The sequence below is a fragment of the Pituophis catenifer genome, unplaced genomic scaffold (assembly GCF_029215685.1).
Source record: "Pituophis catenifer annectens isolate HBS135680 unplaced genomic scaffold, rPitCat1.0.hap2 SCAF_2, whole genome shotgun sequence".
Taxonomy (NCBI): Eukaryota; Metazoa; Chordata; class Lepidosauria; order Squamata; family Colubridae; genus Pituophis; species Pituophis catenifer.
The window spans coordinates 109019649-109091737 of record NW_027256882.1 but is presented as its reverse complement, the minus strand read 5'-3'; positions in this window follow the sequence as shown (position 1 = coordinate 109091737).

Here is a 72089-nt window from a genome sequence, read left to right as displayed (position 1 = left end):
TAAATGAACTTTATTTGTGGGGTACATGCTTTACATGAAAGAAGGACTTCAAATCATGGGAAAGCAATTATTTTCATAAAAGTCGGGAGCTGCAAAGCATGAAATCATATTTTATGCCAACCTAGACAGGCTAGGCAACCCACCCTTTCCAGCATAGCAACAAACTGGAAAATGTCATTAATTGTGAAGGTGATAAAATGTTGAGGCCATCAACTTGCTTGCTTATTTATTTGTTTGTTTGTTTACATTCCTCATGTATTATTTTTACAAGTAACTCAAAATGGCAAACATATTCAACATATCTTCCTTCTCCTAATTGCTCCACAACAACTGTAGTGGCTATGTCTATGGAGATTCTCAGTCATCCAGGTCATGGTTGTCCCAAAGGTGCCTTTTTCAAGAGGCAACTGGACTTTCTGGTTCTTTTTTGAAAACATTTTGCTTCTCATCCAAGAAGCTTCTTCAGCTCTGACTGGATAGTGGGGAATGGAAGGATTTATTAAATCCTACCATTATTAAATCCTACCATTCCAAAAGGATTTATTAAATCCTTCCATTCCCCACCATCCAGTCAGAGCTGAAGAAGCTTCTTGGATGCGTAGTGAAACATCTCCAAAGAAGAACCAGAAAGTTCAGTTGCCTCTTGAAAAAAGCACCTTTGGGACACCTGGCTGATGAAGTTGGAATTTCTCTAGATAGCAGTTTCTTTTTCAGGGTTGCTCTTCTGCTATACTGTGAACTGATGCGGAGGCTTCTATTCTTATATTTAGATGAGGTTGCAGGGGGTGCTTTGTCTGAAGCAAGGTTATCTTGGGTTTAATGGGTTTAGACAAGGGATGAATTGGTATTGACTTTGACCCTGAACACATCCAAAGGACAGGGAAGAAAAAAGGTTACAACCTTCATTTGGTTTGTTAGGTTTATTTTCTCAACTTCACCTTTAATTGTGGTGAAGTAACTGTAAAGCTAAATTTCTGCTGGTAAAACTTGAAATAACAGCCAATTTATAATATAAACCCGTTAATTATGGATTTATATTATAAACAGGCTGTTATTTCAAGTTTCACCAGCAGAAACTATGTTTACAACTTTTTTCTTGACACTGCTGAGAATATATAGACCAGGGGAGTCAAAACTCACATTGGCATAGTCACGTGATGCATCATCACTTTTTTCCCTTCGCTAAACTGGATGTGGGCGTGGCCAGCGTGCGACGCATCCAGCCCACAGTATATCCAATATATGAGAAGGGTAAACATTATACCTATTTTATATCTCAAAGCGAATAAGTCATTTTATGATTAGCATGGGTTTGACTCCAATGATAGGATGTATTAGATGAGTTTGACTCAGGCTTCTTATAGATCCAGTTGGTCTCCAGTAGATGTATAAATGATGACAAAGACATTCTGTAGAGTAATTGAGCAGGGTTTCCCTGCACACCAGTCCTGGGGAGCTCCTTGGAAATCCTTGGGAATAAAGTACCAACAGCCTAGACAAAAGCCATTGGTGGAAAACAAGAAAAAAAATCAGTCATGCTTAAGTTTGGGCCTAAACCATGGCAATAATGACAGGGAAGAAATTATTTCGCTGCCCTTATTGCAATTGCACAGGAAAATCCAGCAGTCATTTTTAAAATTGATCACTTTAGGAAAAGTTGGGTCAAGAAAACCATCTATAGGCTAATGTTAGCAGAGTACTTTGCAAATGAAATCACTTACATTTGTTCAAATTAGAAATATCACATTTACTAATGTTACCTGGGAAAAGTATAAACTTATTTAACCTGAGGAAATGTACAGAGATCTTAATGAGATGAGGTATATCACCTGTGGACTTGATCTCTGTCCCATTTAGCTAATATGCTCTGCTGGGAGAGCAGAAGAAGCTGAGTCTGGAGTATCAGTATCAGAGGCACAGATGCTGATGTCCTTGAAGAGGGCATAGGTGCAACGCCCTCTTTAAGAGGTAAGCCTCAGACCACTTGTACAACTCAATCTCTAACTTTCTTTTTTAGGAATGTTCATTGAAGAGAGAATAGATCATCCATTACAAATGACTGTTTTAAAAAAACACTATTCAGTCAGGCCTGCATCCTATGGCAGGACAAAAATGTGGGGGGCATAATCCACTCAGTCCTGTTGGATATCTCAGTAGTTTTCAACATCATTGACCATTATATCCTTCTGGTTTATCTATGTGTGCTGGGAATTGGGAATACCAATCTTTGGTAATTCAGATCCTTCCTCTGAGGACAATTAAAACCAGATGTGAGGAAAAGGATAGTTCACGCATTGGACTCAACCTTCTCACCAGTTCTATTTAACATCCTTATGATTAGTAAACCTTCCACTGACTGAATAAAAGCATTGCCTCAGTATGGATTTTTTTAAAACTTGTAATTATTTTACTGTTAAGGGACCCTGAATATAATTTTCAATCTTCTTTTAGCACAAGCTGTTAGATTCCACTAACTTCACACATGAGGCGAGAGAAGTAAGCACGATAACTGTTTATTGTTAACAACTTGAACCAACGAACTCAGAACAATTAGTCAGGGGCTGACAGCTCTTTTATACCCGAGCCGTCAGTCCTATCACCAATCAGATAACTCTAAACTCCCGCGTTATTGGCAGCCCCGCCCCTTAACCAATCACCAGGCAGCGTCCCCATTGCCGGGACGCTGCCGAGACACAGCACTCCTTCACCCCCGGATGGAACATACGTAATCCTTAAGATATTCTGGGCACCTGCGTACTCTAGAAGAACGTCGGAGCACGGAAGCGGATTCCGCCCCCGATGGTTCGGGCCCAGAAGGTGGCGCTGTCGGTGCTTCATTCCGGCTGTCCGCGGAACTGGCTGACTCAGGTGAGTGCTGAAACGGTGGGTGGTTGGGTGGGGCAGGGATTTGTGAGTTGCTCAAGTGCAGAAACGGTGGGCGGTTGGGTGGGACAGGAATCTGTGCGTTGCCCAGTGAAAACGGGTCGAGAGTGGGGCTGTGTGGTGGTGCCGGCTGCTGGACACCCTCATTCGATACCCATGGGTGGGTCTCGAGTCGTCGTCTCAGTTGGTCCACATGCCGGCGACACGAGCGGACCGTCAGTCAGTATAATCCTGTAAGAACAGGGGCCGGTTATTTCAGTCACTCGTCCCGGCAGCCACCGTGGTTCGCCCCCAAAGTTTTTTGCAAATACAAGGTCCCCCTCCTTAAATGCCCTGATGCTCGCACTGGCGCCCAGATACCGTTCAGGAGCATAGGTGGGGTGTAAACGATCTAGTACTGTTCTCAGCCGACGACCCATTAATACTTCTGCAGGGGTTCTGTGGGTGAGGGGGCACGGTGTCGTATGTTGTGTGGACAAATAGATGGCTATCTTCTCGTCCCAGTCCCCAGGGGACAAACGGGCCAACGCGTCCTTAGCGGACCGCACGGCCCGTTCAGCCAATCCATTTCCAGCTGGGTGGTAAGGGGCAACAGGTGCGTGGCGGATTCCCAAACTAGCAAGGAAAACCTGAAATGTAGCGGAGGTGAACTGCGGCCCATTGTCGGACACCACCACGTCTGGAATGCCGTGAGTGGCAAACAGCCGACGTAGGACCCGGACCGTGGCCTCAGAGGTGGTGGAGGGCATGAGTTCCAACTCCACCCACTTGGATAGAGCATCAACTACAATCAAGAAAGACCGACCCCTGTAGGGACCAGCAAAATCAATAGACCAGGGTCCCCTGGGTATTTCCCACTCTTGGGAAGGGGCGGATGGCGCTGCCGGTCTGGACAGCTGACAACTGCGGCATCCCGCCACCCACTCGGTGATCTCCCGATCAAGTGAGGGCCACCACACATAACTCCGCCCCACTTCTTTCATGCGCACCACGCCGGGATGACCCGTGTGCAGACTAGCCAATACTTCTGTCCTGAGGGATGGAGGTACCACGACACGATGACCCCATAAAAGACAACCTAGGTGGACGGACAGCTCGTGTCGCCGGGCTTGGTACGGGGCAAACTGGATAGGAACTTGCCCCAAAGGCCACCCCTTACTGACCCAGTGGAGGACCTTGGACAGGACCTGGTCGTGTAAAGAATGAGCCGCTATGTCAGTGGCAGTCACGGGGAGAGACAATTCGTCCACGAGGAGGACCGACAGGGCTGGTGCGGGATCAACTACAGGTGATGGTAACGGACAACGGCTTAAGGCATCTGCATGGGGAATGAGTTTACCTGGGCGGTGGACTAATGTATAGTTATAGGCTGCTAGGAAGGTAGCCCACCGGGACATACGAGGGGACAGGATATTTGGCGTTTGACGGCGACCATCCAAAAGGCCCAGAAGGGGTTTATGGTCTGTGATTAACTCAAACGCCCTGCCGTACAAATACTCATGGAAACGCTTAATAGAGGCTACGGCCGCTAACGCCTCCCGATCAAGCTGACAGTAATTACGTTCTGTGGAGGACAACGTCCTCGAATAGAACGCTATTGGAGCCTCTAACCCATTGGGAAAACGATGGCTCAACACGGCTCCTATGCCATATGGGGAGGCATCCGCAGTTAAGACCAGGGGTAGAACTGAACTATACTGCACTAGCACAGCTGATGATGACAATAGGTTCTTAACTGCTTGAAAAGCGCGGTCGTGCACCCTTGTCCAAACCCAGGAAACGTCTTTTGATAGCAGCCGATGCAAGGGCTCGGCTACGGTAGCCTTGTGGGGTAAAAATACGTTATAAAAATTCAACAGCCCCAAAAAGGACTGTAGCTCAGCGCGACAGGAGGGTACAGGCGCCTGTTTAATGGCCGCAACTTTGGCGGGAGTGGGGCGGATTCCTTTAGCATCAACCAAATAGCCCAAGAATTCAATTTGTGGAACGCCAATTTTGCATTTCTTTTTGTTTAATTTGAGGCCAGATTTCCGGAAACGGAGGAGAACTGCTCTTACACGGTCGACGAGCTCGCTCCGACAAGAGGCGGAAATGAGCACGTCGTCAAAATAAGGCACCACTCCTGGCAACCCCTGAAGTAACCGCTCCATTAAATTTTGGAATAATCCTGGAGCTATGCTCACTCCGAACTGCAGACGCCGGCACTTAAATGCTCCCCGGTGGGTTACTATGGTTTGAGCCTCTGCAGAGGCATCATCCACCGGGAGCTGCTGGTACGCCTGGGCCAAATCCAATTTGGCAAAAATGGACCCCGGACCCAGGGAATGGAGCAAGTGTTGTACTACAGGGACAGGGTAGGGATTGGCCTGCAACGCCTTATTTAGTGTACATTTAAAATCTCCACAAATTCTGATAGATCCGTCGGGTTTTATAGGAACTACAATGGGGGTCTCCCACCGGGAGTGATCAGTAGGTTCTAAAACCCCCTGGGAGATGAGTTTATCTAACTCCGCGTCCACCTTTGGTCTAAGGGCGAATGGGACCCTGCGTGGTTTGAGCCTAATTGGGGCGATCAGGGGGTCTAAGTTGAGTGAAATAGGCGACCCCACGTATTGGCCCAGAGAACCATCAAAAATGTCAGAGAACTCATTGAAAAGGTCAACCGAATTGCTCACACACATGGAGTGAATCCCAGATATTCCCAACCCCAGCGAACGAAACCAATCCATTCCCAGTAAACTGGGAAGTAAACCTTTAACGATAATTAAAGGCAGGTGCCCCACAAACCCTTCAGTCTCGATTAGGAATTGGCCCTGTCCCAATATTGGGATGACATTACCCTGGTAGTCCCTCAGCTTAACCGGGCAGGGTTTTAACTGCCCCTTTTGAAATTTAGGTAGTAGTCCCTTTAACACCCCCCAGGATAAAATGGACTTCGCTGATCCTGTGTCCACCTCCATCGGGCAGGAAACACCCTCGATCTTTACAGTCATGGATACTTTTGCGTTTCTGGATGGCCTGGAATGAGCAGTCACCTCAGTGATACGGTGGTCTCGTGAGACGGAGAAACACTCCTCCTTCGCTGGGCGACGTGGCTTTGGCAATGCAGGGGTTTTCGGTGCAGACCGGCAGGCTCTTGCGATGTGTCCCAACTTTCCGCAACGTCGGCAATTCACTGATCTAAAACGACAGGTTGACCTCGGGTGCTCCTCCCCGCAACTGAGGCAGATGGTTTGCGGCTTCTTAAATGATCGCTGCCCTTTATTCCTGGTCTTTGCTGCCTGTAACCGGCTAATCTCTGCCTCCTCATCCGAGGTTTCATCAGAGGCGATGTCTTGAGAATTCACTGTGGTTGTGGCCATGCGGGAGGGTGGGTAGGACTTCCTTATCTCCGCTGTAGACTTCTCAGACATCTCTGCAGCCTGAGCCTCCTCGAGCGCAGTTTGAAGGTCTAGGTTCTTTTTGGCTAACAGGCGCCGCTGCAATCTGATATCTTTGACCCCACACACCAGCTGTTCCACTAGCGCGTCGTCCAGTTCCCTATATTCGCAATCGAGGGCAGCTGTTCTTAAACGAGCCACGTAATGAGTAATCGACTCCCCCTCTTCTTGGATGACTTGCCGGAGCTTAAAACGACGGGCAATTCGAGATGGGGTGGGGGAGTAATGTTCCTTAAGTCTTTGCCTCAGGCTGTCCCAGGAAGCTGTGTGAACGGGGTCAGGTGCGAATAAAGCCCGAGCAGTTGCAAAGACTTCGGGCCCACAGGAGTTTAAAAAGTGTGCCCTTTTTTTACTGTTGGAAAGGTCTGTAAATTCATTAGCTTCCAAAAAGCATTCAAACCTTTCCATATATGCCTCCCACACCTCCGTGGTCGCGTCAAAAGGGGCGAACGTCGGCGGCGCCATCCCTTCTCTCTTCCTCTCACTCTGCCACTACGAGTTAGAAGCGGGGGGGGGGGCGGGAATCAATCCCACCTTCGTCGCCAGTGTTAGATTCCACTAACTTCACACATGAGGCGAGAGAAGTAAGCACGATAACTGTTTATTGTTAACAACTTGAACCAACGAACTCAGAACAATTAGTCAGGGGCTGACAGCTCTTTTATACCCGAGCCGTCAGTCCTATCACCAATCAGATAACTCTAAACTCCCGCGTTATTGGCAGCCCCGCCCCTTAACCAATCACCAGGCAGCGTCCCCATTGCCGGGACGCTGCCGAGACACAGCACAAGCGAGCAAACCTTTTATTTTCTACACTGATAACCATCCATCTTCAACCATAATTACATAGCTTACATAACTTGCACATTAAACTGAACTGATTAAATGCAGTTTGCCCTACTTTCAGATGTGCAAAATAACTTTATTATTTTTCAATGGTTCTTCAGCTGACTTATTTACTGTTTTGTTTAAGAACCAGATAAAAGCACCTCAGAGCTATGAAATGTCCAATTAAGCAAATTAGTCAAAGCAAGCCTTATTTCTGTACTGTATTTCTGTACTGCTTTTATAGTGAAGATCTGGAAGAAATTGTATCGCTGTATAGCATCAGCAACACTTACTGTACATTATTTTGTCTGATCCAAAGAAGCTCGGCAGGAACAGCATTGTGCAGGGAATGGGTAAGATTGGGACAGGCCCTAAAACATCACAGGACTCATGGGAATTGGGCGAAGGTTTAGGAGGCCCAGTGCATGAATGCAGGAAGGCCAGGGGATGGATGGCAGGGTGGGGTGAAAGTGCAGGCAGCTGGGGAATAGACAACACAGTGGGGCAAAAGATGTGGTGAAATTCAATTTATTTTACTACCGGTTCTGTGGGTGTGGCTTGGTGGGTGTGGTGTGGCTTGGTGGGCATGGCAGGGGAAGGATATTGCAAAATCTCCATTCTCACCCCACTCTGGGGCCAGCCAGAGATGATATTTTCCAGTTCTCCAAACTACTCAAAATTTCTGCTACCGGTTCTCCAGAACCTGTCAGAACCTGCTGGATTTCATCCCTGGGCACAAGCACAGAAAGGCCAGGGATTTATCAGTGAGACTTGTGACATTCCCTGATGGCTTCCCCATTGACTTTGCTTGTGCAAAGCTGGCAGGAAAGATCTCAGTTGGTTGTTTTCTGTTTTGTCTGATTCTGTTTTTCTGCACTTTTCAAGTGAAACAGACAGTTCCTGCCTAAATATTACAAATAGCACACACTTGTTCAGGCTAAAATAAGGCTGCAGCATAATTGATATATAGTGATCCCCTCACTTGGGGATTATACAGTATAAAAATATTATTTAGGATTAGGAATAGCTTCCTCACATAAAGATTACAAAAATCTAGAGCTCTATTATATTTACATTGAAACAATGCATTATTACAATAATGTAATACATTAAAAATAAAACAACTGTAAGGGCCCAGGCAGAGTATAGAATAAAATTTCAAATAAAAATATAAAATACCTGCAAGCATAAAGTTTTGGTTTTGCCTGTCGTGGATTTGTAACTCACAATGCCCCTTGACATTCATCAACAAGAAAATATTTGTTACATGAATAAACTTTTAACCATTTATTTTATATTCTGAAAGTGAAGTGTTGCACCTCTGACAGAATGATAGATTTGAAGCTTACATTTAAATACACCAAGAAAGCATCTTGGGGAATATCAGAATGGACATTTCTGAAATGTTTTTGTTGTGTTTCCTTATGTGTTGACTAGTAATTATTGTGAACGATGCATCATTATCATTAGGGACCTTTCTGCCTGCCTGCCTGCCTGCCTTCATTCATTCATTCATTCATTCATTCATTCATTCATTCATTCATTCATTCATTTAAATGGCTTGGGGAAACAAAGAAGATGGTTCGAGGCTAGCAGTAATGGGTTAAGCTAAAAAACAGAGCAAATACCGTTCATCATAATATAGTAATAAAGTCATGGGTAAACCAGTACCTCTTGAAAAGTAGAAAATATATAAGCTACATTTTTTTTTCTTTTTCCCCCCTTAGTTTATATTTCTAGGTTGTACTTTTTATAACATACTACAGGGATTCAAAACAAAGAAAACACGTCAGCTTCTCTGTTCAAAATGCAGCAGAAGAGGTTATTTTCATGCACCATGGATCAATAAAAATAACCTACTTACTTGATAGATCTGATTGACAGAATAGTATGTAAAAACTGAGACCAAATTACTGCCAATCAAACAAACTTGGGAAGAGAAAGTACTTATCTGTTTTACAATTACTCATGGGAGGAAATAAGTCAACCACTAAGGTCTGATCCCTCTGCAATCCTTTGTTTGTTGATAGATTTGCACCTTTTCTCCAAGAGCTCAAGGCAATATGAAAAGTATTTCCTCCACTCATTTTCTCCCACAATCAAGCTGTGAGATAGGTTGATTTAAAAGTGAGTGATTGGTCTAAAGCACAAAACTTTAGACCAAGTAAAGTCAAACACAAAGCCATGGGCTGGATCCGGCCCACAATGTGGTCAGATCCAGCCCGCAGGACCGCCCTGGAAAATGGAAGGGGCTTTCCCGTGTTGCTTTGGCCCAGTCTACCTGTGTCACTTTGGCACAGTTTACCCAATGCAAAGAGGAAACATTGGGTCAGTGTGGCTTCAGCCCGGTCTACCCAATACAAAGAGGAAACATGCCAGCAGTTTGGGGAGTGGTGTCAAGCTGGCCACGCCCACCCAGTTAACCTCATCCATGCCCGCCCGGCCTCCCAAGGTCAACCACAGCCCTGATGCGGCCCTCAATGAAATTGAGTTTGACACCCCTGGTCTAAAGTCACCAAATGAGTCAGAGCTGAGGGTGAATTTGAACCTGCTCAAGCTTTCTGATATTATTCTGGTTCCTAATTGTTTTCTAAGTCTCCAGTTCTTAGAAAAAAATCAAAGCAGTTTCAGTGGAAAAATAAAAATATGAATATAGCAATAGCACTTAGACTTATATAGCACTTTCTAAGTGGTTTACAGAGTCAACCTATTGCCCCCAACAATCTGAATCCTCATTTTACTGACCCTGGAAGGATGAGTCAACCTTGAGCTGGTCAGGATTGAACTCCTGGTAATGGGCAATGTTAGTCTGCAATGCTGTATTCTAACCACTGCGCGACCACAGACATCACGAAATATGAAGAAATAGAAACCAACCTACCAGAACCAATTATTCTGCTCTTTTAAAAAAAATTAGATGGCTTCGTTTAAAAAATATTGCTTTTTTTAAGAAAAAAATATTTTGCACAGCCTGATTTTAACAGATTGCCATCAATGGCCATCTTCATCCTTCCTCTCTGTAAAGCTACCACCTCACATTCATTTATCAGCTATTTGATTCCTGCTGCCAGATGGCAGCTTAAACTGGCTTTGAATAGCCAACTCTGTTTATGATGGAAAAGGATAACGATTTTATGTTCCACTGAAAACATCAAGCCAAGGTGTTATCGCAGTAAAAAGAAAAAGTCGGTTTAGAATCTATTCTGAAAGGCATGAAAAATGAAATATTGGCATCATAAGCAATGTATCTTTTCAATACAGTGTTCAGTCCTGATTCCACATCAAGGTTATTATAGAAAGACAAAAAAAAATATTAAAGAGAAACTAAAATGATAAATGTTAGTACAATCTTTCCTAGATAGAAAGATGAATCTCTGTAGAGGTCAGATTTCTTAAACAGAGCAGAGTGGCAAAATAAGCTTAAGAGTGTTGATATAAATGCAAAGAGAGAGAGATTAGGCTTAGGCAGGGTTTTCCCATTTTCATAAATGTATTATAAAAATGACTTAAACAAATTAAGATGGAATATATTCATGACAAAGCTAGTTTCTCTTCTGAGAATGAATCCAAATCTTATTGACAGTACTTAGAAATACTGCAAGAGCATATTTTGCAAAAAATCTATTTAGACAGACACAGGGGTGGGTTCTACTTACCTTTACTACCGGTTTGCAGCAGGGCCACGTGCGCACGCTTGATTCACTCGTGCGTGCGCATGCTCTTCTGCGCATGCGCAGAAGCATTTTGATGATGTCGGGGTCGGTGGGTGGAGTCTCCCGCCAGTTTTACTACCAGTTCTATAGAACTGGTGCGAACCGGGGGCAACCCACCACTGGGCAGACAGTGGAAATGTCAGATTTATTCAAAGTGAAATATACCAGTTTCCATTCCTGAGAATCCTGGATTCTTAGAAAGGTCAATTAGAGACCATAAACACACACATGTAAGCTCTCCACACAATTGGGAACTTGGCCATATGGATTCTACACACAGTTGCAGATTGGTATACAGATGCAAAGTCTTTCCTCCCCAACTAACCAGTGGTGGGTGGCCCCCGGATTGGACCGGTTCACAAGAACCGGTAATAAAACCAGCGGGAGGCCCCGCCCACTTCCCCAGATGTTGTCATCAGCGATCTGCGCATGCACAGAAGCTTCTGCGATCCCATTGCGAACCGGTAGTAAAGGTAAGTAGAACCCACCCGCGCAACTAACCACTTTAATTGACCAAATGTAGTACATTGTGTGACTCAGCTGTAAACTGTTAAAACATCATGAAGGTATCTTGACATTTAGAATGGTTGGATTTTTCCCACAGTGAATCCAGGAACAGTCATGGGTGGAAATGGTTTTCTTTAAAAGTTCATTTCAATACAGTATGCCACAATAGATTAGAAACAAATAATGAACAATGGAAAGAATAAGTTGAGTACTCTGGTTGATGAAGAATCTAAAATGTTTCTTTCAGTTCCAGAGAAAATAAAATAAAATGGGAAAATTTGGCTGGCAATTTTATATTACCACTGATGTTTTTATTATCTGTTTGTATATTGTGTCCAGATCCTACCCTGCTTTTAGTTTGCAGTGGGGTTTAAGTTATTATGTGAGAATCACCCAGAATAATTTGGAGTCATGCAATGTCAAATTCAATTAAATAAATAAATAGTTTCAAAATGCCATAAATTATACTGCAGTAATCAGGATTGCTGGACTCCAACACCCATCTATCTAGCTAGCAAGTCAAATGTTTCCATTCCAACCACTCAAGGAAGGAGACAATTTCCCTACCTTATCATAAACAAAACTATAATTTCCTAATTGTGGAAAAGAGAGATGACTCCCAAGTACCATTAAAAAAAAAAAAAGAAAGAAAGCATGTATTTGGCTTATATGTTTTGGGAAATATTCCTTTTTCAGGAGCAGTTCTAGAATGCCCGTGAACTAATTGTCAGGAGTTCTGCACATAAAAAAGGAAATCCATTGAGCCAGCAATGTTTGAAGACATTTCCACGGTCATGTGACCAGCATGACATCACAGAGCGCTGTTACCTTCCCATAGTAGTGGTACCTATTTATCTACTCACATTTGCATGCTTTCAAACTGCTGGGTTGGCAGGAGATGTGAGCTCCCATCCTTGCTCCAGCTCCTGGCCTGCACATAGGGCCAACCAAATACATTTTTATTATATTTTCAAAAACACTGTATTAGTATTCTTCTGGCTTTTCTTAATTTACTTCAGTGCCTGCTATCCACCTTCATTTTTTAATCTAGCTACAGCAGCAACGCGTATGAATTAAAAAGCCTGCTTTGACAATCAGTCTCTAAAGAACTGCTGATTAGAACAATGGCTCTTATCCATTGGTAAGCCATTTATGAAATTTGAGAATGAAATTTACTGGAACAGAGTGAAAAATGAGTCAGAATGGTAATTGCATGAGTTTATCAATATTTATAGTAAATGTATGTAAATTTTTAAGGACACTATAAAATAATACACGTGGAATTGTGTCGGAAATTTAAAATGTAGTCAGTCTGTTTTACAGCAACGAGCTGGTGATATTGATCCATCATGAAAAGGGTTTCCCTAAGACATTCTGTCTGAGAATGAACATGCTCTCTCCTCTCCAATTTGCATCTGGGTGTGTGTTTGTATGTGTTCATTCCCTAACAAAAATATAACCTCATAAGCAATCATATAGTGATCCCTTCGGTGAGTTACATTTTATATCAATATACTACTCAAACTCTCCTGTTTGTGTGTTTGTAACCTTCAGTTGGACAAAATGGTACATCATAGAGCAGTGATGACTAACCTTTTTGCCGTCACATGCCAAAAGCAGGGGGAACACGGTTGGGTCGTGCACGTTCATGCCCACATCCATAATACAATGCACCCCGTCCCCCTGCACTCCCTCCACTTTTGGCCCGATGGGCCTGGTAGGCCTGTTTTTCGGCCTCCCTAGGCTCCAGAGGCTTTCTAGGAGCCTGGGGAGGGCAAAAACGGCTTTCTCCACCCTCTGGAGGCCCTCCCGAGGCAGGAAACAGCCCGTTTCCCAACTTCCGGTGGGCCCAGAAGGCCCAAAAATCAGCTGGCCAGCACGTGCATGCGCGCTGAAGCTGAGCTAGGGCAATGCTCGTTGCCCACAGATATGGCTACGTGTGCCACTTGTGGCACGCATGCCATAGGTTCGCCATCACAGTCACAGAGCAACGATTGTTAAATCAATGTACTTCAAATCAGCAAACTTAAAAGAATGCATCCAAAATCCAGGACCCATTACTTCTGTGGGACTGAAACTTCGCAAAGTTGTGGCTGCTTCAGCAACACCAGACTAACTTGGTCAACCATCGTCACGTGATCATAATTTCCAATGCTCCCGGCCAGTTTCCACGAGGCAACTCAATGGGGAAGCTGAAAGGAAGTTGGAAATCACTCCCGCTCCCAATGATTTTTTTTTTTTTTGCCTGCCTGTGGCCATTCTATTTCGCTATTTAGATAAGGAAATATTTCTGAAATGGTAACCCAATACATCACAGGTTGTATTGAATGAATTTTTTATGCTAATAACTGCACATCATAACCTGAGAACTGGGATATACAAAGGGCATTTTCATTAAATGTATAGTATCAAGTCCTCATATAAGGCTACATGTAAATTTTAAGAAATGTAAATTAGTACATTTCTTACAATCGAGTGACCTGGTATGTGGAGGTGTTGATGATGACGAACAATCATGATGATAATGATGATATGAAGAATGAAAAACCTGATTTTTTTTTTCTATTTAAGAGTATGAGATGAGTATGATTCTTAACAGTGTTGTGACTTTTTGACATTTCTTCTGGGTTTCAGTTTTCCTGTTCCTATTCATGAGGATGATGGTACAGACAATTTGATCCATATTCAATATTCCTATATATTCTTGGGCTCACTATGCTGTAATTATTAAGGGAGGGCAGAGGTTAGGACAAAAACAGCAATACGATATTTTTCTTTGTTTCTAATTTATTAGCTTTACAGTGTATGATAGTTAATATGAAGAGATATTAAGATAATTTCTTCAAATTAGGAAAAAAACAGTCTATATAGCAGGACGTGTATATTTCACAAAAGTAATTATTCTATAAAAGAGAAGTGGGAACCATTAAAAAGAAAAAGCTGCTACTTTCAAACAATATTTTTTTTTCATTAGCCAATATTATTGTACATTTAGAGATTCCTGCTAGAATATATGAGCTTTTAGCAAAAGGGATACTTTTTCCGTTTATATGCTTCATGCTGTGAAGGTTTAATTCATTTTATTTTATTTTTCATTTACATGCTTCATTATTTTAGAATTAGTTCATTTAGAATTAAAGCAAAAGTGTAGTAAAACTACACATTGAATTAGCTAGCTGTGACCCTGGAATGGAGACAGACAACAGAAATCAAACAATTGTCTTTTAATATTCTGTGAACAGAATAATGTATAAGGATGAAGTATGCAGATATAATAAATACTATTATTCACAGAACATATTGATGATACTGATAGAATATTTGTAGCTCAGAGTTGAACTATGGAGTTCTTAGTGCTCTCTTGATTGTATTTTTTTTTTTTTTTGCAGACATTTCATTACCAAGTTAGGTAATATCATCAGTGCACATACTGATGAGATCAAACAGGATAGAGTTCTTATACTCTGACTTCAGGGGGACCATAGCAGTGGTGGGATTCAAAAATTTTTACTACCGGTTCTGTGGCGTGATTTGGTGGGCATGGCAGGGGAAGGATACTGTAAAATCTCCATTCCCACCCCAGTCTAGGGGAAGGTTACTGCAAAATCCCCATTTCCTACCATCTGGGTCTCAGGAGAATATCAGAGAATAGATGGGGGTGGGAGGTGGTCAGTCAGAGGTAGTATTTACCGGTTCTCTGAACTGCTCAAAATTTCCGCTACTAGTTCTCCAGAACTGGTCAGCACTTGCTGAATACTACCTCTGGACCATAAGCACCCTGTTATTAACACAGCTGCCTGCAATTACTGCTGGTTCGAATCTCTCCAAGGCTCAAGGTTGACTCAGCCTTCCATCCTTTCTAAGGTAGGTAAATTGAGGACCCAGTTTGTGGGGGCAATAAGCTGACTTTGTATAAATATACAAAAGTATGAAAGCTATTGCTTAACGCATTGTAAGCCGCCCTGAGTCTCTGGAGAAGGGCGGCATATAAATCAAATTAAAAATAATAATAATAATAAAAAAAAATAGCAAGGTGACCACCAATATCTTATCAAAGATATTTTGGAGTAAGTGTCTCACAGTGAGCTACAATATTTTTTTTAGATTTTTATGTAATATAAAACAACCCAAACATATATAATTTAAAACCTTGTAACTTGCTTTGTGTGGGGCTATTCTTCAAGTCTTTGGTGAAGAACTCAATGATCATTGTAGCTTGTGCATGCCAATAAAGTATAATTTTCTACACCTATCTTGAATCACTTTGGGACTTTTTCTCACAACAGCTTGGCCAACAATATAGTTGGCCTGATTCACCAGAGGCAAGGGCAAGGCAAAGATGTACATCTGGTGGGACCATTAAATAGGGCTTTCTTGGTGAAGTCCCCCTCTCTATGGGACAGCATTCCTCTCAGATATGATTGGCCCCTGTCTTGTTACTTTTCAGAAAGTCCATAAAGATGTGGTTTTGTCATGGCCCTGGGGACCACGAATGAAGATGGAGCCGATCAAGTGGTTGACTTAATTATTCTAACACAGCCATAGGGGTGATGGGAATATGGGGTTTCATATTGTGGATTTCTAATATTATACGCCTCTTGGGGTCATCTCTGGGAAGCTGAGCAGTCATATAAGTTTGTTTAATAAATAAAATTAAATAGTCAGCTGGTTTAGAAGGACAATATCTTGTGTGGCATGCCTCTGCTATTTTCACAGGCTCATAGTGCCAACCTGGGCCTTTTCCCCTTATAATCATGAACCCATTTGGAAATACCTGTGAGGATCACAGGGTAGGCATAAAATTTTACAAAGTATTTAGAACCCAGCAACAGCATGTCCATGGAAGAAAACGTGCAGGAGCAAGTTGGGTGACTCTGGAAAGTCAGTCACCAAGTTACTGTTGGTTCCAGTGTGTTGTGAGCAATGAGGCACCAAGTTTGTGTGAGTATTGGTGCACCAAGTACTCAAACGAAGTGGGATATGCAGTATGTTTTGTTTGTTTTAATCCTGCTCCCTGTTGCCTTTCTTTGTGTGTCTCTATGCATAATGTCTTGCCTGTACTCACTCTACCTCTCAACTGCTCTCATTCCCAGAGCTAGCTCTTTCTTTCTTTCTTTCTTTCTTTCTTTCTTTCTTTCTTTCTTTCTTTCTTTCTTTCTTTCTTTCTTTCTTTCTTTCTTTCTTGACCTCCATGTGGTGAAAAGCAAGGGGAAGGAGAATTGAAAGCCATATCCCTACAACACCAAATTGGCAGATGATACAGATGGAGCTTTACAGACTTGAACACTGGGCCCTATCTAACAAAATGAAATTCAATGTAGGGAAAAGTAAAGTCTTACATTTAGGTAAGAAAAACCAAAAGCACACATATAAACTGGGGGAAACCAGGCTTAATAGCAGTGACTGTAACCGGGATCTTGGAGTCTTAGTGGACAATCAGCTAAATATGAGCCAGCAGTGTGCAGCGGCAGCTAAAAAAGCCAATGCAATCCTAAATTGCATTAATAAAGGGATACAATCAAGATCAAGTGAGGTACTAATACCACTCTATAAAGCCTTAGTAAGACCACACCTAGAATACTGCATCCAGTTTTGGTCACCACACTATAAAAAAAAGATGTTGAAACTTTAGAAAAAGTGCAGAGGAGAGCAACCAGAATGATTAGGGGACTGGAGGCTAAAACATACGATGAACGGTTGCAGGAACTGGGCATGGCTAATCTAGTGAAGAGAAGGACCAGGGAAAACATGATAGCAGTGTTCCAATATTTGAGAGGCTGCCACAGAGGGGGGGGAGTCAAGCTGTTTTCCAAAGCACCTGAAAGGCCAGACAAGGAATAATGAATGGAAACTGATCAAGGAGAGATTCAACCTAGAAATGAGGAGGAACTTTCTGACAGTGAGAACAATTAACCAATGGAACAGCTTGCCTTCGGAAGTTGTGGGAGCTTCATCACTTGAGACTTTCAAGAAGAGACTGGACTGCCATCTATCAGAAATGGTGTAGGGTCTGCTTGGGCGGGGGGTTCGGCTAGATGTCCTATAAGGTCCCTTCCAACTCTGTTAATCTGTTAATCTGTATGAGAAAAAAAAAACATTGTGGAAGGCTTTGTGACTGTATAAGTAGGGAGCGCTCTTGAGGTCTGTTTGTGCCTTTAAATCTTCCAGTTTGAAGATGGCATTAAACATATTTCTTGCTTCTCTCCTGATTAAAGCATTTTCAAACTCCCATATTATCGAACTCTATGAATAAAGATTTTGATCACTGAATAATTACATTTTTTAAAATATATATTATCTTGTTTTTAACCAGATATTGGCATAGCAGCTGGACCCATATGGTCAACAGCTGGTTTAATTCCACCTGGCTGAACCAGGAAAGATGGCAGAAGAGGATACTTCTACTAACTTGTTAAAATAAATCCTGGCTAGACTACAAGTCTTGAAGCTGATCCAACAAGATCTGGCTATGCTTAGGAATGATTTTTAAAAGATGCAAGAAAAAAGTGTCTAGATATGAAGATTGATTAAAAGCCCATGAGACCATAAGTCAAGCCAGTCATAATATTTGGAATAAACAAATTACTTAGAACCACAACTGAGGAAGAAAAGAGTATGTGTGATTGATAGTGAAAATCCCCCTAATCAATCAAACCTCATTTAGGGAGTATTTTTTTAGAATGTTCTTCTCTTTGGGAATGGATTATCCACTTGAAATTGAACATGCATTGAACATCCTTAAATAGGGCAAAAAAACCCAGAATTAGTTCCATCATTATGGTGCAGATGAGATTTTGCATATATTTCACCAGGAATCAGTAACATTTCTGTTCAAGTGGGGTTCTAGGCAAACAAAGATATCCATTTATAGAAGGGAATATTTGTAGTTTAGGGTTGGACTATGCAATTCTTGATGCATAGTCCAACAGCAGGTCGGGAACGGAGAGGACTCCTGGCTCAAGTTGCTTTTTCCCAGCCGGCGAACAGTTTTTGGTGCTGACGCTGACTGCGAGGAGGTCAGTGAAGGTGTGGTGAGCTGAGATACGCGAGGAGGTGGCAATCCTGCATTGTTTTCTTGCAGACATTTCATTACCCAACTAGGGGGTAACAAGAGGTGGATTGCAGCAGATTCTGACCGGTTCTGGAGAACCGGTAGTGGAAATTTTGAGTAGTTCGGAAAACCGGTAGTAGAAATTCTGACTGGCCCCACCCCCATCTATTCTCTGCCTCCCAAGTCCCAACTGATTGGGAGGAAATGGGGATTTTACAGTATCCTTCCCCTGCCATGCCCACAAAGCCATACCCACAAAGCCATGCCAAGCCCACAAAGCCACACCCACAGAACCGGTAGTAAAAAAAATGTGAAACTCACCACTAGGTATAGCTACTTGGATAATGAAACAACTGCAAGAAAGCAACCCAGCTCAGAGAGCACCAAGGATTCCACGTATCAATTTATCCTGATCTCACCAAGGAAGCCTAAGGTAAAAGAAGATGATTTAGAAAAAATTTGAGTCTCACTAAAATAGCACAACTACAATATTTTATGTGCTTCTCATCCACATTCTGCATCAATCATCAAGATCAGATTCACAGGTTTAATAACCCTGTGAATGCAGAGGCCTTTACCTTAGAGCTGAAATTGGATGATGGATAAGTTCGATTGTGTTTCATTTCATAGTAATTTTTAAAGTGGGCAGGGAAAAGAAAAGACTCACTGTAAAGGTACTCATTTTTTTTTTCCCTGTTCTGTTACCAACTCTACGATAATGAGTCTGGGCATACTGCCAATTTAAGTCTTTATCTGAATTTAAATACTTGGTTTGAAACTGTTCTGTATATTCATGTACAGTTTATACTATACGGTATATGCTATCTCACTGAGAAATCGTGTGGTTCTTTCTCCTTCCTTGTTTTCTTTTAGGATTCTTTGCAGTTTTTATAACAAGGTTACTTTGTTATTTTAATTTATTACACATACCCACGTCTTTCTTTTAAGTATAGATTCTATACATAATGCAATCCCATTTGAATATTAATTTGAATCGCTCTGATGTTTGTATATCTATAAGCAGTATTAGAAAATTTGATAAATATTTAAATATAGTAAACGTCATTACTAGATATTTATTGGTCCAGAGATCATAAAACGAATTGGTATTGAAAAAACATTGTTTAGTGGGCCAAAATAAAATTAATGGATGAATTAGTTAGTATTAAATTAGAATTTCATTAAAAAGGTTTTATAACCTAAAAAACAAAATGTAATTTTAGCTTATTTAAAGGCAGATACTGCTTTTCTAAGGGGAGGCTCATTTAATGGAACAGGATAAATCTCTATTAATGAAAGATTGGATAGAATGGTAATTAGACTTAAAAAGACTGTTACTGCAACATTAGAAAGATAAATGTCTACAGAGATTCTCAATCATCAGGTCATGGCTGTCCCAAAAGTGCTTTTTCCAAAGGCAACTGGGCTTTTTTTTCCTCCCCTTGAAAACTTTTTGCTTCTTATCCAAGAAGCTTCTTCAACTCTTCAGGAAAGATAAATGTATGGTCCTATTTACTGAATGAATTGAAGACCTGGTTGCATTATCAGCAGATTGCCAAAAATATAGATTTTGCATGGATAAATATAAGGAAATATGATTTATACAAGATACAGTAGGTTTTAAAAGAATACGATAACCATATATTAGATAATTATATATAGAATTCTAGCTATTTATTGTTCTAATGACATTAAATAATAATATGTTCTATAAATTTATATCTTATTTAATAGAGCCCCAGTGGGGCAGTAGTTAGAATGCAGTACTGCAGGCTACATTTGCTGACTGCTGGCTTCCTGCAGTTCGGCAGTTCGAGTCTCATCAGCTCAAGGTTGACTCAGCCTTCCATCCTTCCAAGGTTGGTAAAATGTGGACCCAAATTGTTGGGGGCAAGAGGCTGACTCTGTAATCTTCTTAGAGAAGGCTGTAAAGCACTGTAAAGTGGTACATAAGTCTATGTGCTATTCCAGGGTGAAATGCACTTACCTTCGCTACTGGATTGCAAATGTGAGCACGCGCACACACACATGCTATGCTCGCTCACACCTCCTCCACACATGCACAGAGCTTCCTGTGCATGCACAGAGGGTCAAAAACGGGACGTGATGACGTCCGGGAGGATGGACAGAGTCTCCTGCCGCCAGCCCTACTGGATCACACGAGCCGGATAGATCCGGCTGGATTTCACCACTGGTGCTATTGCTATTGCTATTCCATTGCATTTTATTCCTTTTTGTTTTGTTTTTTTTTGTTTTTGTTTTTTGTTATTTTAAAGGCATATATATAAATCTAGCCGTCTGTTGGATTTCCTGAGGGAGAAAGATTGTTCCTCTATGAATCTCCCATTCAGAAAGCAATATGGACATGCTCCAGCAGATTTCTTGCATTATGTGAATAGATGGATTATTGCCAATGTGTCTAATTACTAATCTCTCAACAACAATGGTAATAAAATTACTCTCTCAGGAATTGAGAAGCTCTTTTTGCATTACAGCCAACCACATTTCTGAATGTGCTCAGTAGTGATAATGTGCGCCTCTATATATCTTGGACTTGCATATGTTAATTGTAGTTACCAAAATCATGATTTTGCAAAATCTAATTCATCAGAGCATAAAGAATTTATTTTAATGATAGATTTTGAGTTCCTCATCCTTGTAGATGTAATGGGGTTAAACTTGAATATCTGCCAGGGAAATCGTAAAATGTTACTATCGGGGAAAGTATTTGAAACACTTTCTATGTTTATTTATTTGTGCAATCGCTTTTACCTACCCAAAGTTGAACACTCATTAAAATGAGTGCAGGTTGGATTTTATCTTACAATATTCTAGTTGGTATACTTTCAAGAAAGACATTAATCCAGATTAATGGGAAATAAACCAATAATATTCCTGGAATGAAGAAACGATCCAGCTCATTAATGTGATTGCCTCTTAGAGACAGAGAACTATATCAACATTTTCAGTCAAAAAGACTGAAATTATAGTTGATAAATAAAGAGAAGGTAAGAATGGAACTTTATTTCATAACACAATTGATAACACGGTTCTTTTTTTTTTAGATAATTTTTTTTATTTTTTAAAAAACAAAAAAAATCATAAAACACATCTTTTCAAAATGAAGCTTTTGCTCCAGTCACAAATTAAAACAAATCATTAACAAATCTTATTTTCAATAATACAACTCAATATTTTAAACAAATATTTCCCGCAAATCTATCTATATAACTATACCATTATCCCCAAAAACCCATTACTTAAATCTTAAATCCTAACCAGTTATCAGTTCATTTTTCTCTTTCATTTGTTTAGATGGATATTTTAAAAATATAAATCATATTAAACAGATTAAACATTCATTAATTATTTAATTATTATTAAACCTAACTTATGCATTTTATTTTAATTATCACTCTCAACATACACCTCCTCATTTTAATTATTCCATCTCTTTTTATTATCTTTGATGTTAAACTAATCATTTCTATTTCTTGACTGTTAATCACAGCATAACCCTTTGTTTTGGCTGTTGAATATAGCGTATTTTTATTTTTATTTTTTTAGCCATTACCCAGCATGCCCTTTGTTTGGCTGTTAAACACAGCATATTAATTTTGTTTTTTGGCCGTTACACGGCATCTTCAGGTTTGTTTGGCTGTTGAACACCGCATCTCTATTTTTGTTTTTGGGCCGTTACACGGCATATTAAGTTTTGTTTTGGCTGATACCCAGCATGACCATTTGTTTGGCTGTTCAATACAGCATATTATAGCTTTTTGGCTGTTAAATACAGCATGTTCATAGTTGGTTTAACAATCTCTACTTAAACCTTTATTTGTTGTTTCCCTCAATCTATGCATTGCTTTTCATTTAATCATATTTTTCTTTATCCTTTTTCATAGCATTCATAACATTTTAACCTTGAGACCTGGTTCTTGCTTAAAACATATTTTTAAGTATATTTTTAAATTCCGTTTAGCATTTTCAATAATCATATTCACCCTTATTCTTTACCTTAACATTTTACCATTAAAACATAGTTCTTGCATTAAACATATCTTTACATGTATTAATTAGTTTCATTTAACATTCTTAATTTCTATAAAAGCCTCCCTTTAATTTATTACAATCATCTTTACTTTATTTTATTTTTAATCACATTATCTTCATTTCCTTGTCTGCAAACATAAATTTCCTTCCATTTTCCAAGTTTTTAATTTTATTCTCCATAAGTCCAATTAAATCTCTTTTCATATTTTTATTCTGGATATAATGTATCGAATCTCTTTCTTTTAAGGCTATGCTTAATCCTTCTTCTATTCCTGCGCCAACATTCAAATTATTATTTGTTCAACTGTAGGAGTTCCATTGTAGAGTCCTTTTCTTTTCACCAAAGTCCAGCTGCTTGCAGTCAGGAAAGAAAAATCCTCCTCCACAATTCAGCATTTTTTTTTCCCTGTAGAGCTCAAAGTTCTCATAACAAAGGGAGGTTACAAAGTTCCTCTTTACGCCAGATGGTGTCTCTCTATCATCCACATTTCCCATTAGTCATGCAAGACTCCATTTTATTTCTTATTATATAACCATCCACTTTATTTTCTTCTTTTAGTTAAAAAAGTATCAAATCTTCTTTTTTTTCTTCCCCTTAGTCCAATTCAAATTTTTAAAGTGTTTAGTCCTTTTACCATATCTCTAAATTAAGTCTCTTAGTTCTGTTCCAAAATTAGTTGTTTCTCAGGTCTTTGTTCTTTAAAGTTACAGTTTAAAAAATTTCCAAAGCCCCTTTGTTGCTTAGCCGCTGTTTTAGGCTAGGGGTCTTCTAATTACTAATATAGCTCGAAACGTTGTTACAAGCCTAGGCTGTTGTCACTCACCCAGCTTCAAAAAGCTCCATTTTACTTTGCTTTCCTCCAACACTTTTCTTGCCCGGTTGTCCCAGCTTCGTGGCAGCCGCCATGGCTGCCACCCCCTGCCACCGACTCACAGAGGGTTCCCTCTGACCTCTGAGGAACTTGCCTGTTCCTCTTGGTCTTCCGAGGCACCCCTCTTCTTCCCCCATCCCTGCAGGACAGGTTCGGTCCGCAGACCCATCGGCGGCAGTTCGGCAGCCGGGGTTTTCGTGGGGCTCATCAGAGCCCGCTATTTCCCTGACTGTCTCGCCGTGATGTCAACCGGAAGTCAATAACAGGGTTCTTTTTGAATGAGGGAAGTTCTGAAAAAAGAACATTCGGAAGGGAAAAAAAATCTAAACTAGGTGGTGCAATCAAAACAAAACTTTGCTTAGATACTTGTGAAGATAACCTCTTTTTAGAACTTTAGAAAAATTTAGAATGCCTTTTGTCTTGCTGCCAAGGGACTTGGTGCTTTTACTTGCTTGTAGAAATAAGCTCCCCTGTTCAGTTACCCAAAATTTCACTTATACATTGCTTTCAATTCAGTGAAGGGGTGCTATTCAGCAGGTTCTGACAGGTTCTGGAGATCCGGTATCAGAAATTTTGAGTAGTTTGGAGAACCAGCAAATACCACCTCTAGCTGGCCCCAGAGTGGGGTGGGAATGGAGATTTTGCAATATCCTTCCCCAGGAGTCAGGAGGGAAAGTGGATTTTGCAGTATCCTTCCCCTGGAGTGGGGTGGGAATGGAGATTTTGCAGTATTCTTCCCCTGTCACACCCACCAAGCCACGCCCACCAAGCCACACCATGTCCACCAAGCCATGCCCACAGAACCGGTAGTAAAAAAAATTTGAATTCCACCATTGATTTGGTGGTTTAATTTAAAAGTGGGAACAAATAAAAAGTTAATTAGCCTGAAGTCTCTGGTGATGTGCATCAAGTTATTCAGCACATTCTGACAATATGGCTCACAAGCTCAAATCTTCCACATATCATTTGATTGGAATTAGCTTTCCTGTTTATGAGAGAATTATATCCTCCCCTAACTCTACATAAAGAACATATCTCTATGAAATTTGCAAGCAGGTAGAAGTCTCACAACAGAGGTGAAGGTAATTTGCCCACCCCTCTATTCCAGGAATATGGCTCTTATCTTCCCTATTTCCTAGCTGAAATTTCCTAACACTCATTTTCATTTCACTGATAAAGTCCAGTGGAAGGTCTCTTAAAACTCTTTGCTTTAGAAGACATGCAATAAATTATCCTTTTTGTATTTTGCTTGTTTGTTTCCAACAAATAGTCACATTCTGCATTCTACATGGAGTTCATTACTTTTAAAACAATTTTAAAACAATGATGAAGATGAATCAAGGAGATATACTGTTACAAATGTTCTTTTTGTTATTTTGGTTCATATCTGTTTGAACCAAACAATTGTGGGCCCAATTGGGCAAAAGAAAGCTCAGGACTGTATAGGTTGGAAACATGCAGAAAAGGCCTTCATCCTGCAGTGGATAGAAAATGGCTAAGATGATGATGATGATGATGATGATGATGATGATGATGATGATGATGATTGATGATGATCTGTTTTACTTGGTAGCTTTCCACTGGAAAAATCTGGAGAGATAACTTTAAAAAGAAAGAAAATGACCAATGATTGCAGCTTTGCAGAGCTAATATATAGACTAATAACATTCCTCATTTGCTATTGATGGCCCTAACCATTTAATTTTCATTCAAGCATGAATATAATGCTGCTGAGTATCAAATTTAGAACTCATCAATCCCAATTAAAACTGTATAACTGAGAATATAAATGAATGGGTTGACTAAAAAAGAGGGAAGGCTGATATGGACTAAAAAGAAAGATTTACAATATATAATGCCCCTCAGCCCAAGTTTTGGAACTAAAAAATGATCTCATTAATTCTTAAAATAATTCCGAATATGCTTGTTTATAATGTACAACCCTTCATTTCTCTTGCCAGAATACTTCCTGCTGCCAAGCAGAAGGATACTCCCATTAGGAAGGGGTGGTGGGACTCAGAGAATGTGGCTTGATTTTCTATGCTCATCATTACAATTGCTTATGAGCAGAAATTCAACATCACTATATTTGGATTTTTTTAAAAAAAAACATGGATTTTAAGCAAGACTATCTGGTTGTGGTTGTTGTTTTTTAAAAAAGAACAGTTTTCATAAGTCAAAATAATACATTAAAGTATATCATTATTTTATTGCACAAGTACTATTAAAAAGGTTAAGGTTAAGTAGTGCCACTGTTAAAAATTTCATTAGACAGTGCAATACATTATAAATATAAAATAAGGGATAATCATGACAAAATGTTTGTTTCTTAAAGCCTGGTCTAAATTGTATTTTTAGATGTTTTTTCTTATTTTCTTTCTGTCCTATGATAACTCTTAATTTTGGTGGGTGGACATAAATTTCCTTCACAAGGAGAAGCCATGTCCCTGGTAATTATTTGAGTTGACTGAACATCAGAATACATATTCAGCTTCTCACCAGCCATATTCCATATGACAATGAGGAACAATTAACCAGTGGAACGGCTTGCCTTCAGAAGTTGTGGGTGCTCCATCACAGGAGATTTTAAGAAAAGACTGGACAGCCATTTGTCTGAAATGGTATAGGGCAGTGGTCCCCAACCTTTCTAGATTTCTGGATTGGCAGAGCGGGGAAGAGGAAATTGTTCCATATATGTAGCTCCATTTCTGCGAGTGGCAGGCACTGCTGCTGACACAAATGGAGCTTTGATTTATTATTATGATTTATTAAAATCATAATAAAACTAATATGTTACCTTTCCTCTACAAGAATGCTTGGTTTGAAAGATTGTCCTAAAGTCCATTAGAGAGTCCCATGAAAAAGTAGAGATTTGAAACCAGATCTTCTGGTCTCAGTCATCATCTTAAGCATTACACAACATTGAGTCAATACATCACTGAGGTTAAGGAAGACTAGTTCACATAACTATCCTTCCCAAATAGACATTGTTCATTACTCAGAATTAAAGGTTTGCTTTAATGGCTATGTAACAGGTTAAGCTTTATTCATGACACTACTTTAAAGGCCAGATGACTTCTGGTCATCACATTACTTGAGTCTGGCTGACAACAGATGTAGATGCATGTATGCACATAGATGGATGTAGTCAGAAGCCCCCTCATATATTCAGTACCTACAAATTGCAATTTATCTCATTTGGGGAAAAAAATCAGTCATAAACAAAAAAAAAGGTTGGACTACTGGATATGTTTCTAGCATAAGTTCTGAACACCCTTTGTTCTGTCCCCGTCTCACACACGCACACACACAAACAGTCAGCCAGGAGTTAATAAAACCAGCAGTCAGGAATTCCTTTGAGATAACAGAATTGGCAGCAACCTACTAGCTGCCTGCCAAAGACTTTACTCACAAAGGGAGTCCATAATAAATCCAAGGAGGGCATATAACGAAGTTCCAGAAACGCAGTATGACTTGCTAGCTTTTCAGTTTTGTCCATCACAAGGCCTGAATGGCCACCACACACCCCTTTTATCCCCTGTGGGGTGTGGTCCAGTGACTCAGCTTAATCTCTGGCACGCCTCCTTATCTGCTGCGTGCGCTTGTCTTTCCAACGCTGTCGGGGATCCAGCCAAGACTCATCTCCGTCGCTGTCTAACTGCGGCTGCTTGGAAGTACCTGGCTCCTGGCCTATCTCTTGGCCTTCAGAGGACACCTGAGGCATTGCCAGAGAGGAGGGTCCTGGAGAGGGAGGCCTTGCCAACTCCTCTCCTTCACTTTCGGAGTCTTCTCCCTCTGATAAGATGGGCTTGGGGGTCGGAGTCACAACACCCTTGTGAAACTTTTCTATTCCCCCAAAGAGTTCCTTTTTGTTCTGAAAAAAAAATGTGGAGAACTTTTAGTCTCCATATTGCATAATAATTAAATGAAGAGGAAGGAAGGAAGGAAGGAAGGAAGGAAGGAAGGTGTGAGGGAAACATAGGAAGGTAAAAGTGTGACTTTTTAATTAAACTTTGGAAAGCAGTAAGAGAATTGAAATGATAATTTACCTTGTATGGAGACTTTTTTTATATAATTAAAGGAAGTTAATTATAGAGGTGAATAAGAGATGCAATCAGAGGTTTAAATTTCTTCAAGTCAAACAGACAAAAAGTTATTGGTAGTTTCCAGACTGAATAAGGTAGAAGTAGCTTATATTTTTTAAAAAAATCAATCTGGCATTATCAATGTGCACACTAATTTATTATTATATAATTAAAGATTGCAGACAGATAACACTTTCCAAGAGCAGTGAACTATAAAATGTGCCGATAGAGGCAGTGTTACCAATGTTGTACATGAGTGTCCGCATGTTTGAATATCTGGGCAGGCTTTTCTAGTTTTTTTCCTCCTAGTTCTTTAACACTCTTGAGGAAAAATTAGACAAATACTTTGCAGAAAGGATAACCAAATATCTGGAATTACACAAAATAAAGTACACAAAGAGTCTTATATCACTGCATTTTAAACTGCATTTTAAATTAACTGCAGTTTCTGGATGGTCTTCAAAGGCAGCCTAAAGTAGAAATACATTGCAATAATCCAGATCAGTAATGGTAAGAGAGAATCATCATTGCCAACCTGGAGGAGATCAATCCAGCTGAAATTATGTTTGGGGGAGGAACCAAAATCAGTTTTCTTACTGAATCACCTAGCATTCTCACTGTGCTTTTCTCCATTCTTCCACTGAGCAGTCTTATAGGCAAAGAGCACACACATCAACAGAAAAAAATGATTTTTCCCCCTATAACTTAATAAACAATTATTTTGCTGACTGCTCATAGGTAAATGGTTGGGTTAATAAGCTTGCTTCATAGTGAGTCCAGATCCTATTTTGGTTGGATACTTGTTTGGTAATGAGTTCATTCTTACAATTATTCCCACAATAATTAAATTACAAATGAGAAAGGGCTTAGTGCTTTCATAAAAGCCCCTCTTCTATGAGTTGTTAGTTCTTACTCTTGCATACAGTTACTACAAAAGAACCATCTGGTAAAGATCGAAATGTTGGGAGTTCAGTGATTCGAATCCCTGGTGCCGTGTAATGGAGTGAGCTCCCATTACTTGTCCCAGCTTCTGCCAACTTAGCAGTTCGAAAGCACGTAAAAAATGCAAATAGAAAAATAGGGACAACCTTTGGTGGGAAGGTAACAGCGTTCCATGTGCCCTTGGCGTTTAGTCATGCCGGCCACATGACCAAGGAGACGTCTTCGGACAGCGCTGGCTCTTTGGCTTTGAAATGGAGATGAGCACCGCCCCCTAGAGTCAGGAACGACTAGCACATATGTACGAGGGGAACCTTTACCTTTACCTTTAAGCTCATTTAGGATGACATGAAGAAAATGACTTTTTCATTCTTTTCAAGTCATCATTAAACAACTTTCAGTTTTAAGTCAAAGCCCAGCTAAGGGTGATTTCCATTGTTTGGTTGAGGAATGGGGTTGAGAAGATGACAAGTCAGCTCAGATTTTTATGGTGGTTATTTTGCTCGACCCAACATGAAGGTAACCCCTTTCATGCCCCTTCCAATGTGAATTTGGATTGGAATAAAGGAATAGGAAGCTGGACATCCAAACCTTGATGCCCAAAGAATAGAGGACCAGGAACACTAACTATTGTTTGAGTATTTTGTAGAATTCATTTCTTTTCCCCAAGTATAATTTCATGCCCAAAGAACAAGCTTAGGCATCTTTCTATTCTTATAACTGTTTCTGCTTCTTACTGATACGACAATAGCATCTGTATTTTGGAACGGTTGAATTAGTATCCTGCCAGAAACTTTTCCACATTCCAGCTCTCTGGTGATAGGAGCAGTCATCAACTGTCTGGCAGCAATATAATTTAGCAGAATTAATCTGATACGTTTCCTGCATTCAGTAGCAGTTCTTTCTAGCTGTTTATCATAATTACTGTTGCAGTGCATGATTCTCCCCTTTGAACTGACTTTGACTGAGTTACATAAAACTAGAAAGATGGTAGAGGGAGGCCTTGTAGACTTTATAAGTTTATGGCTGCAACTAAGCTTCCATGTATAGTGACCATACTACATACTCTCAAGGTTTATAGGCTCATAGCCAATGAGAGCTGTTTTACCACCCAAAATCTTGAACCCTTATAGGTAGCCTTTTGATATCTTCTTTCTATTTCTTTCATGAAGTAGTCTTACATCTATCTTAGATTTGTGAAGTTCAGTCAGTTTTCTACAATATAGGATTGCAGCAGGGGTGGGTTCTAAAATTTTTTACTACCGGTTCTGTGGGTGTGGCTTACTTTGTGGGCATGGCTTGGTGGGGGGGTAATGTGACTGGGTGGGCATGGCCAACTTTTTTTTTTTACTTTTAAAAGCATTTTTTCTACAACCTCGTTCGGCTGAAGAAGTTGCAGAAAAAAATGCCTTTAAAAGCCTCTGGCTATCCCAGCTGAGTTGCCTGATCGTCAGAGGCTTCTAAAAGCATTTTTTTTTCTGCAACCTCTTTGGCCAAAGAGACTGTAGGGAAAAAAAATGCCTTTAAAAGCCTCTGGCGACCCCAGCTGAGCCACACAATCATCAGAGGCCTTTTTTTTTTTAGTTTTAAAAGCATTTTTTCAGCCGAAGAGGTTGTAGAAAAAATGCTTTTAAAACTAAAAAAAAAAAAAAAAGCTCAGATGAGGTGGGTGGGGTAAGCGAGCGGCAACTGGGCCAGAGACCGGTTCATGGGCATGGCCAGCCAATGTTATTACCGGTTCTCCAAACTACTACAAATTTTTACCACCGGTTCTTGTGAACCGATGCGAATCGGGAGCAACCCACCACTGGATTGCAGTTAAAATTCTTTGGCGATCTGATTTTTTTTTCCCCAAATCTGATAAGTTCTAGTATTGCAAAAAGAAGAAGAAGAAGAAAGGACAGATTCCCAATCTATTAGTCAGAAAAATGGATCTTAATGTTTTGGGAAACCCACTTTTACAATATATTCCCCAGAATCTAGGGGGCTATATTAAAGAAAAAGAGAATTTCAATCAATCTGAATTTCACCAGTTAAACTGGCACAGATTCAATATACAATAAGTTGTTTCTATTGTTGTTGTTGTTTTCCAGTACAGTCGAAATAACTAGCCAAACTAGAATGAAAGATTTCTCCCTCTGCCAGAGAAGATCAAAATAACTGACACGAATTCATTATCTACATATTGAGGAAGAAAAAAATAATGTAAGGCAACAAAAACTCTCAACTACATACAAATCTGGAAAGAGCAGAATTTGTTCAAAAGAATAACAAAGCCATCATTGACATTTTTACATCTGAGGGAAGTGGTCTGTTTCTTCAATTTTTGTAGATTGCACACTTGAAAGTTCTATAGTCAAGCATATGTGATATTGTGGTGCTGGAGAAGACTCCTGCGAGTCCCTTGGACTGCAAGGCAATCAAATCGGTCAGTCCTAGAGGAGATCAACCCTGACTGCTCTTTAGAAGGCCAGATCCTGAAGATGAAACTCAAATACTTTGGCCACCTAATGAGAAGGAAGGACTCACTACAGAAGAGCCTAATGCTGGGAAAGACTGAGGGCAAAAGAAGGGGACGACAGAGAACGAGATGGCTGGATGGAATCACTGAAGCAGTAGGCATGAGCTTAAATCGACTCCAGAAGATGGTAAAAGACAGGAAGGCCTGGAGGAACATTGTCCATGGGGTTGCAATGGGTCGGACACAACTTCGCAACTAACAACAACAACAATGTGATATTGTCATTCTCTATCAAGTTCTGTCATGGGAACAGGCCATTCCTCACATCTGGACTTCTTCTGGCTGAAGTTTTGAGAACTGAGAGCAACTACATAATGGATTATGTTAGGACCACAGAATGATTGCATATATTCAAGCTTTTTAATGGGGAAAAATGTATTCAACTATATTCAGAAATGAAAACTTCTGACCACAGGAACAGGCTGGTTGTATTTTGGAATCTCCACGGGTAGAATTTATTGAAGATTTCAGTTCTAATCCCTAAAAATGGCAGGTAGCAGATTAAATAGATTCTGCACAGTAGAAGATAAGAGTTTTATTATATACTTTCCTTTTTTTTCTATATAGGATCTGTTCTGAGATTTTACAGCTCTTCTGACCTTTCCTCTATCAGTTTATAGCCATCTTTTAGAACTAAATTTTAAATGATTTTTTTTAAAAAAAAAATACTGTCCTTAACTAGATGGGTACCAAATTTGGAGTTCCTTAGTCTTTAACTACAACATATATTTCCTCACCCGAATGGGATGTTTTCAGATTCAATCCAGAACATTCCCTCCAATCAAATTCTTTTTATAGATGTTTCTTTCATTTGTTTGACTTCATACAAAAGAGGTTTGCCACCGCTTGTTTTCGTTGTACGTCTGAATCCAATAACAGTAATTCTTTAGCATCTTGTGACTTACAGACCCCAGACAGGAAGTTTAGGAGTCTATGTTTTCCCTCAGTCCATCATTCCACCAGCTTTTTGTCTAATTAATTAATTAATATTCAAGTGTCACTTCCTTCTGCCTTTCTTCCCAGGTATATATCTATATGCATAGACTACTATAAGCATAGGCTAGGCTAGTATGTAAATAAATTTCCTTTTTGTTATTACTATGAAACCTACTTCTGTAATCACTGTATAGATCAGATTCCCCCTACTTAGCTTTCGGGACAAACTAAAGCTGGTCTGATGTTGCCACCTGCTCAAGTTTCCACTCCCTTCCTTTTCTCATATATTTTTCATCCATTCATTGTCCAGAGATTTTTTTTAAAAGGACTATGGGAAGTATTTGAAAGATACCGTACATCTATCATTACTGGATAATTGAGGCATATATGTTTCAAGCTTACTTGATGATAAGTATAAAAACCAGACTACAGAGCTCTTTGATAAAGATGTTTTCCTAAGGATGTCAATGTAGAAGTGTCACCTTCCGGTCGTCAGCAAGGAATTCCGACAGAGCCAAAGATGGTTAACTGACAAACTTTATCCAACAAGCTGTAACAACCGGCACAGAGTGACAAACGGGCAATGATGTCCGGTCCAGCTGGCGGCTCCTGGTGTGGCATGTGGCCAAGATCCCCATGAGATTGGCTGCCCTGGCGACCCAAGGGCTGACAAGATGTTTTTAATTCCTGGAAGCCTTTATCCTAATACATCCTAGGATGATGATGATGATGATGATGATGATGATGATGATGATGATGATGATTATGCTTTCCATGAAACTCAGGAAAATTGAAAATCTGCTTATCATAAATGCTTATTTTCTGGGCATTACAGAGTACATTTGACCCATCTTTTTTCTAGAATCATAATAAAAGAACATAAAAGCTTTAAAAACTTGGCTGTGTACCCAGGCCTGGTGCTCTGCTACTGTAGATATTTATTCTTTGGCTTTTTATTGTTATTTAATTGTTTAAACTGTTTTATAGTTTTAGAATTGTAAGCTTCCCAGAGTCACTTGGCTGAGATAGGTGACTATAGAAATTGAATAAATGAATAAATAAATAAAACAAATAAATAAATAAGAATTACCCTATGGGAGCCAGTAATGCTGTCACGTTCCACCTGGTCTGAATTAAAAAATCCTCCCATGGGTATAATTCCTTTCCTTTTTGTAAACTGTTCTGAATTCAAGAACTTAGATGAGAGTTCCTTCAATTCATTTGTACCAGTAACATTTTCAGGAGCTGGCTTGCCACTCCAGTCCAGGATGAAAAGTTTGGCCCAGTCTATTCATAACAGGAAAACCACCCTAAAGTGATAAATGTCCTTGTGGCATTCAAGCCACTACCAAGTTGCCCTACTATTTTTGGAGAGCAGTAATGGATGTCATCACCTCAAGCTCACTGCCTGCTTACCACAAATGTGGCTTCCAGGTGTGTTTTTGCGCCATTTTCAGAATAACGTTTCTGGCTTTTATCCATTTTCCAGCTATACTTTGGGGTCAGGTTATGGACAGGGGTGCTAATCAGAGGTGGGTTTCAACAGGTTCTGACCAGTTCTGGAGAACCGGTAGCGGAAATTTTGAGTAGTTTGGAGAACCGGTAGTAAAAATTCTGACTGGCCCCGCCCCATCTATTCTCTGCCTCCCAAGTCCCAGCTGATTGGGAGGAAATGGGGATTTTGCAGTAACCTTCCCCTGGAGTGGGGAGGGAATGGAGATTTTTACAGTATCCTTCCCCTGCCACGCCCACCAAGCCATGCCACACCCACCAAGCCTCACCCACAGAACCGGTAGTAAAAAAATTTGAAAACCACCACTGATGTTAATCCCTTGCACTAAAACCACCTAGTTTTCTGCTGATTGTTTTTCTGTTTGTGTTCTTTTTAATTGTCTGTTTTTTAAAAAGGAAAAGTAGGTAACCCAAAGAAAGAAAAATAAAAAAAATAAAAAATTCGACACCTGTTGGATCTGTATTGTTTTAGATATAAATATGAAGACTTACTTGTCTCTTGGATAGCAAATTATTCAGATTCCCAGCATTTAGTTGCAGAAATAGTTCTTAAGAACTGAAGCTCTTAAGACAGAAATGATCTAACCAGCAGTCAAATTTCCACACATTTTCACATATTCCATATATATCCTTTGTCTTTCATTTGCTCAAGAAGGGGCTGCTACAGAGAGGAGGGGGTCAAGCTACTTTCCAAAATACCTGAAGGCCAGAAAGGAATAATGGATGGAAACTGAACAAGGAGAGATTCAACCGGGAAATAAGAAGAAATGTTCTGATAGTGAAAGCAATCAACCAATGGAACAGCTTGTCTTCAGAAGTTGTGGGAGCTTCATCACTGGAAGCTTTCAAGAAGAGACTGGACTGCCATCTATCAGAAATAGTGTAGGGTCTGCTTGGGCGGGGGCTTTCGACTATATGACCTACAAGGTCCCTTCCAACTCTGTATCTAAGAAAATTATCTTCTTATTTGCCTCAGTATCCTCCATCCTTTACATTCAAATGGATTCTGTGTCTTTGGCTTAAAAGAGTCAATGTATCTGTTACTGCTGTTTAATTAAGCAGACATTGATTATCTAGCCACCATTGTCCATCACCAATTATAATAATTATCTTGCTTTGTTTTTTACTTTATTTTTAATGTGTTTTTGTTTGCAACTCTGGTCAGTAACAGTAATAAAAATAAACAGTTTTTATTTTTCATGATATATGGTGATTTGTTGCCTGTATTAAATTAATAGGTTTTTAATGAAAACACTCTGACCCAAATGAAATGTTAATAGAGGATCTAGAAATTCAAGCAAATAAATCTTTTCTTTTTTAAAAATGTCCCACCTTCAGCACTATTTTGTTGCATTCAAATGGTCTTTAAACCAGGGGTGAAATGCTACCGGTTCGGACCGGTTCAGGCGAACCAGTAGTAATAAAAGCTACCGGTTTGGGCAAACGGGTAGTAAAAAAATGCTACCGGTTCAGATGAACTGTATTTCCAATGATCAGCTGTGCTGCGTGATTTATATTCTGCTTTCTAGAGAATCTAAATCGCGCGGCACAGCTGTTCCTCTCCCCTCGCTGTTCTACTTACCTTAGAAAAGGCTTCATAAGCCTCCTTTTTCAGCACTGCGCAGTAGCACTGCAGTGCGCATGCATGCAAAACACGCATTTGGCACACACTGCACATGCACCTGGAAAGCGCACATTTGGCACACACTGCACATGCACATGGAAAGCGCACATTTGGCACACACCGCACATGCACACGTGCAGCGAACCGGTAGCGAAGCAAACCGGTAGCAGACCTCAGAGCATTTCACCCCTACTTTAAACACAGCTTTAAGTCTGAATTTGATTTAAAGTTGACTGACATTTGGAAACAATAACTCATTCATTTGTAAGAAAGGAAAACTTTTGATGTCACTGTTAAGATTGTATCCTTTATGATCTTCCAACTTTTCCAGATAATATATCAACAAAAAGTTTTTAGCTTAGATAAATTTTAAATAAATCTACATATTTTTTAAAAAATATATAGTTCCTAGCTATATTTATAAATAAAAATGTAACTGCCAAAAACATGGGCAGTTTTCACATTACCTGCTGTGCAATGAATTCCTGTGAAAAACTTCCTGGAACAGTGTCTGTTACTTCTTTGTGAACAGAAAAGTAATTGGCCTCTTTCTCAAACAAAGAACAAAAATCCTCTCATTGCTTCTTTGAACAAATTGTGCACTTGAAATATAGTAAAACAGTTTATAGTTACCTTAAAAATACAGAAAGTCCTTCCTTAATGATTGCAATTGGACCAGCAACTCAGTCCTTAAGTGAAGTGTTTACTAAATGAAACCATGACTATGCTTATAGTCTTACTTCAGGTTACTACAGGTTTCAGACCTGTAGAGGACATAAATGTCGGCTGGTGGCCCCCAGGGGGAGAGCCTTCTCTGTGGGGGCACCTACCCTCTGGAACGAGTTGCCCCCGGAGATACGGCGGATCCCGGATCTGCGCACTTTCCACTGTGCCTTAAAGACGTTTCTGTTTCATCAAGCTGGGCTGACCTGACCTAACTTTTTTAATTGTTTTAATTTTAAATTGTTAAATTATGGATTTTAATATAGGGGTGTTTTAACTGTGGGCCAAATTAATTTAATTGGATTTTAATATTGTTTTAAATTTTGTATTTTCTGTATTTTATCTGCTGGCTGTTCACCATCCCGAGTCCTTCGGGAGAAGGGCGGTATACAAATACAATAAACATAAAAAAACATAAACTTACTTACCGTAGAAGTCCCTTTATATTGGCAGTGCTACTGGGTACGTAGGAAGAGAAGGTTCAAGAGAGAAGAAAAGGTTGGCTTGTTTCTTCTCATCCCCAATTTTTTCAACCATCTGACTTAGCAAACAGAGGAGAATATTTTTAGCTGCATGGTTTACAAGATTGTAAACCATAACAGCCCTCCTGGGTACCTAAACATAAGCTATATGCAGCTGAAACAGGTCAACTCCCCATCTGCATTTTATTTTCAGATTCTGTCATGCTCAATCCACATAGCCCATCTTGGTTTTTTTCTCTTATTTGACAAATGGATATTTATTTTTATAGATCTAAGATTTCCAGCCAATTGCTTCTCTTATGTTAGCACATGACTAGTCACTTAAATTCTGCAAGATTGCTATCCTGTGTGCTTCAAGCAGCACCTGGTAGGATTACTGCAGTGAGGGTGTTCTAACTGAGCCTCCGTAAATGGATAATTGCTCCCAAGCAATCTTTTCAATGCTTTTCTTTCAAAAATGTTTATAATGCCACCAAGCCCCATTATGCCCCATCAGAACGCAGGGGCTATAATCACAGCGTGAGGTTTCATTTTCTTCTGGTGGAACAGAGTAGGTTGTCACAGGACATAGAATTTTTTTATTCCCACCATTATTTCACATGCTTGCATTTTGTATTTCAAATAGAATATCCTGTATGTGTTGTGTTCTCAGGATTTCCAATAGTAAGAGCATTTCTGTGGTGAATGCACTAGCACTGTATCATATAATTTCAAGAAAGAAGTCCAGGAGTGTAAGGCTTTTATTGACATGTTTCCTAGTTGATGTCAAAGTGTTCCAATCCTTATTAAAAGCTGCAAGTATTTTTAACTGATTTCATTTTTGAAATGCTGTTACTTTTATCTCATGATTTTTGACAATTCTAACAGTTTTCTGAGGGGAAAAATAATGGCACATCAGAGCCCACTTTCCAAAAAGTGGGTAGATTCAGGAAAACCATGATTTGATTCAGTTTAACTCAATCCAGGGAGAGTAATTATAATTAATGTGGATGTAATAGTTTTATTCTTCTAGCATATACCGAATCTTAATTCCATGGCCTTTATTTGGCTTCTAGTATTGGTCACAACAAGGTGACCTTGGCAACTGCTTCTCATGCCATAAGGAGGTGGGGGGTTTGTGCCACTTGTAATGCTTGAGGATGTAGACGGGGCTCTGGAGAGATAAGGTCATTACTTGCTTGCTTGACTTTTGCCATGATTAAATCTTAAGTGACGTGTTTCTGTCTGCTTAAGGGAGGCAGTTATAAAACTCCCTTGACCTGGAAGATCTTTGTGAGTGTAAACCCATCTCTAATTTTCTATTTCTGGGTAAGGTGATCAGGATCCTCATAACTTCATCTTGATGAGAGGAATATTCTGGAACCATTTCAACTGTAATTTCATCTGGGATATACCTGCAACTCATTTAACTATTACAGTATTTTTCATGTGTGGCTAGGAAACTGGGCAATTATAATCCCAGCATATCTGAAGGACAGTATATTGGAGAACGCTGGATTATACATTCACGTGGAATATAATTAGTTCCTTCTCACTGAAATATAAACAATAATTTTCCATTTGTAGAGATGTGTGTATCTGCTTTTAAATATAAACTGTGTCTCTTTTTGTTTCTTCTGGCATAAAAGCAAGCACCATACTATTTCTTAAATTCCACTATTACCTTATCAAACAAGAATCACATTGACATGTTTTACAAAGCTTGGTAGGTAGCATTGTTATGAGTCACTTTAGCAGGGATCATAAAGCTGTAAGTCTGACCCCTTCTACTGCAGTCCCTCTTTAGAGTTTCAAGTAGGTAGGTGGAGAGCTTTTATTTATGTATTTGAATGTAATGCATATGCTTTCGATTCATATGAAACATCACAATAATTTTTAATCAGAACAAATTAATTTTCTCCAACTGAAAGAGAAGAAACAGCTCACTCCTCTCACACAAGAAGCCTTACCTGGTGGTATCGGAAAATGAAATTGTCTGGAAACTTAAATCAAGAGGTTGCTTTTCCATATTGTGATGTTGGTTCAGCAAAAAGAGAGATTTACAAATATCCTCGAGTTACACCCACAATACAGTCCAAAATTTATGTTGTTAAGTGAGATATTTGTTATGTGAGTTTTGCCCCATTTTACAACCTTTATTGCCACAGTGAATTCCTGCAGTTAGTATGTTAATAACCCAGTTGTTAAACCTATACTTCATCTTAAGAACTAAACACATTTTTCAAACACCATTCACAGATATATCACCAGTTCCTCTGTGGATTCAGCTTTTAATGTATGAAATGAAACAGTGACTACATCACACTGTGATGTGCTCCCTTTCAAGTATATTGTTCTTTTTCCTTTTAATAAAACAGATGCCACAGAATTGTCCACTGCCATGTAGTTCCAAAACTCTGAACAACCGCTAAATGGCAGCAAAGAGAGCTGCATATTTTCCCAATACTGGGGATGCTGCAATAAATCTGACTTAGAGAGCCTTAATGTTAACAAGAGCTCTGCTCTGCAGAGGCAGTAATAAGAGAGTGTGACTTATGAAGTTGCCTGGAAGACAAAGAAGATTAAGATCATAAGTTGGATTTGAGCAAATGAACCAGTCATATAACAAGAGATAAGCAGGGCATGTAAAGGGTCATTCAGAAATGTTGAAATTTTAGGTTCCAAAATTTAGCGTCAGAACTACAAAAACCCACATTGGCTGGAAACTTGGGGAATTATAGTCTGGGTACCACCAGAGTTAGGGAAAGGTGTACTTGTAAAAGTGACCCAATTGCATCATCCTTCTTTTAAAATCCTTTGATTTCAGTTCCTAGCATCTGCCATTAGATCTGCTTGCAGCTGGGTGATTATGAAAACATAAAACTCAGATCAGAAAAATAGTAGTTATATGTCCGCTTCCATTAATTTATTCCCATTTTAAAACAAATAGAAAAAATATTACATGGTTTAAGTGTATGCTTCTGAAGAACACGCTTTCATCTATTCTGAATCTCTCGTGATTCTATTTCAATAAATGACCCCAGTTTCTTACTGTTGTGAAAGAGAGGGAAACTTCAGTCTATGGATTTTTTATTTATTAATGTCTCCTCTTTTTTGCAAAACTAAAAAAAAAAAAATGTTGCAACCTTCCCCCAAAAACCTTTCTCCAGCCTCTTAATCACTTGGCTTCTGCTTTTCTGTATCTTCTCCAGTTCTTCAGGCTCCTTTTTGTGGTGCAGCAGCCACAATGAGGCAATTGGCCAAGTGTGATTTGTTAGAAGCACTACGATATTGGCAGTTTTACTTTCCATTCCTTTACCAATGGACCCTTCTGTGGAATTTGCCCTTTTCATTACAGTCACAAACAACATTAATTTTACAAGATCCTTTTCCTGGCTAGACCTCAGAATGATTCTTGGCCACAACCTTTTATTTGTTTTGATTGAATTGCATTTGACATTTTCATCTCTATTCTCCTAATCTGGAGAGATCAGTTTTGAAGACTGCATTTGTCCCATTCAAAATAATTTGGGACTGACAATAAAGCTGAGTCCCTCACTATTGACCCCAATTTTTAGGCAATATATAAATATTAAAAATTCTCAGCCTGGATCTTTGGGAGTTTGCTCATTTCATCATAGAATCAACATGATAAGGTTTTGGTCAGATCAAGCTTATAGCAGGGCTGTCTTTACTTTAAAAGGGAGGGGGATGAAAAGTAGTCACATGGAAAGGAACTATCCAAGGGGTAATTCTGAAGTTGCTCCCAATCATCTCAATAAAAGCTGGGAATGGACTCTTGACTGTTGACTTCTTCCCAAAGACTTAGAATGGTTAAAAGACATTCTAATATAAGTAAAGCAACTTTCTGTACTTGATGAGTTGAAATTCTATCCATTCCCATCATGTCCAAATGCTTTTCCAGATCTTTTGGTATGGTCTAGGACCGTGATGGCAAACCTATGGCACGCGTGCCACAGGTGGCACGCAGAGCCATATCTGTGGGCATGCGAGTGTTGCCCTAGCTCAGCTGCAGCGAGCATGTGCGTGCTGGCCAGCTGTTTTTTGAGCCTTCCGGGCCCACTAGAGGGGCCTCCAGAGGGTCTCCGGGGGTGGGGGAAGGCTGTTTTCACCCTCCCCAGGCTCCAAGAAAGCCTCTGGAGCCTGGGAAGGGTGAAAAACAGGCCTACCGGACTGACCAGTAACTTTTTTGCCATCGTGTGCCAAAAAGCAGGGGGAGTGCGGGGGATCACGCTCGCATGCACGGAGGGGCAGGGCACAGAGGGCATTGAATTATGAGCATGTGCACACATGACCCCCCCTGTGCTCCCCCCGCTTTTGGCACGTGATGGCAAAACGGTTAGCCATCACTGATCTAGGATTCCATCTCGGACTCTGACACTGACACTGAAGAAACTGCTCCTGCTGAACTTGTTGAAGTCAGCCACAGAAGACATCAAGCAGGGATCACTGAGTCAGATCAAACACAGCAGAGGTGGGCATCCCATACTGTAACAACCGGTTCGCCTGGAACCGAAAATGCACGCGGCATCAAAAAACCGGCAATTATATAGGACGTGATAGCGCCAGGGCGGGTGGTCGAGCCCAGCCGCTGGTTGGAACTACCGGTTCACCTGAACTGGTCAGAACCGGCAGCAGCCCACCACTGCAACACAGGCACCATGAGAACAGTTGCAGGAGTCAAATAGTTTGCCTGGTCTTCAAATCCATACACTTGATGGGTAGATGGACAGTTGAACAAAGATGTTCAGTGAGGCTCCTTGCCAAGCAAGGGAGAAACTATATTAATAGAAAATAGCTGACTGCAACCTGATTTAAGAGGCAGTCCTGACCCAGGTTTCTCCTGTGAAAAGAGAACTGTCTGATCTCCTGCATCAGTGTGTTATTCCTGTGAAGACAACTTGTCAAACTGACGTTTGGACTGGCTGACAAACCTAACTTGGTTCTCTGAACATCTGTCTGTATTTTCACTTCTCTTCTATAAAAGTTGAAAATGCTCTGTTTGCAAAAGTTGCAAGTCTTCTGTTGAAAGTGAAACAACCAGGTAAGTTTTCACCACTATTGCTTTCTTTTTGTACATTCATTCAATCTCTCTTTGAAAGATTTTAAATTCCCTGTTGTTTTCTAGTTCTTTCTCATTGACCTTTTTATCTCAAGCTACTGCAATGTCAATTACCCATATATATTTCTTTGTAACTAGTCTCTTGATTATTATGGGCTTATTATGAGTGAAATGTTTATCCATTTATACCTGGAAGCAATATTATCTTTTTCCAGTACAATGTTAATCCAAAAACGCAGATTCTCAGAATTGATACCGAAAACCATCCACTTAACAGGGTAAAGAAAGTTAATTGAAGACTTCCAAAACGCTTCCCCTGGAAAATACAGATCGTCTTCCTCCTATTCTCATCATGACTCACTGCTTTGGTAAGTGGTTTACAATTCTGTTGTAAAAAAAAATGCTGTATAATATTTATTCCTGTATTTTCTCCAAGTCAGTGATATGAATAATTTGTAATTATGAATTGTGGAAGAACCTCTAGATAACATCACATATTACAACCAATAATACAATAGTGTTGAAGATAATCTGTAACAGTGGCTTTAATCACTGAAGTTTCTACTGATTTGAAAATAATATAATTACCATATTTGTAATAATCTCTCATAAGTAATCTAAAGTATCTGCAGTTGCTGTTATTTTGGTATTTCAGGGAGGGTTGTTTTTTTTTAAAGTTCAAAAATCCAATTAAAGTGTTTGTGAAATGTTGTGTACAATCATGTCTGTAAGATTCTGAACATCTTAAGAGGTCAAGGTTGTTTGCTTTTTCCCAAAGAGCTAATGGAAAACTAATTCTTCTGTCTTATTTCTGTCCCAGTTTTTACAATGGCTTGAGGTTCTTGCACTGAAAGGCATACCCTTCTGAATGGCTTTGAATGATGAGCAAAAATATCTTCACATATAATATTATCTAGACTGCTTTATCTGTACAGATACAGTAATTTTCAATAGTATATATGTATTTGTCTTCAAATCAATGGAAAAAACCTTCAAATCAATGGAGAAAACCTTCAAATCAATGGAGAAAACCTAAAGAAGGTGGACATTTTTCAGTATCTTGGATCCCAACTCCAAGACAATGGCGACATCAATGGTGAGGTGCAAGCAAGGATGAATGGAGCCTGGATGCGTTGGCAAGAACTCACCGGTGTGTTATGTGACAGAAAATTGCCAACCCATCTTAAATCTAAGATCTACAAGACAACCATCTGCCCTGTTGCACTGTATGGCACTGAACTCTGGGCAACGAACAACAGGGACCGAAAGTTATCTCCATACCATGGTATTGCGAATGCTCTGTTGGATATCAGGCATCTCCCTTCTTGACCACATCACAAATGACAACATTCGACAACATTTTGATGTTGCACCAATTATAGAGAAGATGAGACAAGGCAGACTCCATTGGTATGGACATGTCCAGAGAGCAGCACTTTCCACCATGGCCAAGACTGCCTACTAAGTAGAAGTAGAAGTCAATGGCCGGCGACCTCGCAGATGTCCAAAACAGAGGTGGCAAGATACCATCAACAAAGATATGCAAGCTGTGGGCCTGCGCCCTGGAGACGCAGCTGACTGTGCAAAGTGGCATTCAATGATCCAAAAAGCGGACCCTGCACCTGTATGAATACGCTAGGAAAAAGAAGATATATGTATTTGTATATTTGTTGGAGAGTTTTTACTAGGGCAAAATGTAGTATATCATTAAGTACAATCACTTACTACTGAATACTTGTACATATTCATATAAGTATCGGAGTGCATGTTCCATTCATCCTGGATGCCAGTGAAAATATGAATCTGTAATTCTATGTTGTCATGGATGACTCAAGGAGTATGTTCCCAATGGCCACGTGCAGGCTATTTTTTCCAATGGTATTTCAATGGCAAAAGTAATGTATAGTTTGACCCCAACTCTGACTTAATGCCATTTTGATTTATGTGAACATCTAATTAGCTAAACATTGTTGATGTTCTGCATTTCTCTCTCATCATTTATCTAGATACATGAGTTTGATTTGCATACTGTGTATTAATCAAAGTGCCTTTCACTAAAGCAGCTCTTGAATTCTAAATAGCACATTTTATTTTAACTTCACACCCTTGCATATTTTCAAAGTTTTACACTTATCGCCCCCATATTGACTTTTATTCACCTTTATTGAAAGTACCAATGAATCTATAGTTTCTTCCCAGAAGCGTCTTAAGAAATGTAAAACCAAAAATTGTGAGAAGCACATACCTTCACTTCTCACATAATATACTGCTCAAAAAAATAAAGGGAACACAAGCAGAAGACATCCGAGATCTGAATGAATGAAATAGCCTTATTAAATACTTTGTTCTTTACATACAGTAGTTTATACACTGCTCAAACAACTAAGGGGAACACAAACCTACTGTATGTAACGAACAAAGTATTTAATAAGGCTATTTCATTCATTCAGATCTCGGATGTCTTCTGCTTATGTTCCCTTTATTTTTTTGAGCAGCGTATATTAATTCCTTGGACAATGAAAAAAAAATAGTTTGTAAAACAAGTCGGAGGAGGAAGCGGAGTAATGAAACAGTCTCCATAATGACACCAAACAGCTGACTCCAAACAGTGAACACTTTTGAGACTGAACCTGGAGTTGAGGCAGTAAACTAGATACCAGCACGTCTCCTTCTCAATCACTGCTCGAATTGGCCAAGTACTGATCTCAGCTTTGCATGCTTCCCATTATGCTTGCAAAGGTCCACTCCTCTCCAGCTGGATTTCTGGAAGATGAATGCGAGCGGAGTCTTTAATTCTAAGGAAGGTCAAGCTGACAAAATGAGGGTCCTGATTTTTACTAACTCTCTGCACAGGCATATTGCTCTGATTTTCATCGCCACATTATTAATCTATATGTCCATTCTCATTGCAGATTTCAATTTTCTTTAATTGAAGAATGGATTTGTATGGTTTACTAAGCAGTGAGGTGGTTAGGGTTAGGATCTTGTTGTCACGACCTTTAACTGGGAGAAAGGGTGCATCATAGCAGGGGTGGGTTCTACTTACCTTTACTACTGGTTTGTAACGGGGCTGCACGCGTGCTCTTTTGCGCATGTGCAGAAGCATTTTAATGACATCGGGGGCAGTGGGCGGAGTCTCCCGCCGGTTTTACTACTAGTTCTATAGAACCGGTGCGAACCGGGGGCAACCCACCACTGCATCATAGCCATTTTTAAACCAAGGTATCTCAAATTGGCCAACTTATAGAATGTATCCAAAATTTGGGACCTATGACTCCAGAGGGAATGAAATTTGGGGAAGTTGTAGCTGTTTCAGTGCTACTGGCTGCTGTTGTTGTCACATGATTGTCATTTTCAATGTACCATGCAGTTTTCCATCCAGTCTCACAATCTCTTCCACCCTCCTCCACCCAGAAGCAGCCACTTACCTTGCCAAGCAAGGGCAAGGGCAAGGGCAAGGGCAAGGCAAGGCAAATTTTCAATGCTTTTTGCCAGATTCCCACAAGGAAACTCAGTGGGGAAGCCAACAGGAATTTGGAAGTTGTTCTTGCTCCCACTGCTTTTTGTCCACCATTGGTTATTCTGTTTCAAATTATTTGGAATTCTAATGGCCCAAACCAAGCTTGTATTAGGTTTTAGAATTACAGCAATTGTGGTGTCTTATGACCTTTATAATAAGATTATATTATGCTAATATGGCCATCATGGCTCTCTCAATATTGTCCAAAATTGGCAACTTCAAGATGTAACAATGTTATTTCAAATTAGGAGTTCTATGATAAGGAGAAGGAGAACATCTTCTGATGTCATGTATGCACTAGAAGAGGAATTACTTTATACCCTTACACAGGGGTGAAATGCTACCGACTCGGCCCGGTTCAGCTGAATCAGTAACGACAGTAACGTGAGGCTCCGCCCACCCGCCCAATCATCATTACCAGGAAGTAACCTGTTTTTTACCCTCTGCGCATGTGCACTTCTGAACTGGTAGGGAAGATAAGTAGATTTCACCCCTGCCCTTACATTGAGGAGCCTTTACTCTTAAGCCCCACTCCAGTTCTAGCAGTAAAATACAGAGAGTCCTCAATTTACGACCACAACTGAGCCCAAAATTTCTGTTGCTAAATGAGACATTTGTTCAGTGAATTTTGCCCTGTTTCATGACTTTTCTTGGCACAGTTGTTAAGTGAATCACTGCCGTTGGTAAATCAGTAACACGGTTTTTAAGTGAATCTGGTTTCCCTGTTGACTTTGCTTGTCAAAAGAGAGATCACATGACCCCGGGACACTGCAAGCATCTGAATTTTGATCATGTATCCATGGGGATGCTGCAATGGTTGTAAGTGTGAAAAATAGCCATGTCACTTTATTCAATGACACTGTAACTTTGAACGGTTACTAAATGAACTGTTGTAAGTTGAAGACTATCTATATAATAACCGAGTGAAAACATTTTAAAAAAAATGCTACCATTTCATGACAACTCAAAACCGCTAATGATAGGACTGATCCTTCAATCATGAGTTGACCCAAGGTCTATGAATTGGCAGCTGGTCTTTGAGCTTATGCAAAACCACCTTTGAGGATCAGAGATTCAAAAAGAGTGAACTGCCACCACCTCAGTGCAATAACTGGCTCTGTTTATTCAACCAAAAACCAGAGAGGAAAAATAACTTAATGCACTATTGACTATGTGCCGTTAGCAGTGTTTCATAAGGGCTCTTTTCTTGATCATTTCTTCCTTTCACTGCTTGAGTCTGTGGTACTAAACCCAGCCTATTGCTTCTCATTAAAAAAAGAAAATTATTATTGCTAAAGAAGGTAAAAGTGCATAGCAGTTTTATCATTACTATTTAATGGGGAAAATAAAAGTTTATCAACAGAGGAGAGAGACGTTACTCAGGCAAACAATCATGGTCACCCCCAGAATTCCTTTTAGTTAAGATTTAAGTAGGAATTATTTGAATCAAGAAAGAACAGTGCTATAGCTCATCCCTAGGGCAACGTGAGAAATGGAAGCACCTTCTTATAACATCCTAAAATGGACACAAGGATCTTATCAGTTTATTAGCATTTTATGAGGAGTCACAACCGGGAGTTTGTCAGTTCTGCCATTTGAATGTTGCTATATCCCACTAAGAAGATACAGAGATATTTCAAAATGATGTGACAGCGAGCAGTATTTGTTTTCTCTGTATTTGATTTCTTGCTTCCTTCTAAAGTGGGGTCACAAGCAACATTACAGGAGGTCAAAACTAATGTCACTCCAGGTTAGGATGCCTAACCTTGATGTCTGACAGACGAAATCCACTGTTGTTGAGTTGTCATTCAAAATGTAGCACCAACAAATAACATAGTGCTCTATGAAATGTTGAAACAGAGAGATTTTGTGAGATAATCAACCACATAGGCTTCAAAAGTTGATTTAAAAAAAAAAATCAATTCCTGCCAGATGCCTTGCCTTTGCATTGTATCGACATGTGTCACTCTAGAATCTGAGAGAATTTTGCAACAAAAGCCTATGTGAAATAGCATGGGAATGAAGCAGACTTGTTTTTGTTGTTGTGAACAGGAATACACAACAACAACACCCCTCTGTAGTGGGAAAAAGACAGAAAATAGGCTTGCTAATAAGACTGAAAGCCAAATCAAGTCAATGGATTAATATTAAGACCGAAGGTAATCTAGTCAGTTTGATCCAGTGTGAAATATCCTTTTCCCTACAATGAAGGAACTCTCTGCTTGCCTTTCACTCTTTCTGACCCTTAGAAGAGTGAAGAAGCAACACAGACAATTGAGAAGTACTACGTGGTCTATCCCATACCTTATCTGCTCAGAAACAGGTTCTTGCCTAATTTGTATAGCCTATAACAGTATAACTTTTCTGAATTTAGGGAGCAATATGCTATTTAGTATACCGTCTTTGGTGTAAACTGCCCAGAGTCCTCGGAGAGTGGGCGGCATAGAAATATGACTAATAATAAAAAATAATAAACTGAGACTTGACATCAATAAGTATTTGCCACATCTAATGGGTGGCTTTTGAAAGCCATCATTAAAAATTTTAATCAGGGTTGAAAAAGATCCCAGTCCCAGGAAACTATAAAACCTTGTTTATTTACAGATTTCTGCCCATCTCTTTAACTAGTAATTAGTAAATATAAGCCCTAGTTTCTAGTGGGGAAAGGTGGAGGTAGGGAGAAAGTGGGCTGGTGGATTTTTTTTTTATTTGATTTATATGCTACCCTTCTCCAGAGACTCAGGGCGGCTTACAATGCATTAAGCAATAGCCTTCATACTTTTGTATATTTTATACAAAGTCAGCTTATTGTCCCCACAATCTGGGTCCTCATTTTACCTACCTTAGAAAGGATGGAAGGCTGAGTCAACCTTGAATTTACGGTAGAGTCTAGGAAGAATTTAAAATCAAATTGCTGCTCATTTTGTCGGTTTTATATTTTATATGCCTTAACTATTTTATCTGATAGTATTGCCTTGTTTTTCCAGTAGGATTTAAATTGTGGTTATGGATTGTATTCTTTGTGATCTTTGCAGATTAGTAACTGACTTTAGCTGATGCGTATAATGTTCCTTCTCATTTCTTTTCCCTGAAATTCATTTGTTCCATAATTGTCTTTCAATTTTACTCTCAATTTTTTTTTGCACATCTAGATTTTTTTTTCTTAAACATTTGAAAGATATTCAATTATCTGACTTTTTTTTCCTTTCAGAATGGGATTAATCTCTATTCAAAATCAATTACACTTTTCTCGTCTGTCAACAAATCCCAGTGGGGGAGCTTTGGAAAACAAATGATGTATCAGCTTAAATTTTCTACAGGTAGAGAAAGAAACAGGCAGTTTATACACTAGTCCCTCCTCTCCTCATTTTTCTCTAAATACTACAGTACTAGGCACCGTGCCAAAATTCTCACCTTTACATCTTGTTATGTTGTCAAGCATTTTTCCCTTTTTTGCCTGATCAGGTTTTATTTCAGATTCTTAATCACTCATTCTATCCTGCCTTTTCTCCTGTCTCTTTTTAAGACCTCAAATTACAAAGTGATCTCCTTTATTAATACTCCCTTAAAAAACCAGCATTTATTTGAGATTATTCTAGTTGGCTTTCTGTCCTCCCAAGAACAAAGGCAAAAACAACCAAACCTCTAATAAATCCTTAGATCAGGACACACGACTTTAATGGCTACCCTGTGCCACATGACCTGAAGTTGTTTTACTCTGTAATATGAACATCAGTCCCGGGTCTAGTAGCTTCACTTAGGTATCTACAATATGGGTGGCATTCACACTGATGACAGAGGTTTGGATTATCCACATATTTCACAAAACTGATGATAGAGAAACCTGATAGAGCAATCTCCGATTGCCTCCTTAGTAGGTCAGTACACCATATTCTAAGGTGAATCATGACTGAGTAGTCATAATAAATTATTCTGCCTCACAGTTCTACTAATAAAATTACATTGTTTCCCATTCTTTGTTAATCCCTAAAAAGAAAAATGTACTCTGATATCTTCATCCAGAAGGGGCAACCTGAACAGTGTAATGTTTAGTCAAGAGGAAGTCCATTGGAAGTCCAATTCAATAGTTAGTCTTAGGTAATTGGGTATAGGCTATCATGGTCCCAATACTGGGTGCTTTTGTAGAAGATCAATCTCCTAAAAATTGGAATTGTCATCATTCAGTCGTGGTGGCTAGCTAGTCCAAACAAAAATCTAAAAGCAACACCCCTGTAATTTGGAATTATCACCACAAAGGTTGAAACTTTATCTCATTCATTCTTTGGACAGCCCTACCATTAGCCAATGAGATATGACTCTAGACATTATGTACGGAATAAGAAATAGTAGCAAACTTCTAGTTATTTAGAAAGTGGAAGAAAGGTTTTTTTCTCCTTAGGTGTTCCTCCTTAGGTGTTGAAATAAATCAAATGACCTTGGGAATAATCCAAGGAACATTAGTTAATTCTAGTAATGAATGAAAAATTCAATGATCTCTATAAGCATCAGCCTTCAATGAAGTGGGAAAAGTGTATTTGATTTCTCTTTTTGTATGTGTTAGTTTGAACAGAAGCCACTTGTCTCACTCTCAAGAATTTGAGGGAGTTAGAACAAATTGGAAAGTTGGCATCTACAACTTCAGATAAGGGAAATGAAAGCCACAAGGGACAAAAGTCTTTTTAAAGCATTTATGTTCTAACAGGTTGTAAGTGCTTAAAAGGTTCTTTGTGAGGTAAGTGCATCCTTGTTGCTTGTTCCAGTATATTTTTGTATAATTTTCATGTGAGGCTTATTTAGGAGGAGATTCAGAGGTTAATTCAAAAATGTATATCATAATTTATGCTGTGTATTATTACTTCATAATATTTGTTCTATACTACCTGTCTAAAGACAAATAAAATGTATCAAATATATAAGGAAAGGGCTTTATTAGCACCAATCCAAACAAGAGAAGGTAGATGTCCCTTCCTTATTCTGTCTTTCAGTACTACTCATGTGAGTATGGAACAACAGTTCTGGAGAGAAGCTGGAGAGTACAGTATAGCTTGTCATTACAAAAGGTTCATCAGAGACTAGATGTGCTACCAATTTCAACCAATGGTGGCATACAGGGGTGGGTTCTACTTACCCTTACTACCGGTTCGCAATGGGAGTCCGTGCGCACACCTCTGCACATGCCCAGAAGCTTCCCACCGGATTTACTATAGAATCAATAGATATTGACCCAGATTTTGCAAATCTTCATGCTATCCATGAAAAGACCCCAATTTCACTTCCAATGATTGCCTGGCAGGATCGTGTTTGCAACGCTGGATAACTGCTGCCACACAGTCATTGTGGTTGAAGGGACAACCTGGAAACTGTAGGTCATTTCAGTAGTAGCCCTTGCCATTCTATCCAAGATCCAGAAGATGGCTATTCTCTTATTCGCCTTGAAGATCTGTTTTTTTCATCCCAAGTGTTAGGAAGAGTAAAGCTTCAACCCAGTAAAATTCTCTCTGTATAAGTGGAGCTATGTAGTTTCTGGGTGTGCCTGAAGTTTTTCTTATGGATGTTATGCTATTTATTATTGTTATTTGCTGTTTGTAAGCCATTCAGAATTACAGTGAATAAGATGAGTGGCTATATTAGTCTTTTTAACAAATAAGTCAATCTCTCAAGACCTATCATTCTGGCGATGGGACAGCAAAAAAAGATTAATAATACCATTTTTACTCTGGAAGTCAAAAAAGAATTTAGAAATACAAATTGCATCTCCTAACCACAAAAAGATGGACTCTGTGGTGAGCTAACCTAGAAGTGCCAAAATCTCCTAAAGTGAATAGGACCAAAATTAAATTTTCTTCTGTTTTTAGATTGATGGGATAAAGGAAACTTTAAAGCCACCAGCTCTCTAAAATGGGTCCTAGCCCCAATTTTTTTTTTATCATGAAGCCAATGGAAGTAGTATATTTTTGAGCTAAACAAACTCTATTTAAAGCAACTTCTTAAATTCTAAAACAATTTTTTTTCTATGTATGAGTTTTCACTCAAGGTACTGATTTTTCCATTATTCCACTCTGGTTCCCAAGCCTAAAATAATCCTCTACTTTTAACATACCAAGTTCACAAAAGTCAGCACACCTTCACTGGCTACCTCAAAGAAAGAGAATTGCTGGTTGGCTGAATAGGCAAGTTGGAAAAGCAACAATGGCCAAGAAAGAACATCTCTCTTTACTTTCACTTGCCCTTTCTTTTTTCTCTGGCAAAGAAGTTCAATAAAATGCAAGAACAAGAGAACATGCAAAGAAATAAGGGAATTTTCTGACTTAAAATAGCAATAGAATTGACCAGAATTTTCCTACACTGTTAAGAGCTAGGTATGTTCAATTTTATTTTCTAGACAACTATGCCTCTAGCATAATTGCAGGATGGGGGAGGGGAAGGGGTGCAATGTGTCTTCTCCACCATCTGCACTTGCATACAGACCTATTCAAATTCTCAGCAAGTTCCCTATGCAATTGAGTTTACACTCCCCAGATCCTAAATGATGCATATCAACTAGAACAATGCTATATGCATGCATATATCAAAGGAATGATAGACCAATTTCTCTCCCGCTATGTCATTATTGCATTCATAAATCAATTTCATTCCTACATACCTGTATAGAATTTGTATCTGAATATTTTATATGTTCTCAGTCAACAATAAGCTTCCCTTTGGAATGAGCATTTTATATGATTTTTTTTTTAAGCTAAGCATGATACGGGGGTATTATATAAGTCACTTGGTCTACTTTCTGTGAATTTATCTTTAAAAATGTAATAAAAGTCATCATGCCAGGGGAAGTGAATTGGGAAGAGAAGTCCAAAGGTGCCTTGACTTCAGAGTTCCTGGAAATCCTGAGAAGTGTTAAGTCTCCCTAAAGAAAAGATTAAAATGGCTTTAATGTTTGTGAAGATTCCAGTTACCTTTTTTGTAAAAGCACCTTTGAGACATGAAAGTGGCTTTCTTTCCCACTCAGGGTTGGGCCTCTTACTGGCATTCAGATTTAAAAGGGAAGTATAAATTATCCAATATTCCCTTGATTTACCGCTATATGTCATAAAGCAGTTACACATTGGAACTTCCCTTCTGTCAAGCTTTTGTTGTTGTTATGTTGAAACAGAAATCTGATAGGGAAGAGTGAGATCAACCTTGAGAATAGAAGAAGACCTACCTTTCAGCTGCAATCTTATCTATCTTTTCCTGAAAGTAAATGTAATGTGTAGTATTCATGGGTCCCTTCTCCACAGGTTGGAAATATCTTCCAAACTCATTGTTGCCTACTTTAATTAAACCCCCTGATCAGGCCACAAAATTTGGAGAAACGTAATGAACAGCTTTGTCTTAGTCCATGTCCCTTCCCACCTGATGACTCTCTCAACAAAAATTACCCAAAATCAGTAGTGTTCATAACAAACAGTAATGACGTCAAAACAATATCCTATGCATGTCGGCATCTTCATGCCATTACATATTGTGATGGTAGCACCTAAGTCACAGCAATTGTACAGTACCGTTCTCATGCATATATTCAAATATTTGGTTTCCTCTCTTATCTTCAGATCTTTTTCATATCAGTAACATTTTAAACAGTAAGCCTGAAGTCTGAAAGGGACTAGAAAAATTGTTGTTGCCAAACTCATTACACAAGACATTGCATGATCACAACTTGTGATCTTCGCTGCTGACTTCGCCGTTGACTTTGCTTGTAGAAAGGAAGCCAGTCTCCAATAGCAATCACATGGCCATGAAACACTGCAACCATTGTAAATGCGTAACTGCTGCCAAGTGTTCAAATCATGATGAGGTGATTACGGGTATGCAGCAATGACCAGATGTATGTCACTTTTTTAGTGTCATCATAACAGGGGGGAAATGTAAAATTTGTTACTACCAGTTCTGTGGGTGTGGCTTGGTGGAGGAGTAATGTGACTGGGTGGGTGTGGCCAACTTTTTTTTTTTTTAACTTTTCAAAGCATTTTTTCTAATGCTTTGAAAAGCCTCTGCCGATCAGGCAACTCAGCTGGGATCGTCAGAGACTTTTCAAAGCATTTTTTTTACCACCTCTTGGGCTAAGAGGTTGCAGAAAAAAATGCTTTGAAAAGTCTCTGACGATCCCAGCTGAGCTGCACAATCATCAGTGGCTTTTTTTTTTTAACTTTTAAAAGCATTTTTTCATCGGAAGAGGTTGTAGAAAAAATGCTTTTAAAAGTTTTTTTAAAAAGCCTCTTATGATCATGCGGCTCAGCTGGGCATGGTGGGGGGGGGCACAGGGATTTTTGCTACCGGTTCTCCGAACCACCCGCCACCATCACTACCAGATCGGGCAATCCGGTCCGTACCAGGAGTATTTCACCCCTGCATCATAACCTCATGAATGGTTGTAAGTTGAGGACTACTTGTAAGCCATGGAAGCAGAACTAAAGTTTCTTCCCCTCCCATTCAATCCTTCTCCCACTAAATGCTGTTTTCTTTTCATGGGATCAGAAAGTATAAAAAAATAGATCATCTATTTTTGTTCCCACCCGGAGACATTTTCTATGAAAAACGTGAAATGTGATTAATATACTGTACAAATAAAATAAATAAATCTATTTGTGTCCTCTTTCCCAGCATAACCAAAATGGGTACATTGGTGGGATGACGCAGATCAGGGAAAGACCTGGGAATCAGTAATAGGAATACAGAACTAAATGCCAGCTCACTGCTGTGATGGCCAGTGAGTGACATCCCATATAAAAAAGAAATCATCTGATAAGTGATGTATCACACTTTCAGTAGCACCTCATGAGAACATAACAAATATTATGAACAACACACATTCCTGCAATATGTCATGTGCTGCTAACTGCCTAGACTCGATTGGATGGGTGAGAAATACCTAATGAAGTATCACTATTGTCAGCCTCAACATCATTCAGTTCAGTGATAATATCCATCTCTTATGAAATGCAACGATATGGAAAGCTGAAGACAGACTGATTTAGGAAGTAAAATGGGCCCAGCCAATGCTAAGCCATCTGTAAGGCAACTGCTACAATGCGTTCACTGGTTTTGAGTTAAATGGCATATGGTGAAAAAAACCAAGATCTTCTACAGTTATGAACTGATCTTTAGTAACTGATCTCCTGCTCCTTTTGAGCAGCTTTCTTGTGAGTGGCAGGCTATCATTTGCTGAGATTTTTCCAGATCAATCACAAACAAGCAAAGTTGCATGTTTTAGTTAAAAGATTCAACTTCATTCAATGTAGTATTTCCAAAGATTGGGAGAAGGGTAATCCCCTAGGTAACCCCTAGGAGTATCTTGCCATTCATATACTTCACATAGTGATGCAAACACAATGACATTTATACAATTTTCTCTGTCCTCTATAGTAAGATTGTTAATAAAGAACAGACCTTCAGTAGACACCCATATATTTTTCTCATCTCCTTACTCTAAACACACTAAGTCTTGCTCATAACGTCTTGCCCAGTTATAACAAAATTAAGGTCACATCATGATTTGGAGACTTTTAATCAAACTGGTACCCAAAGATTCATAGAGTCAAGTAATGAATACACTAAATAGGAGCAACAATGCAGAAGACACCTTACTCTATTTCCTCAAAATCTGTACTTTTAGCAATTAAGATCCCTTTTTTGATCACTGCCCAGATAGTAGATCAGAAGAAGGGAGAAAGTTAAGGGAGTAAGACTGAATCAGTGTGTGTGATTCTATTTTCCATGAATGAAGGCAAATATATGTGTCCCAGGACAATGCTGCAGGATCCAGCATCTGGGTCAGTTACCAGGTTTAGTCTTCTGAGCTTTTGGACTCGTGGTGGAGCCCATCATTAGGGAATTTCTCTCTACTGGAATGTCTCTATCAGATTCTATTTCCTTTCCATGCATTTAAAGGACCTTCTGAATAATACTAAATCCTAAACCTTCCTCTTCCTCCTCTTCATCCCTCCTCCTCAATTCAAATGAATCACTGCAATGCTTATTTGCACAGTATAGTTTATGATTCCCAGCAGGATTTAGGAGTTACAGACAGAGCAGTTTATCTCTCATTCTGATTCCTAATCTTTTTGCTGTGCTTGGAGAACTGTGATGTGACAGGGGCCAAATTAAAAGCAATAGTTCTTTCATCAATTGTGTCACCAACTGCTAAAGAGCTGTTACTACAGGAACAGTGATTTTTGTTCACCTTTCCCACAGAATCTTTTTTTTTTTTAATTTTCATCTTGAAAGGGCCGAGTGGCGGTTCTGAAATCAGTGGCTGGTTGCTCATTTGCAGGAGAGAAGTAATTGGAGAGTACACATCCCAGGATAATCCAGCATAACATAATTATAATTTGTATACGATCAAACCAGTTCATTAACAAGGAGCTAGTTTAAAGTTGTCCTGAGATAAACCTGAAAACACACTGAGGTATATTTGAGGATATGAGCAGAAATTTACATTCAGGTTTAGAGGTGGCATTTTTTTTCAAAGGGAGGGAGACACCCATCTATATTATCATCATCATCATCATCATCATCGGGGTGAGCTTCAAAAATTTTAGCAAGGGGTTTTCTGCCCGGTTGCTGGGTGGGCGTGGCCATGGTGGGCTTGGCCTAGTTGGCCTCCTGCACCATGGTGAGGGGGCATTTTTGCCCTCCCGGGGCTCTGGAGACTTTCCTCGAGCCTCCGAGAGGGCAAAAATAGCTTTCCCAGGCTCCAGAGGGCCTCTGGATGCCTCTGGAGACCCGAACTTCCACCTATTTTTCACCGTCCCCGAGCCGCCCTGCACTTACCTGCATCCAAAATGGACTGCGTGGGGATTCCTGGGAGAGGAGGGCTGGGGTGGGCGGGGCCAGCCAGGAGCGGGATTTGGGGATTCTTTGAACTGCACAGAATCTTAGCTAGAGGTTCTCCCAAACCCCTGCGAACCCCCAGCAGCCCACCCCTGATCATCATTCTAGCCATTGTCTATCGACTGCAGGATGAAGGTCTCTTCTGAATGTTTCCAACTAATAAGGTCTTGAGCTTTCTTTTGCCAGTTGAGCCTGCAATACTTGCTGATGTCGTCGTTCCATATTATTTTAGGTCTCTTACTCATTTATATGGTGTTCTGTAATAAGATAATATAACAGTGGCTAGAGACCACTAGAGTGTTGCAAGATTTATTTATTTTCTTTATCATCACGATGCAGAATGAGGAAAGAGCTGGCTCCGGCCTAATAATGTTGACAAATGGCAAAGCGGGTCTAGCATCATGGGATCCCTGTGTACTGTAGCTGGCAAAAATATCTTATTTTCATTTTTAAATGACATTTAAAATCACAAATCAGAAACAAAGACTAGGAGTAAATATCAAAACTATTCCAGAGAGGAATATATAGGATTACCCGTAAGAGACATTTTGCCTTTATGAGCTTGCCTAATAATGGTACCAGAATACACTTTAATTAAAAACACCAGTTTCATTTGTTTTTGTTCCAAAATCTGTAGCTGAAAACTCAAAAGGAGCAAAGATGCCACTGTTACACAAGTTTATGGAAATTAAAGTACAGATGAAATCCATGCAGTTAGAGTTAATGAATGTGAGACAACAAGAGACTTGTGTGCTAGAAAAACGGTTGTGGTCTGTTGTTTCTATTCCTGTTCTATTCCTTGTCTTTCCCCCCCCCCATAACTTTCCTTGCCTCTAACTACTTTTCTCCTTGTATCATTATTCCTTTGTCTTCTAAGCATTTTCATCACCAACACTTTTACTACTTCTGTAAGAGTCCCAAGAAAAGTGATCATGGAGGGTTAGGAATGATCTATTTAGTCTAACTAACAGCATCTTCTCCTTCACCCCCTTTTTGGAGTGAAGTGCTCTTCATTCATCACTCCACTCATAGAAGCTCTTGTAATTTGATTTTTTTTGTTCCCTTACTTCAAAAACTTCAAAAACTTCCCTTACTTCAAAAACTTCAAAATCCCATGTTTTGTTTCCGTACAGCATTTTATCCAGACATTGTGCAGCCATTCAATATTTTGGTGTGGCACCAATTATTGAGAAGATGAGAGAAGGCTGGCTCCGCTGGTATGGATATATCCTAAGAGCAGCACTTTCCACCATTGCCAAGACTGCCTACCAACTAGAAGTCAATGGCTGGCAACCTCGCGGGCACCCAAAACAGAGATGGCAAGACACCATCAACAAAGATATGCAAGCTGCGGGCCTGCACCATACAGCTGGTGACTGCATCAGGGCTGACCATGCAAAATAGTGTTCAATGACCTGCGGTAAATGCTAGGAAGAAGAAGAAGACTTTGTGCAGCTGAAACATCTAAATGCATATTAAGTAGTAAAGGAATGATGGTTGGGACTCCTAGTAAGAACTGTCCATAAATCAACTAGTTTGGGAAAATAACCAAGTCCAGTCTTAAGTGTTAATGGCAATGTGGGTCTAGTATCTAGGGATCACTGATTAGCTAGGCCACTTTTTATTTAAGAAAATGAAATTTAAAAAATAGCAAACCAGAAATACAGTGTCCAAAGGGACTTGTGAAAAAGCATGTCCAGAGTGGAAGATATAGCATTACCAATTTTTCCAAATATTTACTTTTACTGAAAGTCATACCTCAAGAAAACCCAGGGCAGCAATAATAAAGAAATAACTTTCAGACATATTTTTCCTTTAAGGCACTAGGCATATGACAGTGTTAAACTAGATTGCAATCTGCCATTCTCAAGCTGTACTGCTCAAAATATGATGTTCCTTAGCAATACAATAATCTAAACACAATTTAAATTTAAAGGTTATTGACTTCTTAAGATTGTCTCCCCCACCAAAAAGGAAAAAAAAAACATGAAAAGAACAACTGAAAAATATGTGTGTTACATGTATATTTTCCTTCCTTCCTTCTTTCTTTCCTTCCTTCTTTCTTTCCTTCCTCCCTTCCTTCTTGTTCATTATTGATTTCTAGATGTTCTTTTCGCTGTCCTATAGTGGGTAGAAATGAGACTAGATGAGAATTCAGACTAGATGAGAGCATCATTAAAAATAAATACATTCCCCATGCAGTTAATCCAGTGGAAGGTCTGCCTTTCTGGGAGTCTTAATGGCCTGATTTCAGGTTGCTTGTTGAACAGAAGCAGCAGTAAGAAAGGCTTTTGCTCTGCTACAGCAGCACTAAAGCTGGAGGGGCTGTTGAATACGACAAAAATAAAACATTGGAATATAAATAGTAGCTGGGATGGCGTACTTAATTGGTGCATGCATCTGGTGCATTTTCCATCCTTATAATGATGCAGCATGATAGCCCTATTAAACAGGGCTTCTCACCTGATGCCCTAATTGTGCAATGTAAAGGTCAGAAATGCCTCTGCCCAAAGGGAGGAAACCCATACTACAAAGCACTTACAAAGCACCAAGTAGATATATAGTATATGGGGGCTGGGGAAAATCCTCCACCCACTAACCATGAACTTGCTTGGCAGCACGAGAAGGAAGCAACTGCAAGGTTTCTCACATTGAAAAGCTAAAATGGAAGTAGGACCTTTGGAAGCATTCAGAATCCCAGAGTTAGCTCTTGATATCAGGTCTATGTAGATCATGGTCAAGCCACTCCTTACAGCTGTGTTGTTCTCCTCTAATGGAGCAAAATGCCTTGCAGAGGAGAACCACTTGCCTCCATGAATTATTGAGAGGTGGATGATCTGCTTGAGCAGCTACTTTATTTCCATGGAAATGGTTCACATGTATGAGAGTTACTTTTGCTGTGGAAAGTCCACTGATTTTGAATTTGGCACACTTTGAGAAGGTACTCAATTTTTGACAGAGTGAAACACCAAATGAATGTGCTGTACTCTGTATCAGTATCCAGCTCTTAATTTTTAACTGCTAATTTTTTTGTACCATATTTAAAGTGAGCATGTTCAGAAATAAGCAGACTGTTAGTCGTCCAGTAAGGGCATGGCAGGGGTGGATTTTAAATTTTTTTACTACCAGTTCTGTTGGCGTGGCTTATTTTGTGGGCATGGTTTGATGGTCAAGTGACAATTCTTTAGGATTTAGCAGAGGTACTGGTCTACCAGGCTTTTAACTGCTTGCAGAGACGTACCGGTCTACCCATTTGTTTTTGGAGCTTTCCGGTCTACCCATTTGTTTTTGGAGCACGCTGGTCTACCACCATACTGCCTTTTACCGCTGATCAGCTGTAGGGCAGCCCTTTGAAGTACCACGGCAAGAGTTTAAACAGTTTTTTTCCTTCTAGCCGATCAGCTGGCACTCAGGAGGCAGCGAATAGATTGGGGGCGGAGCCAGGCAGAGGTGGTATTTACCGGTTCTCTGAACTACTCAAAATTTCCACTACAGGTTGGCAAGAACCGGGGAGAATTGATAGCAACCCAGCACTGGGGCATTGTGTACCTGAAGATGTCCATGAAGAAATGGGGATAACATTAAAGTTTAAATCCATGGCTGGGTGTGGGATCTGGACCAGTGACATCTCTCCAGAGAAAAGAGAGAGATTGGATAGCCCACAGGCACTCCATACATCTGCTTCTTGTGTGTAGATGGCAGAAACCAATGCTTTTGCAATCTGTTTGTGAGTTGAGGGACTGGGAGTCAAGGGATCACATCTTTGCTCATAGCCTTAATGTAGCCTTAAAGGACTCAGAGTTCAACCAATCCTTATTTCTTAAGTACTTTGGAAGCAACGTTGTATTGCTTTCTAAATTTGAAAACTTTGGGAATATCAAGGTTTATTGGCTTTTACTAGGTGAGTCCGTCAATCCACTATAAATGAAGTTTTAACTATACTGTATGCTTAAATCTTTTTTTTAAAGGGAGTGTTAAAAAGGATGCTTAGACTATTAATTTTACAAGGTTATAAACAGATTAATGGTCCAGATAGATTCAATAAAATTTGGAGATTCTATATAACCTCCCATAGGAAACTACCTGTGCTTATGTACCCAGAAGGAACTAACATGGTAAGATATAACTTTGACATTTGGATACAAGAAGGCACCAAAAGAAAGTAAAATGATAGCTATACCAAGAGATATTTTGGAATATTGGACTCAACAGCTAACTTTAAAGATTTCTGTTATTATTGATAAACTGATAGATGGATGAGGAACAAGTATAGTATTATTGAACAAGACTGAAATATGTTTAATGTGGTCTTGAAATAAGACAAGAAAGATGACAAGAAAAATATGGAAAAAGATGAAATATACAAATGAAACTGACTAATGTTTTAATAGCTATAAAGAATGTACAAATAATAGATTGAAAAAAATGAATTGGATAACCTTTTTTACAATGGATTTACAAAAGGGATTTGTTAATATTGTCAGCAACTTTGTAAGAAAAGACAATGAAAAAGTTTAAAAAGTCAAATGTTTGGAAATTACTTGAAAGAAGTAAAGACCAAGATTGCTCTAAATAAGGGAAAAATATAAAGTTGATTTATTTTACCATGGTTAAAATTGATACGTTGCTATCTCTGACAATTTTGAATTGAACTTTTTTAGCAGGATGTACAGTATAAAGGCTTTACTATAGGTAAGAGTTCTATGAGAAAGAATTTATTTGTTACATTTTAAATTTATCTAATCAAGATTAACATAGTTATATTATCATCTCTATTGGTCTTTTACATGAGGTTTGGTCTTTTACATGAGGTTTGGGCATTTAAAAATAGCAAGTGAGATATAAATGTAAATGGAAGAAATTTAAGTGGGTTTATTAAATCAAGTTTGTAATAGTTATGTTATTATTTCTGGCAATGCTTAATGGACTTTTGCTGCTTAAGACGCAGGAGGGGGGGTTAAAAATTATTTATAGGGAATGAGATGCGGATGAAGACGTTGTATTTTAAGAAATGGTAATAAGTCATTAAATTGATTTATACTTGCTGGAAGAAAAGGGGAAGTTACTTCTTTTTCTTTCCTTTTTTCCTTTTTTGATTTTTCTGTTTATCTTTTTAGTTTTTATAGTCTGCACTAGTTTCATCTGTATATATAACTTGCAATAAAATTATTATTAAAAAGAAGAAGAAATAAACACAGTTCCTGTAATGTTTCTGAGATACTTGTATTTCTGCAATGAGGGCATATCAATCTTTCAATATGAACTTCTTACCTCAATATTCCATTTCTTTGAAGTCAGGAATCCAGTTACTTGTCTGTTTTAGTATTTTTGTTCTACTTCTAGCTGTGTTAAATGAAATAAGATTTTCCATATAATACTCTCATACAATTCCTTTAGAAAGTCATTCTGGCAGAACTTACTAAAAATTTCATCTGGCGTATTATTAAACATTGCATTCTCATGAAAAGAGGAGGGAGGGAGGGAGGGAGGGAGGGAGGGAGGAAGGAAGGAAGGAAGGAAGGAAGGAAGGAATTCACTATAGAACTGTCTCTTACCAAATGCTATTAAAAAGGTTATCATTATCTTTTCCTACCTCCAAATTAAAGTATGATTATTCCGCTTGAGTTAGGTATTACATTCAGTTTTAGCATGTATTTTAACTTATCCTCCATTTTCTTTTAGGTAAAATTCAGATGAAATTTTCTTCTTTTATTTGTATGTATCACTACTCTTCTTCCCTCAATACAGTTACACTATATCTTACAAATTATAATTGTTATGTGGGGTCTGGTTTAAGAGAAGATCTGAAAGCCCTTTAAAGGGTCATTTGGAGAAGAATCAGAGCTGGTATCTGTGTACATATATTCTTACCACTTTAGTAAGCAATACCGTGTTTCCCCCAAAATAAGACCCTGTCTTATATTTTTTTCAAATCCTGAAATAAGCACTTGACCTTATTGCCATGTGCTCAAAAGCCCGATTGGGCTTATTATCAGGGGATGTCTTATTTTGGGGGAAACGGGGTACATGGAATAGTAATTGTATTTTACAACATTAAGCCCAGCAGCATTAAAGGAAAGTGATAAAATTACTGTATCTTTAAAGAGAAGAGAGGACAAATATAACAGATTAGCAAATTGTTTTAAATCCTATGTTTAATTTCACTAAAGGGTTAAATGCAGCCATCTTGCTGAAGCCAAGCAAGTCCGGAGTCCAGCATCAGTTGGGTGCCATCTAGGGATTTCATGAATGCCATATTGAATTCCCCGCTAGAAGAAAGGCAGGATATGAAACGACTAAATAAGTAAATCAATAGCCTAATGTCATTAAAAAAGTGTAGAGGACTTAATCTGAAACAATCTGAGCTCTTCATTTACCAACAAGAAACCCAAGAATAGCGTGAAGATACTTGAGAATGGATTCCTATCTCTGATGCAGAACAGGTCTTCATTCACATGGAGTTTTCATGATGGAAACCATCGTCTATAAAAATCCTCTTTCTCATTCTTAGAATTTTTGATGATGTAAACCCAAGCAAATGTGAAATTGGATGGGAGGATAAGTGCCAGAAGCAATCAATACTCCCTCTCTTCCTCCTTTTAAACCACTTGGCTGTTGAAACATGAGGAGGAGGAAATGTGGAAAATTGAGACAGGTGCAAAAAAGTGCTTTTCCTTTGATTCTTATATCCTTTCCTATCACCTCTTCTTCAGTGCTGCAGCCAGCAAAGCTTCCCTATCTACATTGTCCTTTGCCACTGAGGATAGGAAAGGAATATGACTTTTACAGGAAGCTCCATCCATAAAAGTATTCTCTGCAGAATCAGCTGTTCTTGTGGAATCCCCAACTCCCCTCAGAAGTGATTTGTAGAGGGATGGACTCACACTATCTCCCATCTCTTTAGCAAGTCATGAGTGTATCACAAAGGTATGAACCAAAGCCATAAGCTGAGCTCACATTCCCGATTAACATCTAGCATCTTGGTGACAAATTCGAAGAAATGAGCCAAAGGTGCAAAAAAAATACAAAGTTCTATTCAACCTAACCTAGCTCCTTTGGTTTTATACTAGCAGATAAACAATTTAAAAAGCAACAAGATTCACTTATTATACCACTCCTCTATTGCGTATATGTGTTCTAACTGGATTACATCTTCTTGTCTATAGAAGCAGGAAAGGAAAGGAAAGGAAAGGAAAGGAAAGGAAAGGAAAGGAAAGGAAAGGAAAGGAAAGGAAAGGAAAGGAAAGGAAAGGAAAGGAAAGGAAAGGAAAGGAAAGGAGGACAGAGGAAGGCAGGGCTATATAGAAAAAGTTCTGTGTTTCTCTCGCATAAGACTATCATGGAAATAAAAGCAATAAAGGCACCACATATAAAATTATTTAAACTCGTTATTGTTAGAAAACAATTTTAATCAAAGGAAATACTCTTGAATTACAAGGTAAAGTGAGGCCTCTTTAGCATAGCAGTACAGAAGTGATTTACCATGGCCTTTTCTTTTTGTTTTTAAAACTACAGTCTAACCTAGAACCAAGGGATTTCCTGGTGGTTTCCTAACTGAGGCTTGCTAGCCTCTTTTAATGGGCTGCTTCCATAGTGTAAAATCACATAACATCTGTAATGACCTACACAGCAAGCTGCCCTAGCAAATCCCCATTTTTTTTTTAATTGATTGGTATATACTGGGTTGGTTAATCATTCAGAAAACGTCTTATAGCTGCCTCATTGGTAGTAGGACAACTGCAATCTTCTTTTATTTGTGAGGGTTTGGTCTGTCAGGGCAGGTAGTCCATCCCAGTTACAGTAGAAATGGATCTAAATTACAATTTTGCATGGTTGGCTCCTAGAGCTTTATGCATGTTGTACATGAAAAATTGTGATGGTGAAAATTATGTTTGAACTGTTGATAATTTACATTGTAGATATAAGACTGTTAACTAAAGTCTTCAAATAAACTGGTCAAAGCAAATTGTAGAAATCTCGATAAGTCCTTAATCCCTCATAAATGGATTCCAGAGGTGGAATCTAAGTTTAATTAAAAATTTTGTCTGTGCTGAACAAGACTTTAGATAAAAGTTTGTATATTTCATTGTTACATAACTGCATTCTAACATGGAAGCTACCTATCTCTCGATTGAGTTGTCATTTATTTATTTATTTATTTATTTATTGCGATTTATGGTGTGCATTAAGTCTATTTAGCAGACACATCCTTTAACCATAATTTCTTAATATTTAATTTTGAAACTTGGATCAACTACCATTCTCTTTAATTGGGAAAAATGCATTTTCTTCTTGCTGCTTTTCTATATTATTCAAAATATAAACCTTTATCTAGATTGATTTTTTTATTCATTTCAGCTCGGACCATTATCTACCTTGATTAAGATCTACAATAGAGATATCAAGGTTTTTATCTGTTATCTTTTTTTAAAAAAAATTCCTTGAAGAAATGGAGAAAATATTTGGGTGACTTTAAGCCAGTCACTGTTTTAGCCCAACTCACCTCACAGAGTTGCTGTTGTGGGGAAAATAACTTTATTATAAAAAATAATAAAAGTGGGATTTAAATAAATCAGAAAAAAAGGATATTCTGCCATGGATGCCTCTAGAAGAGACAACATCTGCCACATAAAATCTATAAGGACAAGGACAATGGAGGTTTGACAGGGTTCAGTTTTAGTTTTCCTATTTGGAGGCAAGCATGCCCTTATTTACTTGAAAGAATTGGGGTTAATATGTATAAAAATAACACTCCTGCTAAGTAAAGAACTTACAATACTCCCAAAGGATGGATACTATACTTAGCGGTCATGAAAATAAAATCAATTTGCTGCTTTCCTTCACTGGAAATAAAGTTCTACTAAAGCTAGGTCATGGTTGAACCCACAACATGGGTACAGAAAAACATCCATTTTTCTCCTTTATTGTTTGGAGCTTCAAGGAAAAATGCCATCTGTATCTGTATGCATCTTGTCCCTCAATGTTCTGAGACTTCAGAAGTTCTGGTATAAGGACCAGGGGTGAAATGCTACCAGTTCGGCCGAACCGGTAGCGATGGCGGTGGGTGGTTCAGAGAACCGGCAGCAATGGTGGTGCAAGGCTCCGCCCACCCGACTGGTCATCGTAATTTGTTTTTTACCCTCTGTACATGCGCAGAAGGGTTTGTGCATGTGCAGAGGGTCCAAGCACGCATGTGACGTGCGCATGCACTTCCAAACCAGTAAGGAAGGTAAGCAGATTTCAACCCTGTATAGGACGGTGGCATTCAGTTTAAAATGTAGCATTTACAGCTCATAAGAGTCTTGCATGTCTTCAAAGCCACTCCGTTCAGTTCAAGATTTTGGCTTTATCAAAACTGCGTTCACGTCCCCAGTCTTTTTCTACACTTGAAGGGGGAAAAAAGCTATGGAATTTACTACCACAAATTGTAGTGATGACCAAGTCATTAAATACCAAGAGATAATTTTACAGAAGAATTAAAATGATGCAAGCCATCTCTTCTAATGACGGATATGTCATAGTCAGAAAGAATAATTGTAAAGTGCTGACATCTCACATAGCAGTTTCAAGGGCATCTGATGGAATTCCCCACCCACCCCTTGGAAATATATGCTGGACTAAATACACCCTTAGTCTGAATCAACTTTTTTTATATATAATATTCACGAGATTCCTTTAAAACGTTACATGGAAGATCAGAAGGATGAGCCCTTTCAGTGACTTATTGTGTCACATTCGGTCATCTCTGAAGCCACCATTATTTCTGTGAATGATAATACATAAAATCTATCTCTGTGCTGGTAATTGACTACAACATTTTATTTAATGGAGCTGTTATTAATAATATAAATTGCATTCCGTTTTCCATATCAATGAGTCCAAGCAATTCATAACTCAAGGACAACAGTACAAAATTGCTCATTGAATAAATGGGGTCTCATCCAATTTGGTCCTATATCTTTAGCTCTCAGCACTGCTTTCCCACCCACCCCCCTCATAAATGAGCTGATTGACCTTGCATTTTATCTCCCTGTAACAAGAGTCAGATTCTGCTGTTCGAAAAAGAGGAAACAAAAACACTGCCCTTGACTCCAGTCACATATATTTACACCACGAAGGTTGACTACAAGGCTGCCTGCTATTCATCCCCTTTTAATAAGCTTCGTGTGGGATTGACTCGCCATAATAATAGCAAGATAGTTTTCCCAGTCTGTCAAAGACTTTCTGAAATAATATTAATAATAATAAAAATATTTTACTATAGTCCATTCAGCAACGTATCATAACCAAATAGCATTTATTTTCTAAAATTAACAATCCACAATGTAACTCTTCTTTCATAATGCCAGATCATGTTGCAATGATTAACCAATAGCAGTAAAGCAGAACCACAGCCGTTTCAGGGACCAAAGTTCCTTAGATGTCACTCAAAACTTTGAGGAAGGTTTCGAGTTGGGAAAGATTCTCTCATAGTTACTGGAAACAGAGTCAAAGTACAGAAAGTCAAACCCAGCCTACTAGCTTTTCCTCTTGGGGAAATCCAGGACCATATGCCATCAATCATGTTTCCAGAGCCTTGTCATGGTTCCACAATTTCCAATCCTTTCTCCTTCTTTGTCTCTATCTCCTGCGCCATTCCAGCACTCACCTCCAGAATGGTAGAGCCAGCATGCATAACCACCGTGACAGACCTGAAAGGCAGTACATGGCTGTGGGTTCACACTGTAAATGTGGCTATAAAGATTAGGGATGGGTGCAGGGGTGAAATGTAAAATTTGTTACTACCGGTTCTGTGGGCGTGGCTTGGTGGGGAGGGTGGGCGTGGCCAACTTTTTTAAAAAAAACTTTTCAAAGCATTTTTTCTAATTGAAGCCTCTGCCGATCAGACAACTCAGCTGGGATCGTCAGAGACTTTTCAAAGCATTTTTTTTACCACCTCTTTGGCCAAGAGGTTGCAGAAAAAACTGCTTTGAAAAGCCTCTGACGATCCCAGCTGAGCCGCACAATCATCAGAGGCTTTTTTTTTTATTTTTAAAAGCATTTTTTCATCGGAAGAGGTTGTAGAAAAAAATGCTTTTAAAAGTTTTTAAAAAAAAGCCTCTGATGATCGTGTGGCTCAGCTGGGCATGGTGGGGGGGGGCGCAGGGATTTTTGCTACCGGTTCTCCGAACCACCCACCACCATCGCTACCGGATCGGGCGATCCGATCTGAACCGGGAGCATTTCACCCCTGCATGGGTGGATTCTGCTGTTTCTCTGTATTCATTCAGTTCCCATATGGTGCCAATGTTGTAGAATTATAGGATTGGAAGGGAGCTTGGATGTCTTCTAGTCCAACTCCCTGACCAGTACAAAAAAACCTCATATATTCTGGGCTATCCATTTTTCTTCTAAACCTTCAGTTATGAAGCACCCATAACTTCAGGAAGCAGACTGTTCCATTCTTTAATAGCTCTCAGTTTAGATGGATTAGTCTCAAAATAAATATGTACCGTGCTTATGTATATGTGTGTGTTTGTGTGTGTTTGTATGTATATGTACAGTGTGGGGGATGGGGATGGGGTGCATTTTAGGCATATATTTGTACAAAATTGAAAACTAAGAATATTTAACACTTGTTGCTGTATCAAACAACTGTTAACTGCCAGTTCAAAAACCTGTCTATCAATTTGTTCAGGATATGATTACTATGTCAGTGATGAAGTCTATGCATAGCCTAGTCTTTTTTTCATAGCCTGAGGATCCCTTTATTTAATCTGGATTTTCACCTATTAACAGAGGTGGGCTGTAATGTTATGACCCATGACATGTAATGAACAGAAAGTGAAATATGTAGATTCCTATTGAAGCATCAAATAATCATCCTGTCTGATCAAAATAGGTAATCCTACCCTGCTTTCTCTCCAGTCCTTAGCTGATCTGATAGGAACAAAGTCCGCCAAACTGAAAGGATTAGGCATTTATTTTCCTTTCTCAAATTGAAAATCTGTCTCACTGTGAAATTTTTCACAAATAATATTTGGAATGGCCTCCTAAAAAAGATAAAGTGCAAACTTCAACAAAGATGCTTGTCATACCGACAGAAAATTCTGTCTGTTTCATTTGTATTAAAATTCAGATTCGCTGTTTACAAAAAACAGCATTACAAAAATGTTTGCATACATCTGCCTGCATACTTCTTCCAATCCAAATAGTTTTACCAGCATTTTTCTAGCATTTTCCGTACATTTTTCTACAACATACTTATTTTATGCTCATTATTTGCAATTGCAAATCAACATCCAGAAAAATATGAACTGCTGTACATATTTCACATTCTTTATATTTGGAGAATCTAAAAGTACTTTTACATGAATGTATTTATAAATAAATACATTCATGTAAAAGTACTTTTAAATTCCATGTTTTTATATACCATTTTTTCTCATACAGGAATTATATGGGAGGCTACCCAGAGGAACTCTCTGATATACTCTTCACCAATACACATACACACACTTAGTTTTCAGGCTTTGACCCATAGGTAAAATTCAGCCGGTTCTCACCGGTTCGCCCAACCGTTAATAAATTGCTTAGGCAGTTCAGAGAACCGGTTAAAAATAAAGTGCAAGAGAGGTCTCTCTCTCTCCCTCCCTCCCTCTCTCTCTCTCTCTCTCTCTCTCTCTCTCTCTCTCTCTCTCTCTCTCCCTCCCTCCCTCCCTTCAGTTAATAGCTCCACTTAACAGCTGCAGCCGATACACACTGAATCAAGTCAATAAACAACAGAAACTGACAGGATTAAGGCAGAGAAACCCATCAATCACCCATCTAGGGATGGGAGTAACCTCTTCCCTTCAGGAAGAAGGACAAGGTTACAAACATTTTCATTATAAAGAGTATTAAGTAACATTTCTGTGATCAGCTGATACTCCCTGGAATTTCCCAAGACCTTTTATAGCTTCTGCAGTGTTGGCTACTTTCTTCCTGGGGGAAAGATATAGGAGGGGACAATGATGCTGCTTGATCATATAGTCCGTGAATTTAATGCATGTGTGGTCCAGCCAGCTATATTGCTTCTGCTGTGAAGCACCCAATTTAGAACATAGAGAACATAGAATAATAGAGTTAGAAGGGTTAATGGCTTTTGGTAGCACACCCAGGCTTTCAATTAACCTGAGTAGCTGCTCTTAGTTTCCCTCTCTGCTGCTGTGTTTGCTTTGGGGTTGACTTTTTTTTAAAGGGGAATGGCTGTTTTAAGTTTTCTGCATTGTTTTAGTGGTTCCTGGCACTGTTCTTTTGGGGTGTACTTCCCTCACTCTTTTTTAAAACCTCTAGTGATGGAGCACCCACAACTTCTGAAGGCAAGCTATTCCATTGGTTGATTGGCCTCACCCTTAGGAAATTTCTTCTTAGTCCTAGGTTGCTTCTCTCTTTGGTTAGTTTCTATCCATTGTTTCTTGTTGTGCCTTTTGGTGCTTTGGAAAATAGCCCCTCAAATTTACTGACAGAACAATTAATCAGTGGAACAACTTGCCTCCAGAAGTTGTAAATGCTCCAACACTAGAAGTTTTTAAGAAGAGATTGGATAATCATTTGTCTGAAGTGGTGTAGGGTTTCCTTTCTAAGCAGGGGGTTGGACTAGAAGACATCCAAGGTCCTTTCCAACTCTGCTATTCTATTCTATTCTAAATATTGGAACAGTGCTATTTTATTGTGACTTGGACTGAGGAGAAATTTCCTAAGGGTGAGACCAATCAAGTTGCCACGCCCACCCAGTCAGATGATCAATTTCCCACAGAAAACACCGGGAGCCACAAAACCTGGGCAGATGTGGCCTTGGGGGGGAGTCATGTGACTGGGTGGGAGTGACATTGAGTTGGCCACACCCATCCACCCAGTCACATGACCACCAAGCCATGCCCACCAAGCCATGCCCACAGAACCGGTAGGAAAACATTTTGAATTTCACCCCTGCTTTGACCATTCTGTTCTCAAGATGATGCAATTGAAAATCGATGGCAAATCACTAAATAATTCTGGAATTGTTATTTTTTTGAGTTGCAAAAAACAATGAAGAAGAAAAATAGGTGCATTAGAAGTCTTGAGAGGTTTAATGCATCTATTTTACTGGGGAAGACCCCAAACCCCAATCTCCAAGCATAAAATCTTTAAAACATATGAAGAAAACAGTTCCAAAAATCCTGGCTCTACCCTTTCTTTTGCTTCAATGCATCATCATTAATTTGCAAGACCCCTGCAAAGCTAGGAAAATAATTTTTATATTGTTTCTGTTTGGTTAGTGTGGAAAATGTATGGACTACCCTTTATGGAGTGTTACACTGGTGCTGGAGAGACCCAGGATCAACCCTACATCCTGCCCCAAAGGATGATGATAGTTATGTGCTAATTAATTTCTCTCACCTGAAATACCTCAGGCTTGTTCTGAGAATGAATTGAGAAGAAGAGAATCTCGTACACTACAATTTTCTTAGCTCTTTGGAGTAAAGATCTTAACAAACCTTTAAGTTAAAACTAGCTAATTTTGTACTCTACTTCTTATTTCCTTACAATATAAGATTTCACAAAAAGCTAAACCACTTCCTACAATAACTCAGATGACATAACTTTAACAGCATTGCCAGAGAAGTATTAAAATGAAAAAGAAGAAACAGATAAATGGATGAAGCTCTAAAAACCGATATTTGAGGTTATTAGTTTTTTTTTTCTAAAATGCTAAAATTATTAGTAAGAAGGTATACACGCAAGCTAATATTATGTTAGAGGATGTATTTCACACTGAGATACTTTGCGTAGAAAAAAAAGGGAAAATTACAGTTTGAGAAAATGTCACTGAGAAGCCCAAGGAATAACTGAAATGGCATGGTTTATTTTTTACCATATTTTACAATAAAAGCCCTGCCAAAATAGATGAAACGCCAGGATGCTGAATGAATGGAAACAGAAGGTCCCATGATGCTGTGCCAACCTCTAGGCATTTGACAGTCCTTTGTAAAAGTGTCTTTGAAAGAAACTCAACCAAAGGGGAATGTGATTGAGATAAATGAGAGAGGAAACATGAATAGGTTCGTCTGTTTTGAAAAATAAATAAATCAGGGAATGCTTTTTTTCTCTCCCTTTTTCATAATAGTCAGGCTCATCCAAGAGACAGATGAAAGGAAATGCCTAGAGAAGAATTAAACAAATATATCTAGATAGCTGCCAGCTTGAAGAGGGATGAGACCAATTGATGAAGAATAAGACTGTCAATGGTTACCAGCATAAATACACTCTGCTGCCTCCGGGGACCGAGATGCCATGCCTCAGAGTATTAGTTGCTGGCAGGGCTTCATCTTCATGAAAAAGCTCTTCCCTAATCCCCCCCCCCCGCTTGGAGCTTCCCAGTAGGGCTGAATGCTCTACCAGGCAAGACTTTGGACTTGGATTTAGCAAGCTGCTCCTTAATTTAGATGCTCATGCATAACATTCTCTCTCTCTCTCTCTGTCTAACATTGCACACTGTTTGTAAATTGATCATATGCAATATGTGTATATGGCAGCTCTGTCCACCAAATGTAGGATACATGAAAGGAATTCAAGACTGGACACAGCCTTCATCCCTCTGAATGCAGTATTCTCGGATGATACTATGTCAGCCTGATGGATAATACAAGAAGAATTAAATATCTGTAAATATTCATTTCAAACTTTAGATGTGGTTCAGTTACTTGTCTTGAGGCATGAACTAGAGTGAAAATAGATATTAAATCAAATTAAAGCTTGGGAAATGGGAAATGGGATATCAGTGAACAAAATACATGCCCCCAATAGGAAGAAGCTCAAAGTTGCCCCAAATAGGTGTTATCTGTGCTATTTTGTTTTATTATGCATGAATGGCAAGCAGGCCTATTTAAATAACGCAGCAGAATTTCCACAGTCGTATTAACATCATTTAGTATCATAGGGAGAGAAAGAAATGAACAGAGAGCGAGAAAGAGAGGCTTGAAAGTCTTTCAATCTGATGATCAGAAGCAAAACTATTCTATATGTTCAGCCCTCCATCAGAATATATAGGACTGCAGAAATCAATAAACATTGTGGAATGAAGTCAGGAGGCCCATATAACAAGCTATTTTTCAGAACTATGCAACTCCCAAACTGTGGAAAACACAGCGTTAATGTAAAGAGTACATATACAGGTTCCAGTAAGATATATGCAGGAAGTTACATGTTCAGAAAGAATAAATACAGTAGGCTGATTTAACATTAAAAACACAGAAGAACTTAAGAATGGCAATATATCATGCAAAATGTCTGATCAACTGCAGCAGTGTAGCCAAATGATTTAGCCCAGGTCCTCCTGATAATCAACCAGACATTTGCAAAAACCAACAAATGCTCACAAACACATGATTGTTTCCAGCAGACAATATTGAGTAGTGTTCTGCCACAGGTAGCCATTTATAATGAATATCCATAATTGTACCACTCTC